This window comes from Hoplias malabaricus, chromosome 16 (assembly GCF_029633855.1).
Source record: "Hoplias malabaricus isolate fHopMal1 chromosome 16, fHopMal1.hap1, whole genome shotgun sequence".
NCBI lineage: Eukaryota > Metazoa > Chordata > Actinopteri > Characiformes > Erythrinidae > Hoplias > Hoplias malabaricus.
Genome location: NC_089815.1, coordinates 17,711,124 through 17,783,212, shown reverse-complemented (window position 1 = coordinate 17,783,212; position 72,089 = coordinate 17,711,124). Strand labels below are relative to the sequence as shown.

The following is a 72,089-nucleotide window of genomic DNA, read 5'->3' as shown; positions in this document are numbered from 1 at the left end:
TGACAGACTGAATCCAGTTAAGAAAGTAACTGTGGACAGAACAGTGGACCCCCAGAGTCACCCTGTGGATAAAACAATGGAAATGTGTTTAGTCATTGTTTTTAAAAGTCCTCTTACATTAATAAACATTTTGGCAACAGCTGACTGTGGCTGCAGAGGTGGGCAGTGAGATGATATGTTTTATTATCATGATAACAGCTGTTATGAGGAACCAACTGATTATTTTCAGTCCTTACAGAACACTGTACCGCATGTTGTGTTTAACTGGAAATAGTTTAGCGCAGGATATATTTACAGTCAGAATAACATCAAAAAATTTTTTACACAGCTGCCAATGACAATCAAATCATCTTACAAAAAAGATGTATATCTTTAAATCACTGGTTTGGCTTTGATTAAGGTTTGTTTTGACATTGAAGTGAAATATACCATAAAGGTAATTGCATTGTTCATGAATTTATATTTTTACATCACTTTTATTTGTTGAATAAATATAATTGTACGTATACTGAATTTTTTTTATTATATATTATATATATTTGTATACTGCACTTTTGAGCACTCTGAGCAGACGAAGTCCGGTGCAGTGCATGTGAACTTTAACTTTTTTTCAGGATTACTGATGGGTATTTATTACTGTATGTCTGGTGTCCCCAAACCATCACCTTTTGCACCTTTTGAAAAAAAAATTTTCAGACTTTGGCAGGGGAACTGATTTCACTTCTTCACTGAAAATTGCTGATTGATTGTGATTTATGAAAGGTAGGTAAAAAGGTTAGCAAACAATGTTAGCTTTCCAATATACAAAGAACACTGATGTCAACACTGCCGAATAATTTTTTAAAAATATTTTTCTTACCTTGATGTCAATTTTATAGGTTTTCTTCTTGTAACGTGGATGTGGATATGCTTTTAGAATTGAGCATATGTTCTTAAATATGTTTATTATGCTGAGGATCACTAAGCTGAGCTAACACTGAGCTGCACTGTGGTGGATGGTGGACCTACTGCGCTGAAGCGGCGCGAGCGTGGCCCAATTCAGCTCTCAACTCTCTGACCTTGAAAACTTGAACAGAAATTTTTTATGTCCAAAAAAGACTATTAGTCCAGGGAAAAGAGGTCCTCTGGTCACCGCAGAACGGTTCCAAAGAGCAAGGCACCTAACCCTCAACTGTTCCCTGGGTGATGGGGATGGCTGCCTCCTAGCTTTGGGTGTGTGTTCATTGCCACTAGTGCAATAGTGTGTGCTTGTGTGTTCATTGGCACTGAGGTGCTATATTCAACACATTTTGTTGTAAGTTGTACAAATAAATGGAAGTTTACATTCATTACATATTCAAAATATCTCTATCAGTATCAAACCCAGAAAAATTATAATGTCCCAGTATCATTCTCCATACATCATCTGAAAAAAATATTTCTTTAATTGGCTTTTAAAACCTTATTTTAAAAATGACTTAAACACTGTCTCAGGTATCTGGTAGTTACCTCTTCGGACATCTGGTCCTTCTAACCACCGTTAAGAACAATTTGCTTATTATTTCACATCATACCAATTTGTATGACTTCTTAATTTGAATTTTTAATCACTTAAAAATTGTATTCCTTATATATATATATATATATGTATATATATATTTCCCTTCATTTGTACATAGAAGCAGTCCTTCGCATTACTTAAAATAATTAATAACATTTTTTTACACTGACTTCTACTGAACGTTATGCAGGTTTTCCCCATTCGCTTATAACAGTTATTGTTTATCTTTGCACAGCACCAATGTTATTTAAACCACCCGACCCACCCTAATCTTGCTTTGCCAATACAAGTCCCTTTGAAAGACTCCTAACACTGCATTAGCTTATATCTCTATGATGTATAAAATGTTTGGAAAGACATATCCCTGCAGCGTGTTCTCCATGTGTCTGCATGGGTTTCCTCCAGGTGCTGCGGTTTCCTCCCACAGTCCAAAAACACACGTTGGTAGGTGGATTGGCGACTCAAAAGTGTCCATAAGTGTGAGTGTGTGAGTGTGTGTCATCCTGTGAAAAACTGGTGCTCTCTCCAATGTGTGTTCCCGCCTTGTGCCCAGTGATTCCAAACTCGCAAGGCGGGAATACACCCTGCTTCTCACAGATAGTCACCCGGAGCGGGACTCGAACCCACAACCTCCAGGTCCTTGGAGCTGTGTGACTGCGACACTACCTGCTGCGCCACCGTGCTGACCTGTGTCAAATTTCATATGTATTATTAAACAAAACAGATATACATGATCATATCTGACATTACAGAAGCTAGTACCTAGATTTATAGTTCTATGTCAGTAAAAGCTTAAAACTATATTTCAAGCTTTACGTGAGGTCATTTTAAGTTGTCCTTCACCTTAGGACAGTCAGAAAATTGAGTGGACTGCTGCACAGTTTAGCATAAATCTGCCTGTGATGCATATAATTAAAGATGCACATAATTTATTATTTAATGCATCTGTTGTGAGGCACGCAGCACTCTTTTATAGGCATCTTGGAAGGGATTTTCAGTCTGCCGTTGTTCTCCCACAGGGAACATTATTAAACATACGCCAAAGGAGGGTATAAAAGAGGCCTTAGGTTCTCAACCAGTGCTACACATCAGTATGTGATTTAAATATTTCTTTATTATACACTAAGATAAGTGTGATACAACTACAATTTTTCTTCATAACTTCATAACTGAAGCAAAAATCAGGGAATCTGTGCAGCTATTTAGAGAGATTTAATGTGAAGATTCCTTTATTACTAAATTTTTGACTGTTTTGACTCTATGAATCATTGGCCAACAGTTTGTTGACTCCCAAAGAATCATTCCTTGGAGCGTTGTTGCCCTGACAACAGTAAACAACCAAAGCATTACGTTGCCTGTTATATTTCCTTGCAATTTTCTCTTTTCATATCAGAAATACCATGTAATTTATCAGCCTTTCAACTTATCACTTAATATTTATTCATTCACAATAATGCGAAAGTTCTTATCTTAAAAACATTCAGGTTTAGGTTTCATGGGTGATTGGCTCCTCAAATGTGTCTGTAGGTGTGTGAGAGTGTGTGTCACCCTGTGAAGCACTGGTACCCCTCCAGGGTGTGTTCCTGCCTTGCACCCAGTGATTAAAGGCAGGCTCTGGACCCACCGTAACCCTGAACTGGATAAGCGGTTATAGACAATGTATGAAAGAATGAATGACTGAATGAGTAAAATGAAAACCCTGCATATTCCCTTAGCAAAATTCTGATTGTAAAAACAGGTTTAAGGTCAAATCTGAATCTCAGAATGAAAATAAACCAAGATCTTGGATATCAGGCCATCATATTCATAATCATTTGATGTAATAACTTTCTGGTGGAAGCTTTCAAGGAGATTACACATTTAGGATGTCTGTTTATAATCACCACAACTGTGAACAACCCTGACTCAATAAGTTTCATCAGTTCATTAAAAAGATGATTTCACAATTTATAGAAAAAAAACCTTAATGCCTTAAATGTGGCTCAGATGTAAACCCACACCTTAGCTTTCATTCTGTTAATTGAGGTTAATTTTTGCATCTGTCTCCAGTTTCCCTTATGCCAGTTGCATGCAACTTCTAAGCCCCACCCCACATGCTGACAGGATTGGTTTCTTAGGGTTGTGATGTAAGATACTCTGGTTGCTGAATCAGATGGACATGTTACCAAAGTTCAAAAACTGTGTTGCTGTTATTCTCACGGCAACTATTTGTCAGTGTGTGCACCAATACTCTTTAGCAAACTTTACACAGGAAACCAAAAAAAAGAGCTGAGACCCTGTATAAGTTTTGTTATTTGTCACAGACATGGTTTTCAAAGAGCATGTGTCATCACAAATAGGATATGCAAATGCAGAGAGAGAGAGAGAGAGAGAGAGAGAGATTTTTATATTATTTTATTTAAGAACTTTAGGAACTAAACATTCTATCTCCCTTTCTGGTCAGAACAGTCAGAACAATGGCATTTCTATTTTCAACCTTTAATTTTCCAAGGAGAGCATCAGATTCAGCCAGTTTCGGTTTCTTAGGTAATCAAACCTGTTAATTTATGAATTTATGAACTCATAAGCATGAGCATACTGAATGAAAGCCAAATTGTAGAGTTATTTCTGAACCACTTTTAAGGCGCAAGGGTTTTACTATTTCTTTAAAAATTTCTTTTGATTTGTTTAATCAAATATTTTCTGGGATTAATGACCAGATGGGCAATTACTGTACATACCTCCAAAATGGGTTTGTAACCATTTATGGGTGAAGTTCTTATGCATACCTTATATTTTAATATTTTTAACAAACAAATTTAAATGCCAGCCCCTTTGTAATGAAAAGCGTTCAGCTAAAAAACAGCCGAATAGTTTTAACTATGTGTCACATGAGGATATCCAAAAAGATATATGTGGTATATATATATAGCATTGGATAGACTATTTTAACAACAGATTAAAATGATATTTTCTTGTTTTCTGGAAGTGCAGATAATTTAAATAGTAACAAGTTCTATTTTCTACATCTGTAGGTGAAAACTATTTTCCCATATATTTCCCATATTGGTGATTCCTTACTAAATGTCTTGAAGAGTTACCTAACAAGTAATTGCCATTATTTTAAGGTGCACCCACTGCCAACGCAGGCAAAGAGCTTGTATAATCTCCATAGAAAAAATATTAAAAAAGAATAGGATGCTCTGGACACATGAGTCTTAGGGCACCATTCCAAATGCCAAGCTCTGGATTGGGGTTTACAGTGCCACTCACCAGCACTGGGTAGTGGAATTGTGATACATTTGGAATTATTCAGTTTCCATGAGCCAAAGAATGGCAATACAATGTAGCTTACCTATCATCGCTGTCCATTTAAAAACATTTATGTTCCATAATAATAACTTCACAGAAGAGGAAAAAACCTTCTTAACTTTCAATTGACATCAATGTAAATATTTTATTCCATGTAATTTTAGAGATTTTTATTGGTCAATTCATCATGAAATTCTCACACAGTGTGGAGGACAGCTGCTGTGTTCAAATATTGTAGTAAACTAAAAATCAACAAAAATTTAAAACATTTTTTAATTGGACAGTGATCATTCATTCATTATCTGTAACCACTTATCCGGTTCAGGGTCGCGGTGGGTCTGGAGCCTACCTGGAATCATTGAGTGCAAGGCAGGAATACACCCTGGAGGGGACGCCAATCCTTCACAGGGCAACACAGACACACACACATTAACATCTATGGACACTTTTGTGTTGCCAATCCACCTGCCAACATGTGTTTTTGGACCGTGGGAGGAAGTCACCCGCAGCAGGACTCGAACCCACAACTTCCAGGTCCCTAGAGCTGTGTGACTGCGACACTACCTGCTGCACCACCGTGCCCCCCTTTGACAGTCATTATATACAGCTTTAAAAATAAATAAAGCTACGAATTTTGATTAATACACCTATAAAAGCACAGATTATGTAATGCATGCACCCAGCAGTCAAAATAATGTACACAATTTTACTATTATATTTTGCTTTATTTCTGCACCTTCATCCTCAGAGTTGTAATGTTAACACAAGGGTGCAGTGGTGTCCTACATTCAAGAGCAAAGTCAGGTGGTGCGAGGTCAGGTAATTTTGGACAGTTAAAGGACTGAGTTTCTATGATTTGTGCAGTTTATCTATGTGTCAATGCAAATGCTGTAATGTTTTAGTAAAGGCTAAGGAGGGACACTTCTAAATGACCCAAGCTCACCCTATTTAACTGATAAGGATATAAATGTTTACAAAGCACAATATTCAGCCATGAAGAAAAGGGATGTTACAGAGTGTCGTACTAGTAAAGCCTGCAACAAATGAAAGTAGACTCCTCTGTGCTGGTCCTCCTGTTTTCAGTGTGCTTTATAAGTCCCATCTATGACAGATTGAATCCAATTAAGATAGTAGCCGATACGAATGTATCTCGACACATAGCCATTTTTGCTTTCGTAATTATTGGACACAATCCCATGTGCGACGTTTCCACAAACCAGAGGACCCCCAGAGTCACCCTGTGGATAAAACAATGACCAGAGTTTTTAGACACAGTTATGAAAGTGGTCTTACTTTAATAAACATTTCTGACCATGGCAGCAGGGCAGTAGGATGATATTAATATCATGATAAACTGTTATGAGAAACAAAATACATCACTGAGCATATGATGATTGTTTTCAGTCCTTACAGAACACTGTCCAACTGTTATGCTTTAAAGGTGTTGAAACATTCCTACATTATATTATTTGATAAATAGAACTGTACTCATACTGACCTTTCCAGGCCCTGTGAAGCCCTCAGAGCAGATGAAACCTGGTGTGGTGCAGACACTAGAGTTTGAGCCGAGGGTGATGTTAACTTCTTGCAGGACGGTTGATGGGAATTCATTGGTATATGTCTGGCATCCCCAACCCAGCACCATGCAGTGCCTTGTGAAGATTTCGTTTTCAGACTTAGGCATGGCAACTGGCTTCACTACTTCACTGAAAATTGCTGATTTACTGAGCTTCATGAAATGTAGACAAAAAAGGTTAGCAATGAACTTTCTAATGCATGAATTGAAGTTATGTAATAACATAATTTTGGGAGTAGGACCACGCCCGAACTCCTCCTCTCAGCCCTATATATACCCTGCAAATTCATGTCATTTCCGCGTCAGACAAACTCGCTTCATTTAGTTCAGGAGACGGATCTCGACTCGACTGCTTCACTACGTCAGCTCACTCCTCTGCACTGGGTCATTCCTGCTGATCCCCATATTCAGAGACATGTTCGGCCATTATCAAACCCCCTGAGCCTCCTGTTTTAAACTTGCTCCCACCTACACCCCTTCTCCGCTCTTTTCTCATATTCATTTATGCAACAGGGGGGTCTGGCTTCATACGCATCCATAAGCCACCCTGAACCCCCAAAGACTTCTGAGTTCACCTCCCCATTACAGCCTCTACGGGCGTGGTCCGTACTAGCAAATAATAACTTAATGCCAACTTTGCTGAATACAGTAATAATTTTTTCTTACCTTTAAAAGCATGATGTCATTTTCAAAGTTTTTGTTGTCATAATCTGGATGTTGATAGTATTTTTCAATGAGGTACATGTTCTCAGGCAGATGCTTAAATACGTTGTGGAGCCCTATCATGGCCAAAATGCTAAAGTGAAGGAGGTTATGTCAGTGGCTGAAAAATTACAGTCATGGTAAACGTTTCTAAATATTTTTTTTTTCAGTTTGCTTTCCTGTTTTGGTGTTTTTGCTTTATAAATATGCTACTGTATGTGTGCAAAGCAAATAAAATCATATGTTCAAAAAGTTCACTTACGGGACACCGCAGTGGGCTGCGGTCATCACAAAGTCCTTGTCCACGAGGAAACCATCACAGGTTTCATTAGTTATAACATTCAAAAGGTAGACCATATATGGGTGGCTATGTGGATCTGATTCCTTGCCACCTATAATTCTATTTTTCACAGAGCCACCTGCAACAAAAGTTTCAACAGCCTCAGTATGCTTTTTTGGAAGGGTTTAACTGCTACCAATTTTTTTATTTTATTATTATTATTTTTTTTGCCTTTAGAAAATCGGCCGCATTTGCTGTTTGAATACTTCCTAAAGCGTAGAAAAAACATTTTAAGTGGAATTACAATATATATATTGGACACACACACCCTCACACATTCGCTCACAGGCTCACACCTACACTATCAGAAAATTTGTCTCTGTGATGGTACCCTCAAGTATCTGTATAATTGTCTTGGTTTTTAAACAGAGTTATCAAGAGGGTTATGATGTGAAATGATTCATTGTAGAGAATGTATCAATATCTGTACAGTCATGGTGTTAGGAACCAGAAGTCACAATTATTCTTTCATTCATTCATTATCTGTAATCGCTTATCCAGTTCAGGGTCACAGTGGGTCCAGAGCCAACCTGGAGTCATTGGGCGCAAGGCAGGAATACACCCTGGAGGGGTCGCCAGTCCACATTAACACCTACGGGCACTTTTGAGTCGCCAAGCCACCTACCAACGTGTGTTTTTGGACCGTGGGAGGAAACCGGAGCACCCAGAGGAAACCCACCTGGAACACACCCACTCCTCACAGACAGTCACCCGGAGTGGGAATCGAACCCCTAACCTCCAGGTCCCTGGAGCTGTATTACTGCGACACTACCTGCTGCGCCACCATGCTGCCCAGAAGTCACAATTAGCCCTTTTTAAATCAGTGTGGAACCAGTTGAATGGTTGCCAAACGTGAACATAATTTGGAATTTTAAATTTACAATTATAATAGAATAAGGTACTATAATGTTCCTTAAATAAAGGTACTAAATATGTAACCTTAAGGGTACCACCACAATGATTTTTCTGACAGTGTGCAGTAGAGCTGATGGGGCCATTTGCAGCATGTTACATCAATGTATAAAAGGAAAGAATAACAAGAATATTTGTGTGTTTTCTGGTGTTGTGTTAAGCCAGCTTAGTAGGACGTATTGGAATTCAGCAACATTTACACACATCAGATATCAGTATGATCAAAACCTGCTGTAAACAGTCTATAAACCATGACACTGTCCTGAGACTGTGTATTTGTTTATCTCTGGCGCTGAATTCAGCCACAGCAATGCTGGAATCGATCAAAACTGGTGGAAACACTGGCTGGTTGGCTGGATAGCACCATGGTTCCAAAAATCCTGAATGCTGAATGGAACCGGTTCAAGAACCAGAGTTGTTTTGTTGGAGAAGGGCTAAAAGTGCACATACAAAAATCTTCTGAGCTTTAAACTGATATTGTTCAAATATCATCCATGAATCAACCCTTTTTTCATGCTATTTTAATTGGCCTTTAAAACCTCAAAATTGTCTAAAACAATGTATTAGACACAAGTTCATAACCATTTCTGAGTAACAATTGTCTGTCAGGATATTTTAGGAACATTAAACTCTTCAGACCTTGGGTCCCTATCAAACTACTTTTTGACATTTTTTACATCTTAATTTTAATCATGTATACACACAAACACACACACACACACACACACACACACAAAGTCAAGATTTCATCCCATTGGTTGTAAATGTCAGACATAAAAGGTTAAACAACAATCTATAAAATGTTGATTGTCTTTGTACTATACAAGTCCCTGGGAAAGACTCCTAACACTGCATAACAACATATCTGCCAAATACTATGAAAGTAAATGTGTGATAAAAGACTCATATAGAAACCAGCCATATTTTCCAGGCATATCCCTGCAGCAGTCTATTCTCTACACTAATACTAACACTAAAACTTGGAAGAATGATGTAAGTAGCAAATAGCAGTCCTGTGTGAGTCTACATACCAGTCTAGCATTTGCTCTAATGCTGATGTAAGTGTGAAGATGGTGTAGGTGGAATTACCTGGCATAAAAATTTGCAGAAGTATGAATGCACCCAGGCAATGTAGCGCAAACATTGCTACAGTAGCTCTGTCACCACTCTCAGAAAACCACCAACTGTGATTTCCTTTATATAGTCTTTCAGGCGACTCAAACAGGAAGATAAAAGAAACATTGAAAGATGTCTTCTATGAACTGGGTATAAAACAGAGGTGTGAAGTAGCCTGAAACACAAATTAAAGTGTTGTTCACTACACTAAATTAAAATTAAAAGTACCCCAACAAAACATCTTTAATAGAAAGACAAGCAAAAGAGGTCAACATTTCTTTAGAATAGAACTATTTAGAAGTATGAATAACAGAGAAAAATAACATTTCCTGTAAAAATATATATATATATATATATATATATATATATTGTTAGATAGGTTTTCTTGTATTCCAGGTAGTAAATTAGAAAAATTAGAAGTTAATTAGGATTGTACATTGGTACGTATGAAAAAGTATTGCCTTATTCACACTTTTACTCAGGTACTTGCACATAAAGGTTCTTTCAAGTAGCTTTCAAGTAAACTGACATTATCTTAGGATTTTCTAATGGAATTCTGCATTTATGAAATTAGGTCCTGACCTTATTTCATCACTTTGTGTCAATATATATAATTAAACAAAATGGATATTGTCACGCGAGAGACGTGAGGAGTAGATTTACGGGAGGCGGACACACTCGCTACAACACAGATGATTTAATAAAGAGAAAACACAACAAACGAACTTGACAAGAAACACGAAATAGCATGACTAATAAACATAGGGAAGAGCAGGAGACAGGGCAAGCTAGAGATACAAACACTACAAAACACAAACGAACTAGAGGGTCATGAAAGGAGTAAGAGAGCGAACGAGGAACGAGAAACCAGAAACGAGAAACAAGAAACAAACACTATAATAACGGCACGACTTTACAGGGAGAAAGAAGGAAACGACAACGAAACCAAACGACCACGAAAACAAAATGACCGATACCAGGAAGTGAGGGAAGAGGGCTTAAATAAACGAACTTAACAAGAGACACCTGACACAGATAACGAAGGACAATGACAAAGAGGCGGAACAAAATGTGGAGCTAGAGTGAAACGAGGGCGGAGATAGGAATAACAACAAAGAGAGAGCCACATAGAAAGGGAAAACAAACAAGAAAGTGCCAGGATGTGACAGATATACATTATCATATTTGACATTAAAGAAGCTAGTACATGAGTCTTAATTACAGTTTTTGATCAGTAAAAGTTTTAAGCAGTAGCTTAAATTTTTGGCTCTAGATGAAATAGCATTTAAAATGTCTTTGTCCCTAGAACAAGCAAATAATTGAGAGGACTGCTGCAACGTTTAGCATAAATACTTCATTTATAATTTATTGTTCAGTCTCATGAGGCAGGCAACACTGGAGCTCCATTTTCTACCTCTTTCTCTTCGTAAAGCCAAGAGATTTTCTGTCTTCCACTTTTTCTCCCAAAGGGAATGGTATGAACACAATCCCAGAGAGGCTATAAAAGAGGCCTTAAGTTCTTGTCCACTGATACATGTCATTTTAAACCTTTGAAGCTGCAGGAAGGATTGAATTCAAATAATTTATTTAGAATTGTTGTAAAATTCAGCAGTTATTTAGAGAGGTTTCATGTCGAACAGTTATAATGTCTACAACCCAATTACTACATTCCAGTTACTTATTACTGTCCAAAACGATCAGTTTTTATGTGTAACTTTAAAAATGGTAAAATATGTGTGTGTCACATTGGGTAGGTCTGGAAAAATTACATTTTCTTTCAGCACTAAATTGCCTCATACAGTCCTGCATATCCTTCCCACTAACTGATTTTAAAAGGTTTTAAGGCCAAAATTGAATCTTAAATAAATGAAATTATCATAAACAACATTGCATACATCAGGCCAACGTATTTATAATCACTGGTGTAATCCAAGAAAAATGATACATTGTGGATGTCTTGTGTGTTTGTTGATTTACTTGTTAAACCTCTTTTTGATGTCACAGTTCAATTTACGTTTGACCAGAAAGTGTTCCTATACATCAGGGGCTTATCATCACAACATATTTTCATTGATTTTTCATGTATACCTAGAGAAATCCTCTGAAATAACTAGTCTGGAATCCACCAGCTCTCTTCCCATAACAAAAACCCTCAAAGACAGGAGCTTGCGTGAATTCGGAGATGCAGCTTTCGACCGGTGTTTCACAGTATACTTCTGTCCAATATGTGCTCTCTCCAGGACCCTATGGATTTGCAACACTGCCATCAATGGCTGTAAATAAAAGGAAAAGAAAAAGATGGATGACAGATGTGTGTGTGTGTGTTTATATCAAATATATAATAATTCCTTGAGGCCCTAATTTCCTTGAGACCATAATATATATTTGGGGTAGAATAAACTTGCAAATCTATAAATATTTAGATAAATAAATAGTATTTTATAAAATGTATGTAAAACTAAACATTGAGATAAATTAGTAATATTTGGGAGGAACAAGTTTTGAAATATAAATAGACAGAAAAGTGTATTGGCCATCCACTTTGCTAGAGGGCAGTGTCGTGAGCACATAGGTACATTTGTGGTCTTGAAACTGCAGCCTCCAGTACTGCAGGTTTATAATCGTCGTTAAATGAAACTGCTCCTGACACTGCTTCTTCCTACACAGAGTGGACAGAGGTGGAATGTGTTTTTACATTAACCACAGATGGTGCAGAGATGTCTCTGTTTAGACCAGAACATGGCACAAACCCTGATTTTCCATTGAGTACAGGAAAGTCCGCACAGTGGCCTACAGGGGTGATGAACATGATGCATAGAAAAGGGTTAAGTATGCACTGAACACAAATACAGGAAAGCAGCTGGCCCTGATGGATGGGACCAATGCAACGTTTACAGTGCCCTTCCACTGCGTGTGATCAACTTGGCTCAGCTCGCTTTTAGCTTGTCGCTTTTCCACTAGTACAGCTCCCTCACAGAATGGAGTCAGTGCTGGCTTTGAAAACCAAAACAAAGGAAGCTATAAAGTTAGATGCTGTTTACTCATTGTGTATTTGCATGTTGTTTTTGTTGTTTTTGGACTGAACATGGCTCCGCGCCCCAGATCAGATTTCCTTGTTGCACATTTGGCTTTTGCTGGACATTTTCATCAGCCATCAGCCCAAGGAGAGTTTAAGCCTTTTCAAAATACCTTGAGGTAATGTTATGAGCTGGGGTCGTGAGTCGGATAAAAATTAATGTGAATGCTACTTTAACTTCATAGATTTTGCAAGTGGGGAGTTTGTGCTGGAACTCTGTGATGTTCTGTGATGTTTCATGATGACTGACAGGTCTCTCTGGTCAATCAGCGATCAGTAGGGCTGAAAAAGATTGGCCAGATTTGGCCAGTGAAAAAGCAAGAGCCGAGTCGAGTCAATATGCGATTCACAGATTCCTGTATTGACATGCTATGTATTTGTCAGAGTATGCACCAATGCTCATTAGCAAACTTCACACAGGAAACCACACATTAAAAAAAATCCTATGTATACGTTTTGCTGTTTACATTTGCTATGATTTTCAAAGGCATCACAAATAAGACATGCAAATACACACACAGACATACAAAGATTTTGACTGTATTGTGTTTTCAGCATTGTGAGTTTACAGTAACATTTTATATTACATTATATTCAAATCAAGACTGAAACCTCCTACCTCCATTTCTGGTCATTGTTCACTTTTGTTACACAGTTTGTAAAAACTATTTTAAATACCAATTACTTTGGAAGAGAACACTAACAGCTCAGTAGTGTTATAACAGCTAACAGACGTCTTGTGTGACACTGACTGATGAGTGTAGAAGATCTACTACTTCAGAGAACAAGGCCAATATTATTGCCTTGGACTCCCAGTGTTGGATAGCTGAGGCATAAGCAGAGACCAGACTAGTCATTTTTTAAACCGATAGAACATAAATAGGATAAAAATCATAGGGATCATAGGCAATCATAGGGATCTGAGTGACTTTGACTATGCTGGCTGCGATTAGAAAGTTGTTAGAACATAGTGTATTGAAGCTTGTTGCTTATGGGGTCTGTGTAGCCACAGACTGGTTAGAAGCTGTCATCTGTCCACCACTAAAAACACATACAAAGACTTGAACCATGAAGGAAGTAGAGAAAGAGATTGTCTTGCTTTGATGAGTCACATGTTCTTTTACATGTTGATCACATGCTATGTGCATCGCTTACCTAGGGAAGAGATAGCAGCACTATGCACTATGGAAAGAAGTCTGCTACTTTTTGCTTTTTACACGTTCCACCTATTAAACTTTGCTGCAGACCAAGTACACCCCTTCATGTCAAATTCCTGTCTTAATGGACGTGGCCCAGATATTGCACCCTGCCACACAGCACAAAAATATATGGAATGGAATTGAAGAATCTGAAAAAGAATTTAAAGAGTTGACTTGGCCTCAGTCATGTTGAGTACCTGTGGAATGAGCTAGAAAAACAAATCTGATCCATGGAGGTCCAACCCAGCAAATAACAGGAGTATAGGGTCTACTGCTATTAATGCAAATTCCACAGTGCAAATTCAGAAGTTTTGTGGAGTCTAATCAGGGCTTTTTCGGCAGCACAAGTGGGACCTACACAATACTACATTCTCATTAATATCATTGTCAAAAATAAGTAGTAAAATATAGGCGCAAGCGACTATTCCCGGGGTCCAAGCTGGTATTCGCTGGTAGTTGAACAATGTGCTTGCATATGAGCTTTCCTGAGATAGAAGGGGATGTTTGGGACGTTTGTGTAGTGTTTGTAAGGTGGTCCTTGGTGTTCTGGCATTTCTGTGGAGATGTAGCGTGAGATGGAGGAGTAGCGGATGACAGAGACAGCATAGAGCACAGAAGTCACTCTGGAGTTGCACCCTGGTTTCTCACTCTAATGTTCAGGACCCACAAACAGCAGATATGATGTGGAGTAGCTTGTAATCAAGTCTGTCATCAGTGGACACAAGACACTGTCTGCTGGATGTGTTTGGTTGTGGACTATTCTCAGTCCAGCAGTGATGCTGAGGGATTTACAACTCCAACACCTGAGTCATACCTGCTGTATGGGTGTCCAGACCATTGAAGACCACTGTGAAAGCAAGAAATCTTTTGCAGAGCAAGAGGTTAGCATATGACATGTCATCATACAGGAGCCACGCTTTAGTATAGACTTTGTAGAGCTTTTACATATGATCCTTGGTGTTCTGGTGTCTCAGCAGAGCAGGATTTTAAGAGGGAGTGGTAGTGAATGAGTGGGTGAGTTTCTGGTCTACAGACAGGTGAACATGGGGCTTGTGTAAAATAAAGAGGTGGTCATAATGTTATTGTTGATTTGTTTAGATCTGCGGTCAATTGTGTGTGTCCTCTGGCCCTTTCTGACTGGCAGGGGGGAATTGAGGGGAGAGGTGACAGTCTGTGTATGAGGAGGAGAGGGAGGGGTTGAGGGGGGATTCTGCATAACGAGTCTTCAGGTATATATGAGATGTAACGGACATATATTTGAGCAAGAACTAGTCCTTGGATCAAAATCCAATATAGAGATATGTGGTATCATGAGAATCGTAAGAACCTGAACTTTAGTAATTATCAAAAAAATGTGGAACTTTCATTACTGTGTGATTGCAGCCTCTGCTTAAATAAAGATGTGCAGCTTGCCTTTGAAACATCGCATAAAAAACAGCTGTAACTCAAAAATGCTTTAGGCATATGTTATGAAAATGCCCTTTCCCATGATGTTCAGAATATATCTGTCTCATCTTGCTGGTACTGCATCTCTAGATGGCGGTGTAATCAATTAATAACCTTTGCAACCAGTTGCTGTCTAATTGTAGCGCCCCCTTTCTGTGCAATGTGGTCACATTTGGCACGGTACTTCAGAGTAATGACATACATTTGTGTATCAAGTTTTGTTTGATTTGGGTGAAGTTTGTTGTAGTTATAGCTCAAAGAGTGCATCGAGCCCCGCCCATACATGTTTGTTAAATAACTGCCACAACTGCGTGTCAAAAGTTCTAATTGTTTAAAAGTTCTAATCTTGATAATTATTTACCTACAGTCGATACAGATTTCAAAAATACCAGTTGTTTATTGATAAGACAAATTTCCAGGGAGGAGTTCGAAAAGCTTCATTTTCACATACCTGACTATTGTGCATAAACTATGCATTTTTTGACAATAGTTGTAAATGCAAAGTTGTAAGACTCTATGCAGAGTATGTAATAAATTAAACAACTTGTAAATATGTTTTATTTTCGCAGAGATATTCCATATTTGCATGTTGAAAATTTGAATTTCGCCCCCTAGTGGCTATATTTATGAAACTTTTTATGGGCTTAGGAAGTGCGGCCATGGACATACTATGCAAGTCTCATGATGATAGGACCTTGTTAAGGTCATGAAACAGCTGCTGAAATTTGATTGGTCAATGGCGGCCATGTTTTTTTGAATATGACATCATCCTCATAGAATCTCATTCAGGACATCACCCACTACATGCATACCAATCGGCATGTCAATCGGACAATACTGTGAAGTGTAACAAATTCTTTGTTGTTATAGCGCCCCCTATGCTTGCAGTTGCACAACCAAGTACTTATGGCTTCCAACCCATATAGGGATCAAGCATGTGAAGTATCGTAATATTCAAAGAAAGCATTTGCGAGTTATAGCTGTATTTGTCTGATTTTTGGAACACGAGCTCCAGCCCTGTTTTTGGGCGGAGTCTGGAAGACAAGTAGAGATAAAATTCCAAGTTTTTTTTTGATAATTATTAAACAGAAGGGTTTACCACCAGCTGACCAAATGGCAAGTCTGTAGGACCTACGGTTTGGGCTGCCCATCGCGTTTCATCGGAGAAAAAGAAGAAGAAGAAGAGGAAACAGACGAAAAACAATAGGCCCCCAGCACTTGCAGTGCTTGGACCCCTAAATATATGACAAAATGTATATGAACTTAGTAACAAGGAAAGCCTATGTGAATTTAGGGTTAATAGCAATGTAGATGATTCTAGTGAACTACTTCCCTCCAGTTTGTGTTCATTCAGGAGGTCCTCATCTTTTAAGGTGGAATGGTCTGTCCCAAAAGCTTATGAGCTGTCTACACAGAGAGCATTTTACATCATAGTGTGCCCGCTCATGACATGTAGGCTGCCCCAACCCTTAAATATGCTTCCTACTGAGATACCTTAATATGGATCAATTTTAAGGGAGCATCAAACCTTTCCTCAGCTAATATGCAACATAAGTACAACTCCTGTCTACTTTGATCTCGTTCCAGAGCAAAAATAATTTAAAAAAACACGAAAAGCAGAATCCATCATGTTGAAATGTTGGGGCGATGCTAGCAGCTGAGGTAAGCAAACAAAGGTCATGTGCAGTGGGCTGGAACAAGTCATGACACAATCGGTCTCTAACCAGAGCATCTCTGTAACCTGCCCCTTAAGTAAAACGGCAGTTAGAACGCTGCCTATTTAAACACCTGCCTATGTAGTCACTGCCTGCTTAGGAAGTAGGCTAGGAAGGAAATCCTTAGGATGGATTTGGGACAGATCTTTAGTTTTATTTCCCATTTACAGAGCCAGTGCTGCCTACTAACACCAGACCTTTTTCTAGCACACAAACAGAAGGGAGAGTTAGCAAATGATGAAGACACTTTCTTTGGATATTATATAAAGTATACCAGATTACAACTTAGAACACTGCCTTTAAGATGTTTGTTATGGTGATATTTTTCTGCTTCTCATTTGTAATTTAATCTCCTCTTTGTTTCATGTTCTGCTCCAGTGTCGACCAGATGAGGATGACTCCCCATTCTCCCCATTCTTGTTACCTCTGAGGGTTTGTTCCTCTTGTTCTGAGGGAGCTTCCTTTTCACTGTCACCCAAGCTTGTTTACTTAAGGCATTCTGAAAACACAGAGTGTATAAAAAAATGCACTCCATAAAAATCTCAATTGAATTAAAGTGATACCCTCTGCCTATTTAGTAAACACTTCATGTTAGATGATTCATTCAGGATTACTATCACCACTCCAGATCATCCCAAAGTATTGACATAAGATGCTCTGAACTCCAGAGAATGCAGTTCCAGTGGTTTACCACTCAGTGCAGGTGTGCTTTATACCCCTCTAGTCAATGCTTAGCATTGAGAATTGTGAACTTAGAGCATACCATTTAATTGCTTGATATTCTTAATAGGTTGCAAGCTATAGAATACTTCAAAATCTCAATCCACAGCAATTTAGAGTAGTTGAATTCACTTACTGTAAGTGTATCTTTCGAACAGGTTTGTGCTGGCATCGTAAATCAAATCCAATTTTCTCTGCATGGCTTTAATTCTAAATCCCAGTCTTCATAGTTTAGTGGTCACATTTGCTGCTTCTGTTTGAATGTGATGTGAATGGTGGGCCACCTTTAGTGGCTTGGCCTCCTTTCCAAATACAGCCACTTTTCCATGACTGTTATGTGACATTAGAATGCTGCGTGCAGTGAAATGAAAACGCAACAAATTGACTCAGGTTCCTAATGAGGTCCGGTGGACCTTTTAGGATATAATGGCATGCATGTGCTCTGGGTATGTAACTCACTCAGCACCACACTGGTCATAAGTAGCCTACCTTCCTGCGTCTAGACGAAAGTATGTTCCTCTCATACCTGAACCACAAACCTTTATTAGAGTCCTTCAGAGGGCTGCACAACAGTGGGCTTTTTGGGAGAAGGAGGTTGGAAGCTGGAGCTCAAACAGTAATGGGAATCACAGCAGCAGATTTGGAGAGGCCAGAATGGGGGAGGGCGAATTGGGGAGGTGTTCTGTAGAGCATTTACCGGCAGACCAGCATCAGCTTTATTGGGACCAGGGGATTGACCAGGCAGTGGTTTTGCAATTGGAATGTCACGAGAGAAATGGAGACTGTAATGACTCTTATAAAAAGTCCATCAATCACTGTGCAAATTACATGTTTATTAAGAAGAAAAGGGAAATGATCACAGAAGAAAAGAACCCCCCCCCCCCCCCAAAAAAAAAATGCTAATGTGTCAAATGCTACCACAAAGTCATTCTGCCTTAACCAAAATAGCACATGACATAAAGAGGTCATGGCCCAGCCAGGTTATGTCATACCACATCCAGATGAGACGTAATGTATTCTTGACAATTCAACACACAATAGTTCAAGCTTGGGTTCTGAGTGGTGTAGCAGAGACTGTCCTATCATTGGGAGATTTCTGGGTTGATCCCTGGTGATTGCTCCTCATATCAATCAGTGTCATGCTAGCTAATGTGGATATGTGTGAGCTGGCATAATAGATCTGGGCAGTATGCACTCTCCTACAAGTGTGTATGGCTGTTCAGTGATACTATGTTTAATTTTCAAAAAAATGCAGTGGCCTGTCTCACCCTCACAGCTTGGTATCATGGTGTGATTGTTAACAGCCAGCTAATGGGTTGGAAGTGAGAACATTAAATCATTGTCTGTAACCTCTTATCCAGTTCAGGCTCGCGGTGGTTCTGGAGCAGAGGCGATTGCTCTGAGACTGCAAGGTGCAGCAGGTTGCACCAGGTTGCACGCTGAGCGTCCACAGAGTTCAATAGCGAAGCAGCGAAACGAGACAAGTCATTGGATAAATGCTGGGCTTTGTCCCGCCCATCGGCCGCTCAGTGTCTCTGGGGGTCTATGAGGCAGTGGGCTGGCCTCGGCTGGCCCGGACGCTCAGCTTCTCCCTGATGATTGGATGATCTGTCTGAGGCTGACTCCCTTTTTGATTGACAGCAAAATGAGCGAATCAGCGATCCCTTGGTGCAGAGATCCGTGGGAGCATTACATTTTCATTCTGTTCTGAGTTGAACCGGAGACTTTCTTAATTCTCTTAGCGGCATTTTCTTTGTTAAAAACGACTAGCAACAAAATGAGCTTCTATTTCTGGTGGGGTTTTTTTTGTAGCTGCTTGTGTTTGGAGACTGACTTCTATCACAGTTTACTTTTTTGAATCATCAATTCATCTACAAATTTGCTTTTATTTATAATGTGTGAGGAAACTAGAGCACCAGGAAGAAACCCACACGGACACTGTGAGAACACACCAAACTCCTCACAGAGTCACCCAGAGCAGGACTTGAACCCACAACTTCCAGGAGCTCTAACCCTGGAGCTGTGTGACTGAGACACTACCTGCTGCACCACCGTACTGCCCAAATGACAAGCAAATAAATTAAGTTTTCAGAACTTTTGTAAATAGAAAAAGTAAATACAAATCCAAAAGTCAATATGCAATGTAAAATAATCAATAATCAACTTTCAAAATAAGCAATTTACAAATCTAAAATTGAAACAGAGTACAGTTCTGTTAAACGATGAAAGTTTTCATGCCAGTGCCAGGTTTTTGGAGAGTGTGCCAAAATAACAGGTGTTGGCAGATAATTCAACGGTTGTTTTCAAGTGTAAAACTAACGCAGAAGGCACAATTTCTATTAGGTGTACAATTAAGATTTAAAATGTTTTTTTATTTTTTATTTTAGTTTTGTTTAGTTTGACTGAGTTTTTGCAAAATATCACAAACATCACTCCAACTTTTCTTAAAGGCACTAGATAGAACTCTAACAGTCTGGAGAGTTTAAAATTGTTTGTTGAGTAATGTTGTAATTCTAAATTCAGACATTCTCCCACTTATTTGTCATATTGTGGTAATTGTTGTACAGTATTAAAAATTATAATGGTTTTAAAAAAAAGTAATTGATTTTGATGGTACCTATCTTGAATGTATCACATTAATTGTAATTTTAGTGCTATACAACAGTTAACATGAAAAGTTAAAAGAGTGGGAGAATGTTTGAATTTTGAATTACAATTAAACATTACACAACCAACATTTTAAAACTCCCTGGAGTGTTGAACTTCTATACAATACCTTTGAGACAAGTTGGAGTGATGTTTGTGATCAAGAGCCAATCATTTTTCATTAAAGCTGACCACATTAATGCCTTTGTCTGCAAATGCTCTCAGATCCTCACAGCAATTTTTCAACTTCTGCCGTGAAGCCGTTTAAGAGAATGTAGTAGATGTTATGCCGGGATCACACTTTACAAATTTAGCAAACTTTTGACACAATTTTGCTGTATACGACAAATTTCCAGTATCAGAACCAAATATGAGAGTCAGGGATGAGGAAAAGTCAAGCATTTTTTGGATCTTTTCACCTAGTCTGAAATATCCTACGACACATTCCTTGATGACCACTAGGAGAACAAAGCACTCTCGGGAGCACATATGTAAACATGGAGGAATAAAAAATGGAGGTCACTGCTGCAACTGTCAGTTGGAAAAAAAAATTGAGGAAATGCTCTTATTCTCGCCTTGCGCCCGATGATTCCAGGTAGGCTCTGGACCCCCCGCGACCCTAAATTGGATAAGCGGTTACAGATAATGGATGGATGGATGGATGGAAATGCTCTTGACAGGTTAACACATTACTTCAAGTTTTCTTTGCAGTTCTCTTTTTTACACCCAGGAACTCGTCAACAACTGTGTTTTTCTGCTTCTTCTTTTTCTTTTCAGAACACAAAGCCACTATCATCACACACAGTGCTTCTGTAGCCATGATTGACCCAGCTCCCATACGACCTCTGAACTCACACAAGATTGAGAACTATGATTGGTGTCAAATGTGTAGTGTTTCCTGACCAAGACACGGCACCCATTTATAGTGCTAATCTGACATAGTATATGTCATGAAATACAAAAATGTTGTGTAGACTGATACCAGCATTACTGGTGCAAAGAGGAATCTATGAATACCATTGACTTGAAAAGAAATGTCAGATGTGTAAAATGTTTAGCCATGCAGTGTTTCTGGTAGTATATGTCTAGTTTTATTGTCCCACTGCTTGAATCTTATCCCTAAGATGAGACCCAGCCACTGACCCAAAGTTGCAGCCAGATAAAAACTTCAGATTACGTAAACATGAAGTCAGTGTTCAGACATATCAGCCATGTCTCTGGCCATCTGGACAGGGCCCTTGACTATACTCATGGCTTTTGGTGTCATGAACATTTTCTGGGCCAAACAGAAGCTGTCCAGTCCAGAGAGAGACAAGAGCCAGAAAAGATAACCGGGTAAATGTTTTTTTGCGTTTTATGGAACTGTTTCTTTTCTTTTAGCCAACTTAAAAAAAAAAAAATGAATAAATTATTAAAAATAAGGAAGATATCTTAGTATCTCTGCAGTTTCTCCTAGATAACAACCAAGTCCAATGGAAAGACAAATGAGAAATTTCTTCTAAGAAAATGATGTGCAAACTCTAACATATCTCCTATTGAGCAACATACACCATGTTCAGCTTGGCTAATATATTAATACAGATTTTATCTACAACTAAACTGAAAACAGGAACTCAACCATTTCTCATAAAAACATTATGAACCTGCTCTTGAAAATGGGAAGAACTATAATTATAATTTTTTATTTGGGCCAGAAAAATCTAATGTCTCTTTTATGTGTAATATTATTTCTCCTGTAGGAATTTCAGAATGGGGTTGAAGAAAAACTCCTGTAAGAGCTGGACAGTGCAACATGGATCAAAAGACCAAACTGATCTTTCTGAACCCATTCATAGAACTGTGCTCAGTCAAAATAAACCAAAACTAAACATGAATACATGGTTAGAAAACAACACTTAACATTATACCCACTGTTTGCTGTAGTTTTCAAAGCCCACAGTTCCTGTTAGAGACTGTTTTGCAAAAACACAAGCTACATTTAGTAGTAGCCCTTGTAGTAGGAAACCAACCAAGTAGCAAAAAAAAAAAAAGTTACATCCAGTTCCTTTACAGAATTGTGTTACCTGAGAGCACAAGGTTTTTTGCACTCTGCAGTTAGCTGCAAGTGGTAGCTGCGTCTGAATCATAAGTCATTAAACATGTTCAGTACTAGGTATGCTGCACAGAAACAAAATCCACACTGTTGCTGGGAGGCAATGTTTTTTCTGCCTTTGTCAACATGCTAACATATTATATCTTTGAAGCTGAGTAACATCAGTTTTAGAGGTTGAATTGCCTTGTGCCAGAATAGTTTCTGCACATTTTCTCAGGCATTTGTTTTCTCTCAGACAGATAACACATCCATGACAAACAGTAGTTCCAACTCTGATGTTATGGAGAAGACATGAGTCTATGTTTCATTAATGTTGGCAAGCACTGAATAAGAATTAGTTCATGATCTCATGTCTTTTCACACCAGGGCCAGAAATAGTGAACCTGCTTCAGCTGGTTCTCAGACAGACTGCTGTTCGCAATAGAGCTGTGAGACTTTGGCTAATGGCTTGTCTACTTCTGCTTAATGCTCTTCTGCGCTCATTCTGAAAGAGTTACTAATACTAATGTAACCGCAAGGAAATGTAATCCCTGGCACAGCACAGACCTGACTGAACAAACATCCTATATGGCAAAGATATTGAATTGCTAAGATCTGCTCTGGATGGCTGACAAAGGGGAGCTGTGTAGACATGGATGGATTGTAATCGATGGAAATAATGACGCTAAACAAGAAGAAAGGTCTGCCAAAAATTCACCAAACTGGAGCCGTTCTAACAAGCCCCATAGACAAAGACCAGAGACATGCGTAAGGCTTGGGAGGCATAAATTAGGCCGTGTCAAACTCATGGATGTGTTGGCCCTCAGTTTTTGATTCACAAAACATATGGTGTCCATCCACTTCAAACAAGGGCTCTATATTCAGATGTATCAAATGATGGCCATAATAACATATTGGAGGAAAATTTGTAAAGATAATTTCCTTATGGCCCCAGTCAGTGTTGAATCAGCAAAAAGTGTTCTCATGATCTCAGGGTCTCCAGTATTTAAGAAACTGTGTTATTCTCACCTAAAGCCTACATACAGCAGGAGGAGTGTCATAAAAATGATACCTTCCCATCCCCCATGTGCTGCTGATGAAACAAGGACAAGAACCGCAAGTATATAGTGAGAGATCAGATAAGACTCTGAGCTGTTAAAACCACCCAGCGTAAATACATGTTGTTTTAGATCAACATGCTAGCAAAGGGAAGATTTAGCTGATTCATCAGATGTAGCTGTGAATTTTTTTGACTCATTCCTCAGACAGAAACGAGTACATAGATTAAGCTACACTGAAGCATTAAGGTTATATAAAATCTTGACAGAGGAGTAGAAATCCTACTGGATCTTGTAGGCCTTCAGACACTACCTTTTAATAAAAATGTACAAGCCTGCAGTTTTTTTCGTTCATCATTGTAGTTGGTGTATGTAATCAGCAAAATATTATACACAATCAAAAACTGGGAAAAATGGTTGAAAGCAACTCAGTCATTGGTTAGTACTCCACTGAAGGCCTAACATATCAGATGAATCATCATTATGATTAGCGACTGACTGCCCATGTGGAAAAAATGTATATTGAAAATGGGCTGAAATAGTTATGCACGTATGTTATTTTATAACCACTATCGTGTATTAAATCACTACTAATATGTAATTTAAATTAGATTAGGTTACACTTAAAAAAGTATACTAGCCATATGTTGTTTTTGCCACTCTCCTGAAACAGCTGATGCATATATCTCTGAGATGCCTAGCTTAACTCCTAAAACACATTTCATATGTCAGTAATACAAATGAGCAAACAGAGCAAACAAAAAAAGTCATAAAAAGTATAATTGCATGCTTAAATATTTATATGCTTAGTGTTCATTTGTTCATTGTCTGTAACCACTTATCCAATTCAGGGTCATGCTGGGTCCAGAGCCTACCCAGAATCACTGGGCACAAGACGACCAATCCCCCTACCAATGCGTGTGTTTTGATTGATACTTGCAAGTAACTTGGAATGTTTCTTTAAGCTTCAGATGTGTGCATGTTTAATCAGGAATAGCTTAAAGGTTCCCATCTAGGGGATATATTGGCTGAAGTGTTTTTGACCACATTTTGGCACACATGGCTCAAAATGTGCTTTGTTCTAATAGTAATCATTCATAGTTTGCCAGTTTTTTTATAGCATTGCACCCAATGTCAGAATGTGAGATGTCTGGCCTAAATGAAATGCAGGAAAATGGGCTTATATGAGTAAATAACCTTAAGCAGCCTGTTGGAATGTTCATTGACATCAATGTAGAAGGCACTAGTGGGATCATGCAGAGTGTTTTTGTTGTTTATGCAAAGCACAGGCAAACTGTACGTAGTGGTTTGTTATTAGAACCGTGAGAATCAAGTATTGTATTTTTAGCACATCTGCATGGAAAACTCATTGGCAATTAACTGGTAATTTAAGATGATCCATATTTTTAGACAAATAGAAGCAAAAGAAGAATAATAACATGTCCAGATGTGGTCTAGGCAAAGCAGATTTAGTTTCAGTAAGTAAAAGTGCTGTTGAAGTGCTCTCTCCATGTAAACTGTATGTCCAGCTGGTACCCTTTATCATTAGTGCTGTTTTAAAGTAGCAATAAGTAATTTCTCCCTTTATTCTTACAAAATTAAACATCTTACTTGAATTTTCTTCCCATCTCTTTATATGTTTCCAAAATGATTCCTTTTCGTATTTTTTTTCCTTTTACTGTACTGTATTAGACCTAACTGGCTTACATATTTAAACACACATGTTAAACACACAGGTTAAACACACAAGTTAATACTTCTCAAAGTCTGCCTAATTAAAGAACAATCAGTCATCCTTACCACTAGAACAGTAGCAAACTATATTTATAAAGATAATTATTTTTTATTTTTTTAAAGTGCAACTTACATGATACCTGGTTATTGAAATGGTTGTGTAATCCTTGAATTAATTAATGAATTAGTTTATTGCCCCATAGAATGGGTCCCCCACATGGATGTGTTTACAAATAATACAGTATCTTAAATAAATACAGGCCATTAGGCGTCAGTAGAATGGCTCTTTCATAACAAGAAGTTAACATAATCATTGAGAGTAGTTCAATATGAAATGCTTTGTTCTAAAAACTGTAACTGTACCCATTGGTGATGGCAGTGTCCTCATGAAAGTTTAATGCCGCTAAAGGCTGCCTTCCAAACATTTAACACATGAAATGATGATTAATACATTGCCTGTTGCTAACACTGCAGTGACAGTAATGTGCTGGTGTTGCAGTATTTTGTGTTGTGCAGGTACAGATGGATCAGACACATCAGTGCAACTGGAGATTTTAACACTAATTGAAATATAAGGAGACAGGGGATTAACAAAGTATGCAGAACAACAAATGGACTATATTCTGTAATTTAATAATGATAAAATGTGCTTTTCACATTGGATTTAACTTGTTTTTGGCAAAGAAAACTCCCCAGAAATATGCTACATAATATCAAACTTTGTGTTTATTTGTACAAAATTAAAATTTTATTGCTTTATTCCTTTCTTCAAGTTACTAGTATGGAGATATGTTACAAGAGTTACAAACAAATAAATAATATCTTAAGTTTCAAAAACATAATGGACATTCAACATCAGGCCCAGGATCACTTTCCACTGGAGAGAAAAACACCTTTGATTTCCCATCTTTCAGTTTAGTTTTAACAGGTCTTGTTTCTCATGTGAGGAGGTGTTTCAAGAAAATAGCCACTTCAGAATAACCACTTTATATCAGGCAGGGGCACGTACTGTTAGAAAGAAAATACTTTGGCAAAGACAAAAACAAAAATACCCTCAGATTCGGGGGATGTTTTCCTGGCAAAAGAGGCTACGGAAGCTGTCTGAACAGGTATTCTGGGTATTTTGAGAAGAACAGCAGCTACTTAGTATTTAAGAAAGAAGGAATGGGTGAAAGAAAGGAGAATGGATCTGCAGAAGACTCTGGGAGGGAGTGATAGTCATGTGAAGCAGATGGTCTGCATTGGTCATTAGAAGATGGAGAAAATGGAGAAAACAGGACATTGATGGCAATTTTACGAAGAGCATTTAATGAGAAGAATGTCCCCCTGTTGTTCTACAAAAATCGTCACTTCACATTACCTCAACCATGTGTAAAGTGTTATGACTATGAAAATTGTTGTGTAGTATTTAGGTGTCATGATATGAACGTCATGTGAATTCCACTGAGTCAATATTAAACTACTATAAGGCCAAATAGGGGTTCTTATGACTGTTGCAGTCATAAGCCATTTTTCTCTGACATGGATTAAATGTAATTCTGGTCTACACTGGATTTTGAATGTAGGTGTTTCTCTGAAAGAAAGACATTGTCCATAATACAGTCTGAAATGCCACCTAGCTAAATGTCCAAATATTTGTTACCTGAATAAGTTTCTTCTGAAACTAAAAGCATTAATTAGGAGTAACCATTCCACCTGGCAAAGGTTCAGTCCTGCTCTGGCTTCATCACATTCATGTCCCAAAGCCACTCTGGGCCTTGTCATGTCTTGTACTGTGATTTGTCTTGAAATGCACTTTTTATTTTAGTTGTGTTAATTAAATGAGTATTATATCCAAATTTAGTAAATTTATATGCATATAAATAGTGGCAGTACGGTGGCGCAGCAGGTAGTGTCACACAGCTCCAGGGACCTGGAGGTTGTGGGTTCAATTCCCGCTCTGAAAGGCAATGTTTTGATTTGGTTTGATTTGATTCCTTCTAATAAAATACAGAGAATTCAACACAATTTGCTAGCTCAGTTTTTTGTACGCTGGAAAAGCTCTACTGTTTGTAAGTAGAATAAATGGGGAAATGTCGAAAAACGAATAGTCTTTGTCCAAAATGCCTTAGGATTTTTCTCTGTTAGTTGCTAGCTGAGCCACAGCAGAGACACAGCACTGGGAGGTGTTTAAAAAGTAGAGAGGTCTCAGAAGGTTAAAAACCATCAAAAGGGATGAGGATAATGATCTATTTCTTTTCCATAGTGGGTAGTACTTATTTTTGCTGATACTGCTGCTTTAATAAAGGTGGAACTTATTGCAAATTAAGGATATCTCTAGTCTCAGCCACACACACTCCTCCCCCACAAGTTGACAGAGAGTCTGATACCATCAGTGCAGTTGCATTCTGATTGGCTTCGGTGTATTGTTTTGTACTGGCCCTAGTACTGGTCCATTTATTTTTAAAAGCTGAAGTTTTTGTCTTCGTTTTGATCTCTGTCCTCACTCCCTATATACTGAAGTGCATACATCATTTAACTACAATTTACATGCAGTTAGCACTAGATTTCAGATTCCCATGTATGAATAAATATAAATTATGAATTAGAAATAGATAATGGACTAATAAGATCTAGATTCAGTAATTTCACAACTGAAAAGAAGTTTAAAGACATAAGGAGTAAATACATACTAAACATGCTACAAAACTAAACAGCTCAAGTTACAAATGAGTTTCTGGGGTAATTTAAACAGTGAATAAAAACATACAGACTTCAGCCACATACAAGCTATAGTCATTTTCTTGGTGACACACACCATTCCACCTTAAAAGATGCAGAGCTTCTGAATGAACACAGAGTGGAGGAGTTTGTTTTGCTGTAAGTTCTGTAGTTCTCCAGAATCTACTGTGTTGCCTTTAAAGCTGAAGAAAATGTTACATATATTTTTTTGACATTATTTTGAAATGATGATGTCAGCAGCTTTCCACTGACTCTACATAGTATATTATTAAAGACTGGACTGAACATGCTTTAAAATACTCCCAGATCTACTATGATGGAGACCCTATACTTACATGGTGAGACAGTACTTCATCTTATTGGTCAGGCATTGTTTGGTGAAAGTCTGTCCAGTGAGGTAATGTAGTGGCTAGACATTCGTCCTGCAAACCGGCAGCAGACAGAAGCATCTCAGTATTCAGCTTCAATAAAGATGGTGGTCATTCATGGGTTCCCTTTCCTTCCCCAAGCCTTTGACCAAAATAACAACGGTTGTCCAAATGCATGGACAGTGGAGAATCCATTACTTTATATTGCTCTTTAGAGAGATACTGCCCTATGACTGTAAAAGACTTTATACAGCTGCAGAGTGCAATTCAAAACTGAGGAGAGCACATGTTTTCTTCTCACTCTTTTCACTTGTGTTATTGTTATATTTTCATATTTGTACAATGGTGTGAGAAGCAGTGGCCTATTGCTTTTCGTTTTCTTTGCCGTGATCCATGATCCAGATGTTTGGAATTCTACAGAGTGCTTAAATATGATATTTTGATCGCAGACAGAGGTATTGGAAACTGGCCTTAATGTTTGAACCAGTTGTGATCTAACAAGCCTGAGGCCTAGCACAGAGAAGCCGTTTGGGAGACAGCAGGTAGAAAAAGGGCAACTGTGCTAGAAGAGTTCTAAAGGGAACACTTGTCAGAACTTAGAGCTTATCTCCATTAGACACAATTAGACTCCTACCTTATTGGTCCACCAATGTAGTTGTAGAGTAGCATGTCTCTTGCTCCACAGTTTGCGTTGCACATGAGCAGGAGAAGTACTCATAATGGTTCTGGAGGCAACTCTACTTTCGAGGCTCTAGGACAAGCTTTACCAGTTATTTCTGTTTAACCACTCACATTCATCCCCACCAGTTGGCTGATAACTAATTGCATTCTTTGTGCCTGAAATACAGCACTGTGTCCAGGACCATTTTGAGTAGTCATTTTGCACATGTGCATTTTTGTTGGTCGTCCTCTAGTCCTTCATTGGTGATCACAGGACGCTGCACAAAGGATGCTGTTGGTTGGATGTTTTTGTTCTGTAGGCTATTCTCAGTCCAGCACTGACAATTAGCCCATACAATCACTTTGTGCCAAGGTGATTGTATGGGAAAAACCAAACAAACAAACAAATTATGAGGAGAATACTTGATCAAAAGCAAAGTATCTTACCTTTGAAATATGGTGGTGGGAGCATGCATAAGCTAAAACGTGGTGACTATCTAACAGCAGTGAGCTGCAGAGCCTTTAAAACACTTACATAAAGGTTTACTATAAATATCAGTAGCTTACATTACATTTTATTTTATTTTTTTTTTTCATTTTATTTTTGTATTGCCATTTTCAATGCTCACCTGCATATAATAATGACCAAATCAGTACTCTGTTATTCTGAAATATTTAAATCGAAATTACAAACATGGTTCTTAATAATGAATTTTTAATAAAAAAAATGTATCTGCCATGACTGTGTGTTTACTAATGCTAATTTTAGCTTCTCTATTCTGTCTGAAATGAGGCAGCTTACTGGGGCGACTTCACGGTGCTGAAGTTAGTTTCTCATTTGAATTTTCTGATCTTACTTAAATGGTCCCTTTTGTGTCATACTTTTTCTATTTACTTTATTCAAACTGTACACAGTGTGTCTTATATAAACTTTCAAATCCATCTTAAGTTCTGCAAATGTGTACAGGTCACTGAGAAATTCACTGTACTGCAGGGGTTCTCAGAATTTTTGTGGCTTTCAGAAAAAAGGAAAGTAAGCAGTATCTGCTCATCACTATATCTAAACCTCAGATGCATTTATCAGCAGCAGTTCCTGTGAAGATTGTGCTGATACAAACCTCTTTCCAAAGCAAGGGCGCCCTGTTGATGGAGCATCTTGCACAAGGAGACAAGATAATCATCAGTGTTGCGTATGACGTAATCATCTTCTTTCATGTTTGCAACAAAGCTGCCATTTTTAACTCTTTTAAACACCAGGCTTATACCTAATATAGTTAATACATAGTTACATAGAATAACAGTGCCAACTGGCTTTTATTCTTAAGTTATAGGATTGTATGAGGAATTTATTCCTGCCACTGACTCCTATACAACTAATACGAATTATTCCAATGTGTTGGATTATCAACATAAATAAATTGTTCCATTGCTGAGCATAAAGTTTAAACAAAGATGTTAAAGAAGGTTTGTTGTACTGAAACTTAACAAAGGCCTAGGTTATGATTACATTTCTTGATGCCAGACATTAAATTTTACAATAGTTTTGTGAGATTAAGTTTTGGTATTGTCTATAAGATCAAACATCTTTATTATTTCTGAAATTAATAACAGCCTGTAATTGTCTGGCAAAGCTTAAGAATAGTTTTTGATTTCTCTCAAAATTCCATGACATTCAGCTACAGGAGCATTAATAAGGATGGGTACTGATGTTGGATTATTAGTTCTGGCTCATACAACTCTAACTCATCACAAAAATCCTGGAGAGTGTTCTATTATCCGTACAGTAATCCATTGCATAGCATGGGAGTTTATATCCCTCTATCCTACACTTCACTTGGTGAACTTAGGCTCATTTGATGCCACTTAAAGTCCTGATTACATTGGCTTTCAGTATAGTCATTACATATATTAACTCAAAATATATAATATTTAATATGATGTCAGCCCACCCTTTGCAGCTATAACAGCTTTAAGGGTACAGGGAATTCTTTCCACAAGGTTTAAGAGTTTTTTTTAATTTATTTTATTATTAAGAGTTATTTATTTGTTAGATCAGGCACTGATGTTGGATGAGAAGGCCTGGTTTGCAGTCTCCACTCTAATTCATCCCAAAGGTGTTCTATTGTGTTGAGGTCAAAACTCTGTACAGGCCAGTCAAGTTCTTCCACACCAAACTCACTCATTCATGTCTTTAAGGACCTTGCTTTGTGCACTGGTGAACACTCATGGTAGAACAGGGTGGGTCAGTCTCAAAACTCATCCTACAGAGTTGGGAAGATGAAATTGTTCAAAATCTCTAGGTATGCTTAAGCATTAAGAGTTCCTTTAATTGGAACTAAGGGGCAGAGACTACCTCTTGAAAACAGCGCTGACTACACCATACTCTACACTTGGCACAGTGCAATCAGACAAGTACCATTCTCCTGGCAACCCAGACTCATCCATCGGATTGCCAGACAGAGAAGCATGATTTGTCACTCCAGAGAACTCATCTCCACTGCTCTAGAGTCCTTTACATTGTGCTTGGTGTAGACACAGCCTGTATGCCTAGGTGATTGGTTTTATACACCTGTGGCCATGGAAATGATTGGAAAATCTGAATTATTTGGATGGGTGAGTGAATACTTTTGGCTATATTGTACAGATCCAGAGATTGTATATCTCAATAAATTAGAATATCATCAAAAAGTTAATTTATTTCAGTAATTCTATTTAAAAAGTGAAATCCATATATAGATGCATTACAAACAAATTGATCTATTTCAAGTGTTTATTTCTTTTAATGTTAATGATTATGGCTTACAAGCAATGAAAACCCAAAAGTCATTATCTCAGAAAATTAGAATAATCAACACAAAACACCTGCAAATGTTTCCCAAGCCTTTAAAATGGTCCCTTAGTCTGGTTCAGTAGGCTATACAATCATGAGGAAAAACTGCTGACTTGAGAGATGTCCAGAAGGCAGTAACTGACACCCTCCTTCTGTATCCAAGGATATTAATTGAAAGTTGAGTGAAAGGAAAAAGTGTTATAGAAAAAGGTGCACAAGCAACAGGGATAACCACAGCCTTAAAAGGATTGCCTTTCAAAAATTTGGGAGAAATTCACAAGGAGTGGAGTCAGTGCTTCAAGAGCCACCACACACACAGACATATCCAGGACATGGGCTAACTGTCGCATATTTTGAGTCAAGCCACTCATGACCCAGAGACAATGCCTGAAACGTCTTACCTGGGCCAAGGAGAAAAAGGACTGGACTGTTGCTCAGTGGTCCAAAGTCCAAAGAAAATTTTGCATTTCATTTGGAAATCAAGGTCCCAGTGTCTGGAAGCAGAGTGGAGGGTACACAATCCAAGCTGCTTGAGTCTAGTGTGAAGTTTCCACAATCAGTGATGGTTTGGGGAGCCATGTCATATCAAGTCCAAAGTCAGCGCTTCCGTCTACCAGGAAATTTTAGGGCTCTTCATGCTTCCCTCTTTATGGAGCTTTATGGAGATGTGGATTTCATTTTCCAGCAGGACTTGGCACCTGTCCACACTGCCAAAAATACCAATAACGAGTTTAATAATTACAATATCACTGTGCTTTATTGGTCTGAATATTCGCCTGACCTAAACCGCATAGAGAATCTATAGGGTATTGTTGACCTCATGTAATATTCTAATTTTCAGAGATTTGGGATTTCATTGGCTGTAAGCCATAATCATCAACATTCAAAGAAATAAACGCTTGAAAGAGATTACTCTGTAACTCTGAGTTTCACTTTTTGTATTGAATTACTGAAAACTTTCTGATGATATTCTAATTCATTGAGATGTACCTGTATGTGTAGTTCCACTCTAAGGTATGAAGGGTTATATATATATATATATATATATATATATATATATATATATATATATATATATCAAAATAAATAAATAAATATATAAATAACACCTTCAGGATGATAATAAGTGTTTTATGAGGTTGCTTCTATTATTTTAGAACACCTGTGATTAACTTTATCCGCCTGTAATCACCTTTCCAACTAGATTCACTGGAAAAGGATAGAACGCTGTGATCAAATATCCAATTTCATGCATAATTCAACAATTATACACATAGGGTTATATATATATATATATATATATATATATATATATATACTTTATATTCACAACACATTTTATTCTCTCAAGGAATTTTTTTTTTAAATTTACTGATCAATACTCTTATATAGCGCCTTTCTAGATACCCAAGGACGCTTTACAATCAACACTGGTTAAGAACACCATTCCATTCAACACTCAATCCACACACACTGGCGAGAAGCAGCAGCCAAACTTGCCTGTTTTTTTATCCAGCACCCCGGATAAAATGCCAATCCATGTCTGGGCACACACTCATTCACTCACACCAGGACAGTTATTTCAGAAGCCAAGTCACGCAGACATGGGGAGAACATGGAAACTCCACATAGATAGGACTTGAACCCAAGATAACAGCACTGGGAAGCGAACATGCTAACCACCAAGCCACCACGACACCCTGACTCAAATCTGTAGCAAGGTATAGGGTATTATCAAAATCTAGCTTCCTTTATTACTGTAGAATGCATCCTGTTTCTAAAGATTTGTCTGTCACTTTGGCCCTCAGCTTAGTATGGTAGATTAATAAAGGCATTTGTGTTCTCCCAGAGATGTACTTTCTTTTGTTGTTTGGGCTAAAGCTCCTGATCATGTTGTCTCTGAGGACTTTTATTTTGTATTCCATGCAAAAATGTTAAGCACTGAAAAAAATATTTCATGTGTTTTGTTTCAGAGTATGCTGATAACATACATTTTATGTGCAAAAGGTCGCAGTCACACAGCTCCAGGGACCTGGAGGTTGTGGGTTCGAGTCCCACTCCAGGTGACTGTTTGTGAGGAGTTTGGTGTGTTCTCCCCGTGTCCGCGTGGGTTTTCGCCGGGTGCTCCTGTTTCCTCCCACAGTCCAAAAACACACTTTGATAGGTGAATTGGTGACTCAAAAATGTCAGTAGGTGTGAGAGTGAATGTGTGTGTTGCCCTGTTAAGGACTGGCACCCTCTCCAGGGTGTACCCACCGCGACCCTGAACTGGATAAGCGGTTACAGATAATGAAAGAATGAATGAATTAATGAATGATGTACACCCATTGCGGAAAAAAAAACATGCTTTCATAATCTCCATAGAAAGCATGAAATTAAATGTGTCAGTCTGGAGCAGCTGTACATGAGTGTCAGGTGGCCATGCCCAATGTGGTCATGCTCTAGACAAGATGTTGGAACATTACATTGTATATAGCCACATGAGCATTAGAGAGGTCATGTACTCACATTGGACAATTTGTTCTGGATAACACAAAACACAAAAAGTATGGTATAGATCACTACAGCTCCACACACGAGAGGTTTTATACCCCGCTAGTTGCCAGTTGGTATTTAGCATGGAGATCTCAGACTTGTGTGCAGCTGCTTTGGAGTTTTGTGTTTCATTTCATGCTTTTCTATGGACATCATGCAGACTATGTCTATGGTTCTAGGACTGATCCTTGCTTTGAGTCAGTCACTGAATTGGGTGTTTTATTCCCGTGCTTGTGTGGGTTTGCTCTGGGTTCTCCAGTTTCTTTCACAATCCAAAAACATGTTGGTAGTATGTGGGCTGGCTGTACAAAACTGTCTACACGTGTGAGTGTGTGAGCAACTTGTGGAGTGTGTAATGTCCTATAATGAACTGGCACACTGGCCAGGTTGTGTTACTGCCTTGCACCCAATGATTCCAGATATGCTCCAAACCAGCCACAACCCTGATCCGAATGAAAAAGTTACAGAAGCTTAATGAATGAATGACCAAATTAAAGTCTATTCCATTGTAATACCATACGGTAATATAATATCATTGGATTATGGTCATCTTAATTCACTAAAATGAATTTTCATAAACAAGAATAAAATCTGGTTTTGAGTAATTAAAATCTTAAAGCAGGTTGTTCATTAAAGTCTACAGCAAGCATCATGTTTTTCACTTTTTAAGCATATGTGCATGTCCTCCAGACCTTTTTTCTGTTTGGAAGAAAAGCAGCTGGAGCATTACACATTCTAGCTGAGAATCCCTGGTCTGGGTAATGGAAATCCTAATGCAATAGAGGAGCGTGTCCCAATATGCCATCGTTTAAAAAATGATTCTGGCTTGGCCCAGTCCCAGGCTGGCCAAGATATCAGCTGCTGGCTGCATACTAGAACATGTCTCAATGGCCTTTTTACTGTCTCACTTGTGATAAAACATCTCCTCCTTCCATATTTTGATATAACTAGGGCAACTTCATGTGTATTTATTCTTATATCTAAGAATAAAAAGCCCCAGTTACCTGAAGATAAAAACCTATAAAAGCTTTCTGGTTTTTATACACTTGAACAAAGAAAAAAGGGCAATTTATATTTTGTGTTTGAGGAAAAACTAAATTCATCCAAGTGCTTTTTTTATCGCTCATCTTTTTTATGCAAATATAAGTCAATTATTTGAATATTCTGAAATCTAGGGTGTAGGAAGTGTACATTGTATTTATTAAATTCTTTTTCATTACTGAGCTGTCTTTTGACTGTGTCTTGGCACTTGGAATTAAACAATATATTTTCAATCAAAAGGATCCATAATAAGAGAATACATTTGTGCCATCTTGGGTTCCTATGCACAATAGATGTTGGACGTATTACCGTCTTGCCGAATTTCTGTAACTCCAAATAATACCAACCACTTGACTCCAAACTGGAACTGGGTCAAAATTTGTGTGGTAGTAGGCTACACTTTACGTTTTAAAAATACAGCAATTATACATTTGTAATACCCATTTTTTCTATAAGATTTAATTATTGCAATTAAACAAATTAAGCAAATGTACGTAATTATCAATACATCAGTAAACTGCATCACATCTCTGCATGACAACGTGTGCATGTAAAAGAGTACTTGACCCATTAGATTCAGAATCATCAACTCCCCCACTGAACCAAGAGGACAAATGAACAGAACTACAAAATGATTAGGACGAAAGGATTAAAGACCGTATTCATTCCACAGTCTGTCCCACTTCTCTGAATTAAAGTAAATATAGGATAATCTGAACCTGGCCAAATTACTTTTTAGTTTACATATTTGTTTTGACAACAAACAAAACAAGGCTTTGTAACGGATAAAAAAGTGAAAACCCTCTGCTTGTCACTCACAGAGATAATGTCGGTTGCCTCAAGTACGGGAAGCAGGCCTGTGTTCAAATTATTGGTAAGTTGTCCTGTTGTATGTTGTATAGTTTACCATGACAACATGACAACAGCACACTATTACCCCATTCCCCAACTCTAAAACACCTCAGACTATCAAAAATGCTAGAATGTGTTGTTGCTCTTATGGTACTTGATGCTTAAGGGAAGGTCATGTTATGTTGATTTGAGTTGATTTTTTTATAAATCCAGTAACCTTCATTTGTGTTATGTAAGCATTTGTGTTTTTTCTGTCTATAAGGGAACATTCCTTTCGAGGTTGTAAGGCCAGCGTGAGGTCATACCTCTTTGATTGACCATTCCTTTATCTTGTGTTCGATGCCTTGTCCACAAAAACACACTGTGCACCCAGAGTGAACCCTAATCAGGCCACTCTCAAAGGGCTGAATGTTGTTTTCCACAAGGCAGTAGACAGAGTTCAAAGCTCTGCTTTTGTTTCCTGTTCAATTCCCTCTACAACTTGATCATGTCTGAAGTGGACGATGGATGGCACTATAAATCACCATTCTCCCAAGGCATTGCAGTGAACCTGCCCTCATCAAAGACCGGGCAGGTGCTTTGGTCTAACATTTGTCCAGTTATTTTTAATCACATCTCAACTGTTGGACCACTACATTAATTGCAGGAAAGACTTTCCGTTTCCATATTTCGGCGTGGTTTCTGTTGGTTTAATATAATGTTTCTATTTGTCTTGTAATCTCATTAATGAAAACCATATTTTCTGGAGGGTGCAGCTTGTCTGGACCTGGCTCGTGAGTTAAGGGACTTTAGAGGCTGGTTGCCATAGTGACAGCCATATTTCTAAGAGAAAACATGGCTGCTTGTGATAGATGAGCAAAGCTTGTGGATGAAGAAAAAATATCCTGTCCAACCAATTTGCTGGAGTTCAGTTGTGCACCATCCGCTAATATGTACTCCAGGCTTTCTCTTTTCTAAACATGGCTCTTTAATTTATGCCTCTTTACAGCAATGCTTTAAATTGGACCTTGGCGAGATATTGAAGAGTATATAACATGTCATTCACACAGTTATTACATAATATCATATAGTAAAACAGCCCTTAAGCTCTAAGTGAACATGAACTTTCTGTAATGGTCAACTTTTTTAAGCCAATTGTAACTAAAGTTGTAACAAGGTTCATTCCATTATTATTTATCCAGTAGTAAACTGGGTTATACACCTTTTAAATATTCACTGCTGAAAACAGATGGGAACCCTTAGGGCCTTTGTGACATTCAGGGAAAGATTAATGATTTCTGTGAATTTATATCTGTACTTTATATTTCATATAATCATCATGCTTGTTCTGTTTAGACAAGTATTGTGCTAAAAATAACTATTTAATTGTGGTTTGAAACAAAGGCATAAATTCTTGGATCCTGCAGTAAACGATCAAGTCAGTTAGTGATCAAGCAGAAGGATTTATGTCTCATTCAACTTACTATATTTCATTCAACTTTTGAAACCAAAACAGGAAAAGAAAACATGATTTTAGGCCTTCTACAGGTCCTACACATATCACTGATTGCAATGTGGTAGCAATGTGGAAACTGATGTTTTTAAAATTAGAGGATTTTTGGAGCACAAAGGATTACTATAGGTGTTGTAGGTATATGATGTCGTATGACACCCCTTAGTAGGTGAAATGTCATTTTCTGACTTCGAGATTTTCCACATTTTTCCATAACTTTGGGATACATTGGAGTAGCTTTTCTTTTCTTTTGTGCTGCGCAAAATGTAAATAAATACATAATTTCAAAACACAATAATTTCTCATTTTCCACAATTGAAATATTATCACTGTACTCTTTCCAGTTATATATATGGTTAGATTTGCAAATCGTTTCCAACCGTTTTTTACATTTTGCCCAGTGCACCAATATTTCTGGAAATGGGGTTTGTATATTTTAATAATGGGTTTTTGGGAATTGTCACCCAATCATTAGTAATTTCTAAGTCCATTTAATCAAACACAATGCCACCAATATCTGGAAGAGTGAGGACAAGCATATTCATCCATCCCCGCCTCTTTTCACACTGCCACCAATTCATTATCACCCCCATCTACCCAGAGAGGGAAGCTAATTTTGCACCTATAGAAAGAGACTTTGCTCAGACCGCTGGCTTAACAGCTTTTAACATTCAAAATTATTATCTGACTTCACTAGTTTCCTCGAGGCTGAATTCCACTCTGGTACTGAAACATTTCCTTCAAAAGAACTAATGAATAAGCACCATTTACACAATTATAGTGTTTTTTTTGTTCTAACAGAGAGGTCTATAAAAATGATTATTCAGGGCATTCCATGCATGCAATTTTAAGGCAGGAACTCCACACATAATTCAAATTAACAATATTCCATGAGGTTGAACCCTCAGCTCACAATACAGAATAATCAAGTTTCAATGGGGATGATTCATTCTGAGGGAATTTGTGCAGAACAGAGTTAAGAGTATAGAAAAATTAACATGAATGCTCAACCGTTTGACCACCAGTGAGCTAGAAGCCATTGTCTGGTTTATTTCAAACTTGCCTAATGGAAAATCTGGGCACCCCTAATTAAATTCAAAGAACATAATAAGTACCCACCAATTTATTGCACTGTTTTAAAGCTTTGCCATCTGAAACTGTGAGAAAATAGCTAATTGCTCTTGGCTATAAAAACCGAACAATTTAACATGCAAGATTTCAGCAGCGTGTCTGAGCTGGCAGCTTTATGATATCAAGATGTAGTTTGTGCTTATCTTGAGTCATTTTCCTACCTAGAAACCAAAGAACCAGCATTGTGTGAGAAAGCAAGCTGAGATTCTCAGTGTCCTTTCTTGTCTCTTTTTCCGTTCTATAGGCTTTAAAATTCACAAAGACATAATCAGGACAATTTAATATTAATGCAGTTAACAGTAACATTTCCATTTGCACATGAAAAATCAACTGCAGATCATCACCAGTGAAACTAAGAAGTGGTATTGGAGGAGGTTTGTACTTACAAGGATTTGGGTGTACAATTGGTCTACAAATGGGAGTTCTAACACCTGTGCAGTGTTTGAGAAAATCCAGACCCATCCTTTCTTCCTGAAGAGACTGATGTCCTTGGGTGAATGTGTAAAATGTCTAGTGACCTGTCTGTTTTTGCAAGTGCTGGTTTGTGTATGCTATGGGTTTTCTGTTGCACATTCATTGAACTAAAAAGTACTAAACAAAACTAACAAATTTATGTCATAAACCTAAGGAAATTATCCCATCAACTTGTGGGTCAGGGCATTTGTACTGCAGGGGAGCATCAGAGGGCTAACTGGGGATAAAGGCAAATGGATTAAGGAATGATAATGCTAGATTACTATCAGTCTTGATTTTGTCAATAGGCAGTGGCAACAAGTGAGTATACTAAGGCTGCTGGAATAAAAAAATAAAAATAAAATCACAAATCAAACATGATACTCAGGATACTTATTTTGTTTGTTTGTTTCTAAGTGTTTGTGTGCAATATGTTGTATTAGCGTTAATCTTATTGCCTTTATGCAGTTTCCCATTTTGCATAATGCCTCAATTTTGATTCTTTAGGTTAGGATCAGTTTTAGGGCTGGATCTGTGGTAGTGCAAGCATCCATCAGTCCAAGAAACATTTGAACCTCTTCAAACACCACAGCATAATTTTTATGAGCTGCAAATGTGATTTCTATTGTAGCTTGGATATTTTACAGATAGCTAGCTTTTGCTTAATATCTGCATTTCGTCATGATTGACAAGTCTTAGGGCGAATCTCTGCCTCACAAAGTATACAAATCGAGGTTTAGTCTCTACTAATCTTACTTGGAATCACGAGTGAGCAAGTACTAAAAAAGTACAAGTACATGGTTCCAGGTACCAAGTTTGCCTAATGGAAAAGTGAAAGAACTGAGTCGAGTGGTACAGGTAAAACTCGATAGTGGCTAGCTTTTGGCAAAAGGAAACACTAAGCAGATTGAACAGACTGACCTTGCTTTAAGTGAGCGAATGCCTCACAACCTTTAGAACACAAACCAGTCTGGAGGAGCCAAGTTTGCTAAGTTGGTAGAGCATGTGTCCACAATGCAGAGCTTACTTCATCTACCACCTCAGGCAAGTGTATGGTTGTCTTTCAAGATTGTGTGTTTGTGTTCAAATGGGTGTGACTTGCTTCCTTGCTTAAGGGCAAGGGTGACCTGATCCTACCAGTTAGATTTTCCCCTTGCCAGGTTTTTTTCCCTTTTGAAGTTACAGAGTTCTTCAGGGTCTATTGAGCTAGATCTGTGGTAGCACAAGCAGACCAGCATTTCCGCTGTATTCGCCTTTTGCATTTATGCATAGCTGTGGTCATCAAAATGTGACTATTGGATTTGTCTGTTTCCAGAATTTGGCTGGCAAGTTTAAACAGGTCTAACAAGGCAATAATAATATACATTAATTAACTGAATGTATTAAAAAAGAAGAAACCTTTGTAGATGATGATAATGGATGCTAAATCAGATTAAAAATCAGTTCCCCACAATGTGGTGACTTTATACCCATGTCTCAGGTTCAAACACAGATTCAAATAATAACATGTAAGGTATTTCTGCTATGAAGAGTTCACAAACACATGCACCTTCATCCTTGGTGCAGTGTAGGTGTACAGTAGACTCTACCACATTTTTCATCCATCCTTTATCTGTAAGCGCTTATCCAGTTCAGGGTCGCAGTGGGTCCAGAGCCTACCTGGAATCATTGGGCGCAAGGCAGGAATACACCCTAGAGGGAGCACCAGTTCTTCACAGAGCAACACACACACACTCACTGACACTTTTTTTGAGTCGCCAATTCACCTATCAATGTGTGTTTTTGGACTGTGGGAGGAAACCCACGCGGACATGGGGAGAACACACCAAACTCCTCACCCTCCCAGAGTGGGAATCAAACCCACAACCTCCAAGTCCCTGGAGCTGTGTGACTGCGACACAACCTGCTGCGCCACCGTGCCACCCTCTCTACCACATTATTTTCTACATAATTTGAATCTGTGCTTTGATGGAGCACCACTCGGTCCTACAATAGTAACTGACCTTTGTTCCAGTTACCATCAAAACCCATGTTCCAACATCTAGTGTAAGTCTTCCTATAAACAGTAGCTGTAAACTGCAGGAATGTGGGACATGCAAGCTATTAATACTTTTCATTTCTTAAGAACATTACCTGTATTAAATAGTAAAACAAGCATCTGCTGTTCATCACAGAATGAGAAAAACCAGCAGAAATTCTCACTAAACCGTTGTCAAATCATGAAGCTAAATGACTGATAGTTTCTAGACCAAAACATGGTAAGTAAAAGCAAAGAATGAAAGAATTGAGCTGCAGAACCACCAATGTGGTACACCTCAACATGCTTTATTGCCAAAACCTACATACTGAAGTTTAATCTGTGTAATTATTTTTGGCAGCAAGGGTTTCCTTTTTTCTACACTACTTCTAATGCACAGCAAGTATGTTCGCCAGCTGCAGAAGTACTGATTAATGTGTTAATTTATTCATACAGACAACACACAGAAGATTATAGTACTACAGTGTACAAGCAATTATATGAGGCAATGTAATATTGCATACTTGGAAATCTATGAACCATTCACCAACTGGATTCCAGATACTTCACAATGTCCCTGAGTTTATCACTTGAGTTTTGGCAGGTCTCCTGGTTCATTTTCATGCCCCGTCCCCAACCCCCAATGCCCTTTCACTTTGTTTGGGTCTACGTTGCTGTACTTTTCTTTTTTACATTTTATATTCCCCCACCTTGTGTTGTTTACCTCTTTTGTGTCCCATTTGGTTACCCTGCACTCGACTGTGAGCCAACAGGGAAGATAATATTTGTGGAGTTCATCTGTTGCTGTTGCTGTTTTGTTGGTCCTCCTCTAGTCCTTCATCAGTGTTTTTTTAATGCTGCCCACAGGATGCTATTGGCAGGATATTTTGGTTGGTGGACTATTCTCAGTCCAACCCTGGCAGTGAATTGTTTAAAAACGCTTCTGATCCAGTCATACCAGCCCAATACATACCACCACCAATATCAGTGTCATTGCAGTGCTGAGAATGATCCACCACCCAATAAAACCTATTCTGTTGTGGTGAGGTTTGGGTCCTGACCACAGAAAACCATAGTGGGTCCTAGCCATTGAGGTTAGAAAATAGGCAGAGTAACAGATGGAACCACTTTCTATAGGTGTAGAGCTACAGAAATGGAGCTGATAAAATGGAAAATGGGTGCAGAAACTGAGATCGTTTAAATGCTATGGCTGGTCGTTGTAGTGTATAATTGATCTTACAGTTGAACAGTTTTACCCAATAAACCGAGATTACAGTTAAAAGAAGCAGTGATAAATGTATCTGAAATGTACTCTGAATACATAGAAACAGGTCACACACTCACATGACTTTTTCCGCTGCATAAGAGATTTGACTCTAGGCTAATTACATAACCCCCTGGTGTGGCAGCGATGTAAAGCACTTCTCTCCAAGGCCCCAATTACAGTTCATAAATGTATCATAATTACGCTTCACATCTAACAATTACCTGCCAGCAGAAAAAGATCCATCACAGTTTCTTCAAACTCTATTTCTTCAAACTATATTTATCATCACATTTCCATTTGCAATGAAAAACATAGGCCTTCAGACAAGGCTGTCTCCCATTTTGTTTACAAAATGCACCTTTTTCCACTTCCACTGGTCTCTTCATGCTTAATGTTTCCTCCATCCTGGAATGTTAAGAATGCACGGAATGCTGCCAGTATATTTTCCCCTCATAGAAGTTGATGGCATTTTCTGGTTTTCACAATCCAAAAAACCATCTCTCTCAAAGGAATGCTACTTAATATTTTTAACCTTAAAATTACAGGTTCAAAATCATTGTGATGATTCACAGAGCTGTGATAGGAAGAATAAAGCCTCTGCCAAATGCTACTCTGTGCTCAGCCCTGCAAAAACTGCACCATGTAAGCTTTAGAGGAGGGTTGGAAGCCACCCCCAACTCACTATTGATTTCAGTAGAGCTGTAAAAATGAATTACACAAGGGGGAGCCACAAGGAGAAAAAAAATAAATCATACCTAGCGTTCCTTTAAGTACCTTTTTGATGACAAAAGTTTTAAAAATCTTTTAATGACATTTTATCATTTATTTACCTTTAAATTAAAATTTATTAAATTAAAAGTTATATTATGAGGATATTATATCACAGAGAACCATAAGGACTTTCATGATTCATAAGTCTTTTAAAATATCTGAAAATATGACCTTTTAATATCAGAGCAAAGATTTCTCAGGTTTTCTCAGGAAATGTTGAAACCATTAATAGAAATCCACTACATGCCAATGGGGCTATTTTTGCTGATCAACACAAAATGTCCACGTTTCAGTACAATGGCACATTTCATATTGTGAAGGAGAAAATGACTTATTTTCCCTTTAAGTAAAACATTAAACAAAGGCCTTGGGAAAGGACCAGAGTTATACCTTACCCTTAGGTGTTCAATTCTGTCTAAGTGTCAATAAACCCCATACACTTCTGTATGCTGCTTACAAACGCACAGTTTTGTGTTATTACACAGATTTTTCATTGCATAGTGTCACATTTGATGGCCAAATCTTTCCCTCTAGGTTAAGGCATGAATAATGAGCTAATTTCATGCAGTGACCTAAAAGGGAATCATTAACAAACTGCAAAAACAAACACTTTTGACTACAGATTTTACACAGTTCATGCCTTATCTACCACACTGTGCAAACGTTAGAAAGAACTAATTTAATTTCACAATCAAATGAGTACAGGTCAAACATTTTCGATAACACTTGGAGTTCACACAAGGAGTTCTCCTGCCCCTTAGGGAACTTCAATTTCGCATATTAAAGTCTCCACAGTTATTTCATGTGGTTCTTACTGAGCCCTAGTGGCCACCCTGCTGAAAAATCCAGCATATGACCAGCTTTAGCTGGTAGCTAGTTTTAGATGTCTTAAACTGGTCTTTGATGGTCAAGGTGGTTGGAAAGATGGTCATTTAAGCAGAATATACCTTATACTGGTAGGCTAGCTGGTCAACCAGCTCCTGACCAGCAGAGTGTATGTTGCATTTGATTTTGGTTAATCTGGTCAGCTAGCTTGATAATGCTGGTCATGCTGGTCAACCAGCCTGGTCTTGCTGGTCTGCTGGTCAACCCGCTTTCTCATGCTGCTCATGCTGATCAACCAGCATGGTCCAGCTTGGTCATACTGGTTGTCTCGCTTGGTCAGGTTGATCATGCTTTTAGTCCAGCTAAACCATCAAATTTAAATGAAAACATAGCCTAAGCTGGCTAAGATAAACCAGCTCAAGTTGGGGGGGTGCACAAGGAGAAAAAAAAAAAACAAATCTTAGCGTTCCTTTAGGTACCATTTTGATGACAAAAGTTTTAAAAGTCTTTTAAAGACATTTTATCATTTACTTTCCTCTAAATTAAAATTTGTTATTTTATGAGGATATTAAATTACAGAGAACCATAAGGACACTCATGATTTGTTAGTCTTTTAAAATATCTGAAATTTGGATAGCTTCCACGTATGCAGAATTTGTAAATGTCTTGTTTTTGATAATGTTCTTGTAAATTCAATAAACACATTTTGGTTGTTGCTTAACGCAGTCATGTTCTTGAATTTTGTTTGCTTTATAAATACTATTGCCATCTGACTCTCCAGGCCCCTGTGTTTGTAAGTATCAAGAACAAAAGCAGAAACAAGAAAATGTACTAGATAACTGCATTAAAACCCCAACAACTAAAACTACACTACATAGTGTTTATACTTTACATGCAGTTTATGTTGCTGTCAGAGGAGTCCTTTCCGTGTTTTTTTAAAGAAACCTTCGGACCCAAATTTCAGCCTGAGTTACATGTTTGCTTCTCATGATTTGAATATTCCAACTCTGCCTCTAAGATGAAGGCTACATGAAAGGACTGTGTATATGATAGGGACAGGTTCAAAAGTCAGCAATATGTAACAAGAAAAAACTGAATCACAGACCAAGAGTTTTTTTATCTTCCATTGTCCAGGTAAGTGAAAAATATTTTGTATATATTACATTGGCCAAGAAAAAGGCTATGTATCAACTTCAACTGGCTTACAGTCTTGCTCAAACCAGTCACACATTTGTAAGTATGACATGGGTATGCAACTCATGGTTCAGTGGATTTTGAAGTGGTAACTGAAAGCCGAGTCTCTGCACTGTATCTGTTTAATTGGTTATTATCATCCTATTCCAATTGTGTGTAAGTAAAACCATATTGCTGCATAATTTTTAAGAGACCAAGTGTTAGGTTTGCCCAAGAACACTACAAAGCTGTTTCTGATTTAAACATAGAACTTTACTTTGTATAATATTATCACCAGTTAGGTGGAGGTGTTGTTTATATTTATTTATTTTATTTGTTAAAGCCTGTAGAATTGTGTATATATACACACACACACACACACATACATATACATATATTAGACCTGTAGCCCCCCTAAATGTTCTTTAATTTGATTATTATAACTGCAATTTTAAAAATGTAATACTTTTTTATGGTTAATATTCACTTGCTGCACTGTAGCAAAGTACTTTTGAGTGAATTAGGGATTCTTTCAGCTCCAATGCCAGTATTATTATAAACAGTTGATATGGGGATTGTAGGAGAATATTTGTTGTTGCCATGCTGGCAAAGGAATAATTTTTGAATAATATTTTAGGAAGAGTTTGTTTTAGGTTAGACTTCTCTCAGAAGAGACTTAGCTATTAAAGTACCAAGGCACTTGTATTGCCCTTTCCCCTATTGTATAACGATTATGATTCTGCCAATAATAATGGTGCTGAATCCTCTGTGTGATGTAAGTAGGGTAAAGATTTATATATATATATATATATATATATATATATATATATATATATATATATACACTTTATTATTCCAGTCATTTGTTCTTATCAGAAATACTGTTATCCTTTTTTACCTTTTGGTGGCAAGAATGAGTTATAGCCCCTTCGAGCATTGTTATATAAATCACCATCACCCAGTCTAACCTTGAGCACAGAGGAGAATAGCCAGAGAAATTCAGCATTATGACATTAAAATGACAGTAAACTCTCACCATCTGTGAAATCTGGTCCATAAAAGCAAGGTGTTGACAGCATGAGTTGTTAACAGCTCCTATTAAAGTAGCTCTAATCACAGTCTTTGGAGAATGTAGGGAAAATATCTGTGACATATTCTAATTTGCAAAAACCTTAATGAGAATGTCAGTGCTTATTTTTAAGCTGATAATTTTCACAATATGTCTTTGGTTGAAAACACATTGTATTTACACCTAGACAAGGCAAAGCAAGTTTATTTATATAACAGAATTTGTTCACAAATGCAGTGTACTTTATATTATTGAAAGAAAAATTAACTTTTGAAACAAGATGCTTAAAGTTAAGTTTACCAAAAGAAAAGTAGCAAACAATAATGATGAAACTGATTTTTAGAATAAACTCACCTGAGATGTGTAGACCCTGAATGAACAGGTTTATGCTCCATAGTGTGGCTACCCCACAGATGGGCAGCCATGTGTAAAATAAGTTTAGTAAAGAATCACTGATTTATCCAGAAAATGAAGTTGGAGTACCACTGCTGCCACAGTTTCAAATCCAGAAGAATCCTTCAAGAAAATGTTGTATTGCTTCAAGGTGGGATGAAGAATGCAATTATTGTTTATCATTTACATCTAGAGATTTAATTCTCTTTTAAATTTATCCTGTGGCTCTTTCACTTTAAGGAAGACAAGTTATGGAAAGAAAATCAGTCCACATCCATTTTAATTTATGTATTTGAAACATCTACCAACCAATTAACTCTAAAATAACATCCTAGTTTTTTTGGACTGTTTAATCTGAGAATATTAGTTAAAATATGCTGTTCTGCTTTTGCTGATTTTCTTAAGTTGGGGGCTGAGACCTTTTTATTTTTCTGGAGAGAGTAAGATTTTTCAGAGCATAGTTTTGACCTGTGAGAGTCTCTCCCTGTTTTGTTTAATCAGAGAAGTGATAAACACATATGCTAATTAACTTGCTGTTCATGTGTTTTGTTGTTCAAAATGGTATTTTTTCACATAGACAAATTAAAAATCTATATATATTTAGCTTTGTAAGACCATGTTTGTTACATATATAACACATGCACAACATTAGTGATACATCACATTTTTAACAGAAGAAGAATATAAAACTGCAGAAATGGTAGCTCCAAATACACCCACCTATACATCCAGGCAAGCAAGTATCTGAATAACAGCCATTTAATAACATGAAGAAGAATCTTTCAAGAAGAGGAGTGATGGCACCATCGTTTGGGCAATCCTAGTTGATCCTAGTTGAGTTTCTAGATTTGCCTCGGCACAGAGAACTGGTCTTGGAATGACATGATAAGGAGAAAAACCTTGTTATGCTGGGAGTTAGTATGTTAAAAAAAATAATATATATATATATATATATATATATATATATATATATATATATATATATATATATCCCCCAATAGGATTTGATGATCTTTACAAATTTTACAAATCATAAAAATCTAATTGTATTATATACAATCCATACATTCACATTTGAAATACAATTTGAATATGGTATTTATTCATAGGACATCAAGCAATTTTGACTGCATGTTTTTTAATGGGTTAAATAGAAATCACAAAAAAAAAAAAGATCACATCATTGGAAATGTTTTTGCTGAAACGTTGCTTGCAACTTGAATTATAAATTATGAACAGTTTCTACTCTGACAATGGTAAGGCCCTTTAAGAACAATCTAGAAAATGTGTTTGTGACTTAGGCTTAGCCTGATGCTGAGATTCCATCGCACATACATACATAATGCATGTACTTCATAGTGAAATCTACTTATACCAAAAAAGGGTTAGTCCAACTTGACCTACTGCAAGGCCATTTTTTTTCTTACATTATATTTCTCAAGTCATATTCAGAATTATTGCACATCAAAAAAAAAAAAAAAAAAAAAAAAATCAGACACCATAAGAAACAATACAAATCGTATATACAAAACATGGAATTAAACATGCTAATTCACTTTAATTCACCCCATCACCTCCCAACACCCAACCAACATTTTATGCTGCAGTTACAGCTTCTAATTTTCTGGGAAGTATTTCTACTCAATGCAATGTTTCTATTGAACATTTCTGCTGATGATTACATTCAGTCAGGAGCACATTACTGAGTTCAGGTATTGTTGCTTGATGAGCAATTCTGGATCAGAAATGGCACTCCAAAATATCCCATGTTAGGAACACCGTTAAATGGTTCCACAGCCCAATGCTGGAGGGTGAGGTTAAGCTCTTGTGCAGCTGCACCAAGTGTCCCAATTTAGTCCACGTCTTTTCTGTGGAGATTGTTCAAGCTGAATATTTGTCACAGTACAGGAAACTTAAAGTCAGGGAATTCACAAATTGTAATGGGTGTCTAAAATTATTTGGCAAAATGTTTAAAGGGATGTCAATTATGAACTTCAGTTATGTTCAAGAGGTAGTTTTTAAGATGGGTTCAATCCTGGAGCTTTTAAATGTGCTACGTGGGAAAAAAAGTCATTCATTCTAATCTACTCTGTCCAAAGTCTTGGCATAGGTTCTGTTTAGTCTAGTGGTGAACTTTGCTTTTCTTGGCCATCCTTAATTCTGCTATGGTCAGACTGAAGAATGGCTGGGTTGCACCTGGGATATTTTTGCGCTAATTTGAAAAAAAAGGGGAAATGACAGAGAAGTATCTTTCCTTGCTCCATTGAGAGTCCAGTCCATTGCACTCCACATGTGCCCTCTCGTACAATAATATCTTTGACAGAATAGCAGAAGTCATCTTTCATTTAAACCCATTAGTGTTTTTAATGACAAGTAGGAAAGCCATTCAAAACCAAGAATTTATTTGACTTACTCAAATATTAAACTCATGTGACAGAAGAAAGACCTCAGGACTTTTGTTGGTGAATGCTGACCATATTCATAACTGCAATAAATATTTTTTTTAAACAGAAAATCCCTTTAGAAGCACTTACCCTGAACATTAATGATGCATCTCATTTGATTATTGAAAGAAGAAACACATAAATTATGTCCAAGATTCTTACAGAACATGTTTTTTGCTTTTTAACAAATATTTGGGACTCATTCCAGAAAACAAAGTGTTCAACAAGCCCAAATTGTCCAGGTTTGTCTTTTTCATCATCATTTTTCTCATGTCTTCATCTTGCAATCTGGCATCTCTCCATTGACCTTCACATAGATGAGAGGACAAACTAGTTAATCCCCAAATTTGACTTACAATTTCATTTTATAAGTATTTTTTAGTGAACAATTTAACTTATACAATTTTCTTTCCATCCCAGATTTGTTTAGTACCCAAATTTTGCTCCTTGAATTTGAGAGCTAGAAGTATGACATTGTTAAAAATATTAAAAGGTCATAGTCATTAATATCTTTATCCAGAACATCTCTCCAAGTATTTAAACTGCACCCAAGGTCTTCAGCACAAACTTAGTGTCTAAAATGATAGTTGTGGTAACCTACACTGTGTTATTTGGTCATTGATAGCCCTTTTCCACTAACGTTGGCACCAGTTTGTTTCCCATTCGCATTATGTTTCCACCAACATAATTTGGCTCCAAAACATTATGTTCCCAGCTGGAAAAGAATATTAGATTGTTCTGCATGAGCCATGACTCTGTCATCTCTAGAAAGGGCACAGAGCCTCAAATAAAATGTTACTGCACAGTGGAGCTGGATGGGGTTATTTGCAATATTTCATATTGTCCATGATAGTGTGCTGGGCAAAAGACCAGAAAAAACGATGGGTCATTATTTCGTTTTTTTTTTTTTTTTTTGAAAAAAGGATATAACCCTTTATCCATTTCCTGATTTAGAAAGAAATACAGGAAATAAAAAAAATAAAAAACAACAAAATGTTAGGTTTGATTTAGCATGAATTGAGGCCGCCGGCTGTTTTCTGTGTTGTTCTCATTTCACAAGCTCAGCAGGACATCTCAGTACTCTGCATAATTTACATGGGTATTATATATCAGATCATACTGGTAATGGTTTATTACTGTGGTTTATTTCTGTGTTTATTAAAGTAATGGTTTATTACCTTTATATGTTTATCTCTGGCTCTGGTACTAAATTCAGCAACAACACAATGCCCCCCACTGATGACATATCCTTGGCTCCCATCAAAATTGGCGGAAATATGGCCCAGTTCACTGGATATTACCAAGGTTCCAAAAAGTCTGAATGGAGAGCCAGAGTACTTTTGGTCAAAGATGGGCTATCTTTGTAGTTTTCTTTTAGTCATAATGTGTGCTAAACCCATCAACAAGTCTTCATAAACATACTGAAGAGCTGAAGGTATTTTGAGTGGGTTGAGAAAACTCTGGGGTTGTATTTATGGAGAAAGTTTTGGTAACACTGTTGTCAAACATTTGTAATCAGTAGTGTCATAATTCCAGTGCTAATGCTATAGGCGCAAAATGGGAACACTAAACATTTCTTTAGTAGTAGAATACAACAAGGGTAAGATCACAATTTTGTCAGTTTGATTTTTCACCAAATAGTTCATTTAATTAATCATGAAAAATGAAAGACACACCTTTAGACAGATCTATTGCCGTGGTTGAGTCCGTGTGCCCATTCTCCTCCTGTTTGAGGTACTAGGTCTGCGGCCCTGGGTTCTGCCCTGTTGGGCAGAGGGATAGGCCACTACCTGGGCTGAGCCTCTTCTGACCTGCATCCCCTGTGATTCCCTCATGTCTTGAGCCATCTGTGCCAAGGTCTGGCTAGGATTCGTTTGCAATCGCTGAAACAGACTCTCACGGTTTACAGTTCTTTTTGGACAGTTGAAAGTTAAAGCAACTCCGGATTCTGACTTCATCTCCCTGGAGAAACCATCTGATGTTCCATCAAAACAGCGACCTATGGCAATCTCCTTGGCAATTCGTGGGTTCTGGTCTGTGACAGTGTAGATTCCATAGTTGTGGCCAAGGGGATCTACAGGAGCTAACATGTTAAAAGCATGAGACTCATTATTCTGTAGAACAGGTGGATGTTTGGTAAGGTACTCTTGTAGGAGACTATTGATACCTATTCTTCGGCAGTTGCCTTGTGGAATGACAGTAATGAGAGATCTGTCAACCGCACCTTGGTCAAAAAGCATTCCGCTGCACTTGAACTCCAGGCAGGCTGCAGAGGTGTTAGGATGGTGCAAGTCACGTGTGCTGCGGATGTCTCTAATTCCATAGAGCTGACCTCTGGTCATTGGATGAGTGCCGCCTAAGTTCCTTGATCGTACCATAACTTCTATTGCCCCAAGGATCTTTACTTTGATGTAGCAAGCTCGGAACTCCTGAGGATTAGGCCACCAAGACAAATAATCTCCAGTCCATGTTGTGAGATCGCTCTCTTCAAAAGGCACTACATTGTACTCATACTTGTCTTTCTCTACACGGAAGAAACGGAAATGATTTGCATCAACTGGGGCATTTTCACATGCAATTAAATTTTGATAAGGATATATGGGCCCATTGGTTTCATCCAGATTATTTGGATTAGGTTTGGCTAAATTTATTTTGAAAGCTGTTTTTTTAAGTGCCAGGTCTTCATGATCAGAACGCTGATAATCTAACTTGTCTAAGTATGGTTGTGTCACACCAATGATATTAGGATTCATCTTTGGGGCTGATGGAGCTGCTTCAAGTTCTTCACCACCCATTATGGCTGTGACATAAGCTGTATATGCATCAGGTCTCTGAGCATCACAGAAGGCTGGGAGGCATGCTCCATTTGGTCCTGTAATCACACTGTCAAAGCGTCCCCATGCTCTGGGATTTGAGGAATAGCCAGGTTTGGGTTCCAGGTTTATGAGATTGATAACGACTCCTTCAAGTTGTTCTGAAGGCAGGAATTTGTCACTCATGTAAGCACGGACCTTGACATAACAACGTCGACTCTCAGGTACATCCAAGTTGAACAGTCTCCGCTCCCTGATTTCCATGTTTCCAATCAGGAAAGTGCGTTCCTCTCTTTTTCTTCTTCCATTTCCACCCGTGGTAACCTGAGTAGGTTGGAAGTTACCTTCCTCCTCCCAGATACCTGTGTCTGGATTGAGAGACCAGAGTTTCATAGCAGGGATATGCTCTTGCATTTTGACATGCTCTGTGTCAAGGAGCACTTGCACGCCACCTGCTCCAAGAACTTCCTTGTTCACTTCATCTCTGAAATCAACAGAAAACATTCCATATGTCCTTAGAGGAAGAATGTCACCCTCATCACCCACAAAGTTTAAGTCTCCTGGAGTGGCAGCAGCTGTGGTGATGTTGCGTGGATCAAAGAACGTGACACTGGCTTTAACCGTGCCTTCATATGTTTCTCCAGTCGTCTTGTGGAAGGAATTGGGAGGTATGACCAGCTGACCGATGGGATCTTCACCTTCTATTTCACCCAGATAAATGGTGTTGGTCTCTCCGGAGTCAATGTCAACTGGTTCTTGCTTTCTCATGACTTTTACATCATGGTATACTGCACCACCTTTTTTGTCAAAGATAAAGACTTTGAGAGTATCTATGAATCTTTCTGATGGGTCTACAAAGTTCACTACAAGGCGCTGGTTGTCAGAAGGAACTTGAATTGTAAACCCACCCTGATATCCTGTGGTTCCTATTCGTTCTTTTCCCATAAAAATGTGCCCAAAACGTAGGGGCTCATTGTTGTCAGCTGCAGCCACTCTACCCCGAACTAGAATTTTGGGCTCCACACATTTTTGACAGCCACATTCACTCACTACTTTTATTGGCAAAGTGTATCTTCCACAGTTGATCTCCTTTGACTCCATTTGTTTGACCCCACAGCAGAAAGCAGAAGCATCTCTACATCGCAGGTCAAAGTCGAGTGTTCCAGGACATTTGTTGTGAGGACAGCGGCCAGTATTGTAGAACATGGATCTTGTACCTGGCTGTTTACAGTCAACTGGAAGTCTAATCAGATGACTTTCCGGTGTAACATTACATGCTGGTGTTCCTTTGGCTGAAAAAAAAACATGAAAATGCATGTTAGATCACAATATATACAAAACTATTTATTTTTTTCATTTCAGAGCATATTTTACAATGGCCTGGAGAACCAAAACACAACAACATTTAGGAAGAAAAATGCCAGAGCACAGTAATATTAACAGAACACAACAACATTCCCTAAATATAAACTCATTCATGGAGAACACATAAGCATTAAGAGAGAATATAACACTATTATGAGAAAACACAAATGCCTTAAGGGGAACATGAAAACTCAGTAACCAACCCTTAATATTGTTATGTTCTGCCTTATTGTTATGTTCTCTTCTGTTGTTTGCTTCCTAAATGCTGTTGTCTTTGGACACTTGGTCCACCATAATATTCTGATTCCTATGCATGATTATAGTGACTTTTAGTTACATAATTTTCTCTTTGCATAAATGGGTGAGGCAAATTTTACAAAGAGATATTAAATCTAAAATCATAGAAACTAAAGCCAAAGTACATCTGTGACAAATTAGTAGTTTTGACTGGCAAAATATAACATGATTACAAAATAACAAAAAAGACAGGAAACTATTGCAAATAGTTTGCATATGCTACAATGGAACTTCCCTATGGACATCATACAAGCTCTATTTGCACAAATGAACACCTTTGTCCTCACATTAAAATAGCAGATGTCATTGAATATAAGTGGTGTTAACAAATATTTGGAAATACATACACTGATCACCCTAATATTAAAATTAAACCCTTCTTTCTACACTTATTGTAGATTTTATCAGTTCCATTAACCATACAGGTGCACCCAGCAGTTCTACAAATACCAGCATTGTCATTGCCCACAAGATGGTGTTGGGTATTTTTACTTGGTGAACTATCACATAATTTGGAACAACCACAAAAAAAATATAACCTCCTCTGTGTTTGTACTCAACATTGAAGAACAGGGCAAAATAGCAAAATAAAAAGATCATTTTAATATTCTGGCTGTTTTGTGGATATTTTAACATAAAAAACTTTTAATTAATAAAAAGCTTGTTTATTATCATTACTCTTATTATTCTTTGTTTTGTTTTGTTTTGATTTTTTCTTACAAGAATTGCACTGTGATTAAGTCTTTATAAACACAATAATTTAGAAGCTAACTTTGATCTCCAAACTTCCAGATGGAGAGGGGAAAAAAAGAAAGACTATTTGCCTAAACACTGGCAAAATGATTAAAGCTTATGATGTCATGGCATAGTCTCCTGTCATACTCAGTGTCTCCAGTGTCCATAAATTAATGACTGGTCATATGGGGATACTTAATTTCCACATTATACCACCACCGTGAAAGCTGTTCATTCATCTTGAAGAAAGCTGTGTATTATGATTAAATATGATGGAAAAGAACTTTATGGGAATATGTTCAGAAGCTGTGATGAATTAAAACACAGCAACATTAAAAAAGACTCACATTTGACTCTGTGTTCAGAATCCTGTTCAGAGTATCTAGCACAATTAGATGGTCTTGTTCCCACTGTTTACTAACTCGTGGCCACAAATAACCTAATAATTAGCCTTTTCCCATGGATTAGTAAGTTGTAGCCAAAACGTAATTATCTGTCCTTCATGATTCTCTAGAGTTGGCAAAGTTGATACCACTTTTTATTTTATTTTAAGTTTCTTGTTCCCACAATTTGCAAAGACTTGGCCACTAACTACTATTCCCACAGTTTGCTAAATTACAAAAAAAGTAATCAATAATAACACTAATTCGTTCATTCATTCATTATCTGTAACTGCTTATCCAATTCAGGGTCGTGGTGGGTCCAGAGCCTACCTGGAATCATTGAGCACAAGGCGGGAATACACCCTGGAGGGGGCGCCAGTCCTTCACAGGGCAACACAGACACACACACATTCACTCACACACTCACACCTACAGACATTTTTTGAGTCGCCAATCCACCTGCAACGTGTGTTTTTGGACTGTGGGAGGAAACCGGAGCACCCAGAGGAAACCCACGCAGACACGGGGAGAACACACCAACTCCTCACAGACAGTCACTCGGAGCGGGAATAGAACCCACAACCTCCAGGCCCCTGGAGCTGTGTGACTGCAACACTACCTGCTGCGCCACCGTGCCGCCAACAACACTAATAATAATAATAATAATAATAATAATAGGCGGGAACACACCCTGGAGGGGGCGCCAGTCCTTAACAGGGCAACACAGACACACACACACATTCACTCACACACTCACACCTACGGACACTTTTGAGTCGCCAATCCACCTACCAACGTGTGTTTTTGGACTGTGGGAGGAAACCGGAGCGAACCGGTAACAGTTTATATTAAATAAACACTAGTAATAATTTAATAAGGACAATAAACAAGAAGCATTATGTATGGAAGTTCTTGTTTCTATCCATCCATCCATTATCTGTAACCGCTTATCCAATTTAGGGTCGCGGGGGGTCCAGAGCCTACCTGGAATCATCGGGCGCAAGGCGGGAATACACCCTGGAGGGGACGCCAGTCCTTCACAGGGCAACACAGACACACACACATTCACTCACACACTCACACCTACGGACACTTTCGAGTCGCCAATCCACCTGCAACGTGTGTTTTTTGGACTGTGGGAGGAAACCGGAGCACCCGGAGGAAACCCACATGGACACGGGGAGAACACACCAACTCCTCACAGACAGTCACCCGGAGCTGGAATCGAACCCACAACCTCCAGGCCCCTGGAGCTGTGTGACTGCGACACTACCTGCTGCGCCACCGTGCCGCCAACAACACTAATAATAATAATAATAATAATAATAATAGGCGGGAACACACCCTGGAGGGGGCGCCAGTCCTTAACAGGGCAACACAGACACACACACACATTCACTCACACACTCACACCTACGGACACTTTTGAGTCGCCAATCCACCTACCAACGTGTGTTTTTGGACTGTGGGAGGAAACCGGAGCGAACCGGTAACAGTTTATATTAAATAAACACTAGTAATAATTTAATAAGGACAATAAACAAGAAGCATTATGTATGGAAGTTCTTGTTTCTATCATTATCAATAATTGTGACATTCCTTAACCATTTAGTAATGCTTATTGCTATCTTATAACTGTTGTATACTTTATTACATATAGCAGGGTTATCATACTGCATTGAGAATTGTGGAGTGATACACAGTCGTGTTCACCAGAGCAATCCTTCAGTAGAACACTGCAGCTGATTGCTTTAGCATGCAATGCCGCAGTCACATTTGCCTCAGTCTATAACAAGCATCCTGGGAATTAACACAATGTATAGTCATGTGCTCAGATGTGGAAACACATACTTGTCTGACCATTTAAAAAAAAAAAAAAAAAAAAAAAAAAAAAAAAGATTTATGGACAGTCTTGGATTTCACTTCTGTGCTTCGGTGCAGAGTTCCAGAGCAGTGAGGCTGGAAGTTTTACTGATGCAGTGGTGACTACACATCAGTTCTTTGCATAGAAAAGTACCAACACAAACATAATGAAATGTTCTGTTGAACACCAGAGCCATAAAACTACATGATATACAATGATACATATATATATATATATATATATATATATATATATACATATGTTAACCTCTGCAAAAATACATTAATAGGATACTGAGTAAGAAAATATGAAGGCATAAGTGGGGCAAAATGCCATTTGTATGCCCCTGTAAAAGATGTGTTAACTTGCATTTATTTCTCATGGAACATATATGAGGTATATGAGATACGAGAGCCATATCTTATATGACTGGGTATTTCAAACTTTTGCAATCAGTTTTAGATTTTTTACAAATATAGCGATACAAATATTGGAACATGAAAATGAATGGATTCTGCACATACCAAAAACAGCTAAGAAGGCTGGAGTGGACTTGATGCTGCCTGCCAGACTGTTGGCTTTACAGTGATAGTGTCCGGACTGTTCAAGTTTCAAATCCCGCAAAACCAAGTCTTCATCATACTTGTAAATCTTCTGGTCGAGTAACGTTCCATTGTGATACCTGGTTGTAAAATGAACTCAGTTTTAACTCAGTACAAACTTTTAGGTGAATATAATATATCTCTAACTTTGTAGTAGTTAAAGGCATTGTAAGAATTTCTGTTAGAAGTAAGATTCCTAATTACAAACAATAATATTTAAATAACATTATCCTCTTATTTTGTTATGAACATAGGAACACATTCACACTTAAGCTGTTTACACACACAAACTTTGGAAAAAAGCTGGAGAATCAGGTCCATAGTTGCCCTTTCACATATGTAACAGATAGGCAGTTTTTTTTCCATGTGACACATTCTTGCAGCTAGAAATGTTCCACATGCTTTAGGCATGTGGTGATGTATGATTCTCCAGAACATTTATTGTTCTATTCACACTTGCACTTTATAGGACATTATGCAGATTTTGTACAAAGCTGATGCTAGGATAAAGTCCTGTTAATGTCCGGTCTGAATATTACTGACATTTGCTCTCACACACACAGCTTCTCTGAAAATGTCTGGGTTAACATTAAGGCTAGCCCCAAATATTCTACTATTCAGATATTCTTTTGATGGAATTTTGAGATTGTGGCTTTTACTTTTTTCTTGGGGGGGATTTGTGGCTACCATTAAAGGCAATGCTCCACTCCCCCCCTATTCAATCTCAAAAGAAAAAAAACATTTCAGTAAAAAAAAAAAAAGCCCAGTGTTCTTCCCATATTCAGCCTCATCCACATAAATGTTCGGAAGACTAAGACCGTTACAACAAAGCACGCCAAAGCTACATTTCAATTATCAATTACGTTTCAAATTAAAGCACCTCCACTTAGCTCTGGTTAACTTGTGTATACGCTTTGCCCTTAATGGCACAGCGTACACATGGATTAGCAAATCAGTTAGTGAGCAGACTCAATCTGGGAGCTGTATCACAGCCTTAAATTTTAAAGTGGGCATTGTACACGTATTTTCTGAAATCCCCCCCCCCCCCCCCCACTCACACACACACACACACACACACATATTTTAATATTCACCAGCTATGAAAGCCAACACTCCTAAGCTCTGTAAATGGCATTTGGGACAACCCTAGTTACCATACATGTGTGGATGGGGTTTTATTGTCTCTGTTTTAGCATTTATTTTTCTTGTACAGATACGTTAATGTCATTAAAATCATAGGTCATTTTTGTACTTTTTACTGTATTTTTCCTACCAGTAATATTTGTCAGGGTTGGGCGTTCCAGTCGCTTTGCAGCAAAGAATCACCCGCTGTCCTTCGTAGCGTACTTTGTCCTCAGGATGCTTCACAATGTAGGGCTTCTCTGAAAGGCAGAAAGATTCCAGCTGCTATAAATGAACTGAAGCGTCCACTCTAATAAAATGCATCTGTGTCTACTGTATACACAGAATTGCAGCTCTCTTGTAAAATTGCCTCCAGAAAATCACTATTCCAGAGAGTGTTATTTTTGGTCCTCTGTCTGGGAGCTGTCGGGGAATGCTCACTGCAGTTAATTTGGAGCCTTATTTATTATGATGGAATGCTTCACTGGGCTTACCTGAGGACCTGAGGATAGCTCGAATCCACAGGCTTTCACTGCTGTTGCTGTAAACAGGCACAGTGGCAGGAGCGAACATCCCCTTGCTGATGACTATTTGGGTCTCAGGGCCAGAGCACAAGTCAGGGATTTTAAACTGACCCTTGGTGTCCGTGAAGGTCTGGATAAGCTTGGGCTGACCTGGAACTACCACACTGGCTCCAGACACCGGAACACCAGATACAGTCAGAACTTCCCCTTGCAGGGCTTTGCCTGGACATACACAATGGCTGCAGTCTTCATTGGGACGTCCCTCTGGGCACACTAGTTGACACATGACTACCACATCCACACACAGCCACACACACAAAAGACATTGTTTATTCCAGGCTGCATATTCTTTTCTGAAGCCTGTAGACCTACTGAAGAGGTACTAAGATGACAGTTTATCATTGTCTTTGCATCGGAACTCCTGAAATAAATCAGTATTTGTGTTAAACCCTATTTTGGGTAATAATGGTAAATAAATTGGTAAATAATTTTGCTTCTTGAAATAGCTTTAAGCATAGTGTGTTACACTCCTTGTAGAAGAGTAGGTTTCAGTTCCCAACTTGGGCAAGCACTCAGTATTATACTAATTTGAGATTTTGACAAGTCTTTATACAGTATTACCTTAACTTATGAGTTTAATTTGTTCTGTGACTGAGCTCGTAACTCAATTTGCTGGTATATCAAATTAAATTTCCCCATTAAAATGAATTGAAATGCTAATAATTCCTTCCAGCCCCTCAAAAACCACACCAATTTTTTATATATATATATGTTAACCTCTGCAAAAATACATTAATAGGATACTGAGTAAGAAAATATGAAGGCATAAGTGGGGCAAAATGCCATTTGTATGCCCCTGTAAAAGATGTGTTAACTTGCATTTATTTCTCATGGAACATATATGAGGTATATGAGATACGAGAGCCATATCTTATATGACTGGGTATTTCAAACTTTTGAGTTTTCAATCAGTTTTAGATTTTTTACAAATATAACGATACAAATATTGGAACTCCTGCATGAAAATTAATGGATTCTGCAGAATTTTTTGTTACATGTTTTTAAATATGAAAATGTTCTTTATAAATAACAAATAATTTATAATAAATAATAATACATAATAAAAGATAACAAAGAAATAAAATGGTTCTATAAAGCTGGTGGAGTTGGAGGAGATTGGTGGAGGAGGTTGGGGGAGTTTTATTTTTCATGCTTTATTGAATAACTTAACTTATTTGCTACACATTTAATGCTACAATGCTACAAAAACTGTGATAAGATAGAGATGCTTGCATGGCACAATAACCAAATGAACAGAATGCTCACTGGACTACTTAGATCTGGTGGCTTAGGCTTACTCACTCGTAACTCAAATCTCAGCTCATATCATAAAGCAAAAACATAGACAGAGCGACGGCTTTGAAAAAGTTCGAAAAGTTCAAAGATTCAAATGTAAGTCAAGGTTTCACTGTTTCACTGTATTAACCAATATCTGGAATGGGGAGAAACAAGTTACAGGTTGGCTGATGAATTGTGTACCAGCAAATAGGAAACAGTAAGTGTCAACACATGACACACAATTCTTGGACTCCCTGAAAGCTACAAAATAATTATTGAGTGGTCCCTAAAATTAAGCATAAAGAATGTTACAGTGTTATGGTATATCTTAACCCTCCTGAGTTTTCAACAAATATAAATGCCTATATGTGAATAACAATAAATTTTGGTCTGTCACAGGCTGGCACTGGGTTAGTTATCTGACTGCTGTTTGCTCTGCACCTCTCCAAAGAGGGGGCATGGCACATCATTTAACTTTTATTTATTTATTTATTTATTCATATAAAATATGCCTCATGGACTGTGGTTGTTAGTGTGAGGCAAATGTGAAGATTGAGTGGCATATATGATGCAATTTATCTAGCTATGTTATGCTTACAGCATGCAGTAGAGAGCTAAATTACTAATCTATGTTTTTCTTAATACTGAATTAATACTTAAGTGTTCAGCCTATATAATTAAACAAAGGAATCTACCAATCACAAGTGGGCATTTCACATATTGGTGTAGAAGGTACTGTAGGTCGAATGTATGGGTATCGCATAAACAGGCAAAACGGCACCTGGACATGGTGTCTTTCCACACTTCTGGACTTCTGCTGCCCGTCCTAGGCACTGAACCTTGTCAGAAGACCTGGTGCAGGTTCTCCGTCTGCCTCTTCGACCTGTTCCACAGGTCACAGAGCAAGCGCTCCACAGTCCCCACTGGCCCCACTCGGCTGCTCAGACAAGACACAGGGGAAATGCTGCAGTGAGTTTACAAGGCTGACCTTTTAGGGATCAATGTAGCCCATCTGGGTAATCTGCATGAATGAAAGTCTCTTTGAAGTAGCGGTACATTGATTTCTCGATCAAAGCCTGCAAAGTTGTTCCTTATTTGGACATGTGTTATAATTACTTCTGCTAAGTGGATGCCACATGTATCATTAAATCATCAAGAACTTAATACCCCAAGACAACTACTGTCAAATAACAAGCAAACATGTACATATCTTTACCTTTAGATAGCTTAAATAACTAAATAAGTAACTCTGTTTTAGCAGCGCTATGATGGAAGATGGCCTTTCAGCTAAAATTTAAATATTGTATTAATTATCAATAAAAAGCTTATAAATGAACAGTGCATATATTTCAAGGTTATTATAATATCAGAATATATTTTAAATATTGCCTGCTGTATATGACAATTAGCCTCAAAATTATGTGAATTGTGAATAACTTGATTATCTTGTTAAAAATAACTCCTGACTAGGGGTGGGATATATCAAAACCAAGTTAACAGTCAGTCTTTTAACTTCAGGTGCTAGAAGCAGGAAAATCTTACCAGATTTTGATGACATACAGTCATATTATGATAGGCCCATGTCATAACTGAATACATGGATTACTCCCTAAAAAGTGGTTAAAGGAAGTACAACTGGTGAAGTGGTGACAAGATCATGGGAGGTCACGGTTAACTGATGCACAAGGGTAGTCTGTCTAGTCCAATCTAGAAATAGAAATGTTAATATTTAGCCCTAGTCAATGTTGTTTAGATCCTTGTGCTTATGCATATGTCCCACTCTAGGTGACTTTCTGTGAGGAGATTGGTGTGTTCTCCCTATGTCCCCGTGGGGTTCCGCCGGGTGCTCTGGTTTCCTCCCACGGTCCAAAATCACACATTGGTAGGTGGATTTGCTACTCAAAAATGTCCATTGGTGTGAGTGTGGGAGTAAATGTGTAAGTGTGTGTTACCCTATGAAGGACTGGCGCCCCCTCCAGGGTGTGTTCCCACCTTGCACACAGTGATTCATGTAGGCTCCATTCCCACCGCGACCCTGAACTGGTTAAGTGGTTTAAGACAATGAACGAATGAATGAATGAATGAATGAATGAATGAATGAATGAATATATATCAAGATTGCCATGCAGAATGGATTGGGTCCCTCCACATGGGATAATAATAGATTTAGGTCAGAATCCCTGACACATCCAGGCCACTGGGTGTCAGTACAATTTTTGTTTGACAATGTGAAGAAGAACCATTGGAGAAAATGAGTCATAGTTCCAAAAACAGCTTTTGTTGGCTTGGCGGGGTACCTTGGCAAGGTGGGGTGGAACACTCTCTGCGCTCTGTGTGGGGGCCAGGACAGGTTGGCGTGTACAGAGTGGGAAGAGCCTGTGTGCTCATGCATTTCCGCCGGCGCAGCTGGATTCCAACATCGTGGCAGGCAGTAGTTGAGCAAGGCCCCCATGCTGTCCAGTCCGTCCAGTATACCTGAACTGAGGGGCCAGCAGAATAATTCTATATTATATATAAGGTACATAGATTGTTTTACTCTGCATTAAAGCTCCCTGTACTAAACCAACCACTACCTTACAATGAATACTTTACATTGTCTTGAATTATTTATATGAAATTTTATTTATTTCCTTGAGTAGCATCAGTAGGTGTAGCACTAATAAAAGTATGCTGTACCAGCTAAATCCGTTCTTTCTTTACAGACCCCAGGCTCACTGATCCATCTCTCATCTTGGAGTAAGCCACTTTGACGGACTGTTGTATTACTGATAGTACCTGGTGGACACTGGAATCTCACGTGGTAGTTGGAGCAGATGCGTCCATATGGCTGTTCTTTATTGACGCACCAGAAGCCCTTCTCCAGGCTGGAATGCACTACCTCGCCAGTGTCTGCAGCATCCACCCAGTCTGTGGTGCGTGCCTCCATAGCCACAGGCCGGGCACACACTCTCTCTCTGTAATAGAAACGAATGGCCTCGAGTCTCTCATAATCTCCATTACCACCTGGATGGTCAATGTTGAACCAGGATGTCCACTCTGTAAAACCTGTGTTGCAAAAGATCAACGGTAAATTAAGTTGTTGAATAATTTCATTATCTGCCAACCCTACCAATAAAACTCTTTGGGAAGCACTATCAATGCAACATTGTTAAAATGGTAAATTGCTCTGTGTTAGAGTATTTTCCAAATACTATAAATGTAATGCAATGTAAAGTGTGGCTTCGGAGGTCAGACAAAGTGGGCTCAAAGCAAAGGAAACTTCAAGACAGGAGGTGGGGTTCAGAGTCAAACCCAGACTTGTGGATGGAGGCGTGGCTGAGGCCACATAATTCCTCTCATTCAGACAGACTTATTATCTGTTGGCATCCTAAATGTAACACAGCAGTGAAGGCTCTGCCAAAAGGAGTCAGGGTTGAGGGGAAGAGTAGGAACAGAGCAAGTACATGGCAGGAGGTGGCTGCCTGACAGGCTGAGTTTTCTTTGAGTTTGAACAGGATCCTGTGTCCAGCGTCCTCCTCCTGGAGGTGGCAAACCTTGCCACAATGAGTCACCATAAGTTATACGTCAATAAAAATGTCTAAAATCCCAAAGTTTATACATTAAGGAACCACCAAAAGTACAACACTTTCCTTGAGGTATAATCTCAAAAAACTGAATGAGCTAAATAACTAAAATAAAGATAAGATCTGATTTAATTTATACATTGAAAATTGTATTAATGCACATTTTCATAATAAATCTAGGATGAATGTAACCTTATAGAATCTTTAAAAAACATCCATAAAGGACAATATGATCTGGAAGGCCATGTCTAAATAGAGATTTTTTTCCAGTGCTATGCAGGAAGCTGTCCTAATGGAAAATTTATGAAGGGTTTCTTTTAAAAAGAGATGTCTCCTTGATTTGGGCATTTGTATTTGCAAGCAACACTAGGTAGGTAGGTGTGTCTTGAATGTATTGATTACAAAATGACCTTTGAAAGTTTATATAAGACCTAACCTTAGCCCTAACCCTAACCCTACAATGATGCATTGTTCTTGGTACTTTACCTATGTTAACGTCTCAAACCTTAACCTGTTTGAATAAAAATTGAAGCCTATTCTATTTTCAGCTGAAATCTGTGTATGTAGAGTCCTTTGAGTACATTTGTGTCAATGTAATAATCTGGTTGATATCAGTATGTCATATTCAGGATTGGGCTGAGCAAATATCTTCGAGTGTCTCTGCTCAAAGCTTTCATTTTTGGACCATTTTCCTTTGGTCTGAGTCTCAGAATTGCATTGGGACCAGAAAGACCTTCAGCTATTGCTTTAGTTTCAAGTAAAAGCAGTTGTTCACAGCCAGAGTTCCACTGTTGAAACTTTGCATTGACAGGCTCCTGTTCAAGGAGAACTGGTGCTTTTTATTACTTTGTTACTCACACTGCAGGGAATCACAGTTATGTCATATTGTTTGGTGTGTTTTTTATGTGGACTATGCTTGACATAGGTATTAGTTCCAGTTTAGCATTAAATAAGTGAATGACACGCAGATGAACTGACCACAACACCAAGAAAGACATTAGTTCAGCCATAATGACCTGTGGTCTGAGGTTCAAAGATGCTGTTATAGGTCTGCTTCATGTTCCTTGTCCTTTGACTGGATTTTCGCACCTGTGAGTTGTTCCAGCTCGAACCTGCAGGGAGAAATACAGAAAATAACATGATACTCTCGTAATAAAAACCCATTTATACAAGCGAAAAATCCTTATTTTTTTAAAAAAGTAAGATTGGACAGTGTATTTATTTTTATTATTCTCTCTTGCTTCATAAAATTATGTATTAGCACTTTGTGTTGCACTATAGGCAAATGCATAAAGGTTATATTGAGGAATGAGTACAAAGACCACTTGACTTGACATGACTTATTTTAGATTTGATACAGAGTAAATTTGTCACAGTTGGCCTATTTGGCCTGAAATTTTCACCTACGTTTTTGATTAAAAGTGACATTTCTGCAACACAGTCTGCCCTACCTTCAGTCCAACATACTTAAAAGATTAGTCCTTGATGGCACGGTGTTGAATCAATCTCTATCCAGCATTTACCTCAGGTTGCATGAGTGTCTGTGAATGTGGATGGAATGTTTGCGTTCAAGGGGAAGTCTACGAAAGACACTTAATCTTCAAGCGCTGTCCCTTGGGTGTCTGCGTTTTCAATGTTCTTCGTCATGGTGCCATCAAGCGTCCAAATGGCAGCCTGGTGTACTTATACTAACCCAACATGCAGAGGTGTCAGAAGTCCATCTGGATGATCTCCATCCAGATGTGTGTGAGCACCTGATACTTGATCCAGTGATGGTCTGCAGAAGGGGTTTATTCACTTCTATAGACAACAGCCTCTCTCCTGGAGAAGAAAAATACCCAGCCCTTGCCTACATATGGAAAAGTACTGTGGCCTAATTGCATCAGATGTATCCTTTCTCTGTCCTCTATTCCCTGACCTCCTTTCCGAAGAGCTGCACTATGAAGCATGCGTTCATATGTAGAAGATGTCTCAGATTAAAGGTGATGATGTAGGACTGCCTATAAATGTTTCAGGCATTCAGTCATTTAAGTTTGTCATTAAATATGTAGGGAATGGAAACCTAAGTGAAATGGAATGGATATATATTTTTACGGAGTTTTATCAAGTTGTTTTTAAAATATATATTCATTCATTCCTGTACCAGGTGTCTTTCTAATTTAATCAAATACAGTAACAAATTCCTGACATAGCCAGGACAGACTAATCAGCCCCAAAAGTGAACTTTTCTGCACTCATTCTCCTTTTTATTAGCTCTACTGAACATACAGGTACATGCTGTAGTTCTATTAATTAAATGTTTTTGAATTTATTAAAAGTAATCAAAAACATTTTTAGAAACTAGAGCAATATAGGAATATATACTTTTCCATTCTCTGACTACATCATATATTTTGTATATTTATTACTAAATATAATGTATGTATATTATATATGTATATAATTGTGTGTATAGTGTATAAATAATATCAAGAATGATTTGTCTACTTTGTCATTTTTTGGCACTATGCTATTATTTGCACTTCTTGTAGATTCTAACTGTAATTTTTGCCTTGTATTTGAATCTATCTATCTATCTATCTATCTATCTATCTATCTATGTACTTATTACAGTCTGTGGTCCATCTGATGCATACTTAATTAGCCCCTTTTTCATCCTGTTCTTCAATGGTCAGCACCCCCACAGCACAACCACAAAGCAGGTATTGTTTAAGTATTGGATCATTGTTGGTGGAATTGATGTGGTTGTTCTTTGGGGGTTCTTACCATTGAAGAAGTGAGTGAAAGTGTGGCCACAAAGTATGTAGAGAAACTGATGGACTACTGTCTGTAATAGTAGAATGACAGATTGCACACTTAGCGTAAGTGAAGCTGATAAAATGGTCAATCAATGTAAAAAAAAAAAGGATTTTATTGTTCTGTTAATTGGTTTATACATTAAAGCTGAAATGCTTTAAGAATAGTAGAAAGACTAGAAAGGTTATTAGGCATGAAGTACATTCATGAAGACATGAAGCAGGTTTTACCTGTTTGAACTGAACTGATGGCAGTTGGTAAATATTTATGTTAGATATTTTACTTATTTTCTAGCACATATATATATAATGCCATCAGTGCATTTCAAACAGAGAAAACCTAATGTACTTCATACCTAATAACTTTTCTATATATATATATATAATGGATATTATGCACTTTCTCTATCAAGACTCAATATGTAAACCATAAAAATATTTATTTAACCTTATAATTAAAATATTAAAATATATTAAAAGCGTGCAAAGCAGACTGTATTTTTTATATTTATATTTTTGTCACACACAGTCTAGCACTGAAATATTTTTTAAGCATTCAGCAATCTGGACTGCTAAGGACCCCCATAGGCATGATCCTCTGATAGACTTTTATTTTTTTCCTGTAACGTTATATCTATATTTGCACTTATGCTCTTGAATAACTGTATATAGTATATAGATGTTATACAGTTTGGAAACAAATGAAAGGCAGATGGTCCTGGAGCAGAAACCCAGTAGGACAGGGCCAGAGTAGTGAGTGGTCAATTGTGGTTTTTAAATGAGACATGAGCTCGACAACACATTTACAGAGTAAAAGCTAGCCAGGGGGGCTCTTCGGTGTGGATTCCCTCAGACCACCTACCTAAACCTAGCAACCTAAACAGCTGCTTTCCACCAAGACTGCATCTATTATATAAATCTTTGCAGGCTATAAATGATTCTTTTTGTAGGAGTGGGCTGTGATGAGAAAATCTGGTCTGGGTAATCCGGGCTCACAGACTGCACTTTCAGCAGTGACGTGTCTGGCAAATGTAGCCAATCCACAATTCCCCCACTTGAAATAGTACAGTGCCCTGACAGTGGCTCTATTCTCAGAGAACACACTGAAGCACTTATAGCTGACTATAGTTGAGGTGTTATAGTCAGTGTAAATCTGCTGGAGTGATGCAATCCCTAAACTCATTTTATGTAATTACTCTTCTCTCCAATACTCTCTAATAGACATCTCAAATATATATGGCATCTTTCATGTAGAAAGCTCCAAGAGGATTTATTCAAATTGTGATGGTATTATATTGTTTTGGTGTTTGGCAGCTCCTTATAATTTTAGTTGTTGTAACTGACTTTGGAGTTAGGATACATTATGTATGGCATTTGACATATATTCTTCCTCAAAACAATGTAAAACTTGAATCCTCTTACAGAGGGAGGTAAATGTATTGTTAGCATTGTTAGTCTTACCTAATTTGTCCCCCTATGTGTTTCCCCCAAGTAATTCTGAGGGTTCTCCTCAGAGAACATGAAGCAGACCTATAACAGCATCTTTGAACCTCAGACCACAGGTCATTATGGCTGAACTAACGTCTCCTTCAGTGTTGTGCTTCGTGGTCCTTCATGTGACTTTTTTCGAATCATGCTCTAGCCTTCACCCTTCCAGACTGGAAATGTCTTATGGCAGAGGGAGACCTAGCTAGAATCAATAATTAAATTAGAGGACAAAAAATGTATCACGATATAATTTATCATGATAATAACATGTCGTGTTGACCAGCCCTAATGCATACAAGCTAAGACAGCGAAGAGTTTAACATACAGAGTTCTTGGCCTCACAATCATTAAATTGGATTCAGTTGGACAGAAGTTTCATTTTTAACATCTAAACACCCTGTCCACCCATTTACAGATAACTCAGATAACCTTATTGCCAGAGGTTTATCAGGAATTGCTTTTAATAATTCACTTGACATCCATTTTCCTCCCCAGTAATGATGCAGCACAGTAACAGGACACTGTTGTATTCATACGCATGGGTGTTGGGGAGGATGGGGTACTGTCAAAATGTAGGTTGTAGTGGAAACAACAGGTTAGTGGCGGCCAAAAGTATGCCAGGATCTTTGAGCATACAGCAGTAGCCTCTTTGTTATGAGGGAAGGGCCACTGCTGCATTTATTCTGGGAAACAGTGGTCATTAAGAGGCAGATTTAGTTCTCTGAACCCTACAGTATTTTCCAGTTCTACAGTGTAGTTCAGCTGAACCAGCATCCTTTTAGGTCTTCTTACGTCAGCTTATAAAGTCTGCCCTACACTCAGGCACAAATAATCTATTCATGCTATTTTCACTGTAGGTGCTTTTTAAAGGGTATTGCTTTCTACAAGTGTCTTTGGAGTGTTGCTCTTATAGCCAGGAGCTAATAAAAATGATGCATTTTTAAAACTGCCATGAAAAAAAAAATGAAAAGAAAAAAAAAAAGATTTCGGCAACCACATTTAGCTGGCAGGGATACAATCATTTCTACAATCCTGGAAGTGGTTCAGGTATTCCAGAAGCTCCAACAAGAAGAAAATGTAAAGTTATGTAAGTTCTTGGATAAACTGAGGTTTGTGGTGTGATATAGATGCTGCTGCGCTGTGGCATTACCCTTAAGTGTAATAACAGGGGTGGCACTGGAAAGCTTTTTTTTATACTGCCCTGGCATCTCATGGAAGCCCAATAACAAGCGCTTATTTGTTCAGAATCAGGCAGACAGGAACGGTGGCCAGCTGTGCTGGACTATATTCCACATCCCATCACGTATTAATGAATGTGAAGGAGGGCCAAAAAGGGTGTTTTTTTTTTTTGGAGCGTGTTTGTGTGTTTACTCATGCTCCGTGGACATGTGGAAGCACTTTTGTCCCGTTGGCTCATACACTGGCCAAGGTGCGCTCAGATGTTGAGGTCTGTCTGATGTGTCTGATGTGTCTGATTAGGTTCAGTATGAGATTAGAAGTCATCTACCCGACATTCCACAGCCTCCTCTTGAGTTTGAGTTTGGTTTTGGGTTTTGTCAGATGCATCTGTGGCCCATTATCCCGAATGGAAGTGTCTTCCAGCTCTAAATAATGACAGAAAGCAAGCCGCAATGCTACCTCTGGGAATTCCAAAAGTGCGGCTGCCACATTTTTCAGTTTTTGTATCGTACAATCTAAACGTCAATGAGATACATACGCTCTGGCCGTACTTGTTGCAGACGAACATTTGTAGACGTCCACCAATATAGCACCTTGTATGTAGGCCGAGACGGAAAATTTACAACACCTTGACATCTCACCAATCTGCTTTGATTTCACTCTTTCTTCCTGCTCCCTATTCCAGCTTCTCACCCCACATCAAAGGCTCTGAGATAGATATCCTCCTTAGGGGAATGGTGGGTAGTTGAGTTGAGCTGAGGCCCAGGGTGAGCATCTGGAAAATGGATCGTTTAAATTGGGCAGATGAGCGAGCGTCAGTATTTACTTTGTGTATACAAATTGACCACGGACTGGACCCGCCTGGCACAAGACAAAGCAGCTTATAGCTCGTTACACAATGGCCAAGCCACATCTGCTTTTTTCAGACACTGATTTAAGGCGGTTTTTCCATTTCTCTAGAGCTGCGGCTGTCTCCTGACTTTAGGAAACAGGTTATAAATTCCCAGAGATGGTTGAGGTGCAGGAGAGAAGAAAGAGAGTGACAGCGGACTGGTGAGAGGTGCGACAGAAAGATGGAGGATCACTTACATGGTACAGATATGTTTCTTAAGCTTGAATCAATAGGATGGAGATGGAGTAAATTATTATTCTGTGCTTTGAAGCACCTGCACACTTCTCAGCTTTCAGTCTCAGCTCAGAATTGGCTGAGATTTATTAGGAATTCTAGAATTAATTCTTGAGTCTTGACATGTAGAGAACAAGGAAAAATGTTTAATAGTTATTTTATAAAATATTATATTATGTAATAGAGCAATTTATTTCATATTATATTATAAATCATATAATTTGATATAATTGTTCAGAAAGGTCCTTTACACTTCCAACTAATTAAAAAATATATTTTATTCCACTTAAATGTTCTATATGACAGGGGTTCCCAGACCTGTCTTCATGATACCCCAGACAATGAATATTTTTGCATTTTCTCAATGAGAAAAAATCTGGAACATCTAAAACTGGTTTGAAGCATTTTTTAAAGGGAGTATATTTTAATTAAAATATTAAATTCTGTGAATAATAATTGTTGTTTACATTACACAATTAGTATAAGAATGGATAATCATATTTGATATTCAGTAATTAGATTTTCTACATCTGCTATCACAGTTTAAATGTTCAAAGAAAACTCAATAATTAAAAGAAAAATGTAGCAAACACAGACATGTCTGAAAATATAACACAGCATCAGGAAATAAAACCAATGTGAACAACTATCACTGAGAACTGATCTTTGATTAGCGCCATTCAAATGTTTACGTAATTTCCACATGGAAAAAAATATATTGCATTCTGTTGTGCTTTGAGTATTAGAAAATACATCTCAACGAATTATAAATTAATAAATAAATTATATATAAATGCATAATTATTATAATTATTATTACTAATACTACTACTTCCAAATGATATTTGAATCAAGAATATTCAGTTTAGGTATTAAATATTCAGTGGTATCAAGTAAACAAACATTCTAAGTTTTACTGAAGCTGTTTTATGGTATAAGACATACCTTGTGCAAGGGTAAATGTGAAGCACAGAAGAAGTGCTCCCCGAGCCCACATCTGCATGGTGCCAGTCTCACTGGAAAGCCTCAGCAGACTCTTCTCAAAGATTCAGAGCTGTATTCAACTGACTGATCTGAGAAGAAAGAGTTACACAGGTGCTTTCCCCTGTCCTTCAAAGCAAGTCTGATGAATGTTGCACCTTTCCCAGAGAACAGAGTTTTAAAAGACAGGCAGTGTGAAGCAAGTGGTCCAATCCAGCCCCCTCCTGTCTGCCATTGGATAGAGCACATATGCAACTCTAAAAAAAAGGACAATGGTAGCAATGAGCTTAATGATGATGCCAAATCCCAACGTTTAGAGGGGTTCATTTGGAAGGAATTGTTGTTTACATGAGTTACTTCCTCAGGCATAAGATTCAGTGCAGATCTACACAAGCTGTGATATAGTAATTGACAGTAATTACATTGTTATTGCATTGTCTTTTTCATTTTTTTTCTTCCTACTAGGGCATTGTACTATTAAGAAACAAAAATGTATTCATTTATTTTTAGTAACTGCTTAGCCAATTCAGGGTTGCCGTGGGTCTGGAGCCTACCCGGAATCACTGGGTACAAGGCAGGAACACACCCTGAAGGGGGCACCAGTCCTTCACACACACACACACACACACACTCACGCACTCACACCAACGGACACTTTGGAGCAGCCAATCCACCTACCAGCGTGTGGTTTTGGACCGTGGGAGGAAACCGGAGCACCTGGAGGAAACCT

General features: G+C 38.1%; 2 protein-coding genes across 2 annotated transcripts; both read right to left on the bottom strand.

The window, feature by feature from the left end:
* Positions 1–4,991: 4,991 nt before the first annotated feature.
* On the bottom strand, positions 4,992–9,533 carry si:ch211-212d10.1 (mast cell protease 2). Its single transcript, XM_066647632.1, has 5 exons — positions 9,451–9,533; positions 7,372–7,528; positions 7,074–7,203; positions 6,330–6,560; positions 4,992–6,069 (listed from the first exon to the last, which is right to left on the bottom strand). The coding sequence occupies exons 1-5, from the start codon at positions 9,503–9,505 to the stop codon at positions 5,911–5,913; spliced, it is 732 nt and encodes a 243-aa protein (XP_066503729.1). The 5' UTR covers positions 9,506–9,533; the 3' UTR covers positions 4,992–5,910.
* A 39,828-nt stretch (positions 9,534–49,361) lies between these two features.
* Positions 49,362–71,381, bottom strand: cilp2 (cartilage intermediate layer protein 2). Its single transcript, XM_066647631.1, has 10 exons — positions 71,324–71,381; positions 64,807–64,902; positions 63,003–63,272; positions 62,525–62,707; positions 61,009–61,164; positions 58,860–59,177; positions 58,517–58,625; positions 57,166–57,323; positions 50,861–53,289; positions 49,362–49,491 (listed from the first exon to the last, which is right to left on the bottom strand). Exons 1-9 carry the CDS (start codon positions 71,379–71,381, stop codon positions 50,873–50,875), a joined length of 3,765 nt encoding a protein of 1,254 aa, XP_066503728.1. The 3' UTR covers positions 49,362–49,491; positions 50,861–50,872.
* Between the last annotated feature and the right edge of the window lie 708 nt (positions 71,382–72,089).

Coding starts and splice junctions, on each gene's coding strand:
- cilp2 (XM_066647631.1), bottom strand. CDS start 71,381: ATGCAGATGTGGGCTCGGGGAGCACTTCTTCTGTGCTTCACATTTACC. Junction 61,165..62,524: donor TTCCACCCCACCTTGCCAAG/GTACCCCGCCAA, acceptor TTGTCTGAGCAG/CCGAGTGGGGCCAGTGGGGA. Junction 58,626..58,859: donor AGCTATCCTCAGGTCCTCAG/GTAAGCCCAGTG, acceptor TCTGCCTTTCAG/AGAAGCCCTACATTGTGAAG.
- si:ch211-212d10.1 (XM_066647632.1), bottom strand. CDS start 9,505: ATGTTTGCGCTACATTGCCTGGGTGCATTCATACTTCTGCAAATTTTT. Junction 7,204..7,371: donor GCAGCCCACTGCGGTGTCCC/GTAAGTGAACTT, acceptor CCTTCACTTTAG/CATTTTGGCCATGATAGGGC. Junction 6,070..6,329: donor GCTTCACAGGGCCTGGAAAG/GTCAGTATGAGT, acceptor TTTTATCCACAG/GGTGACTCTGGGGGTCCTCT.